This window comes from Equus quagga, chromosome 5 (assembly GCF_021613505.1).
Source record: "Equus quagga isolate Etosha38 chromosome 5, UCLA_HA_Equagga_1.0, whole genome shotgun sequence".
Classification (NCBI taxonomy): domain Eukaryota; kingdom Metazoa; phylum Chordata; class Mammalia; order Perissodactyla; family Equidae; genus Equus; species Equus quagga.
In genome coordinates, this window is record NC_060271.1 from 28011708 (window position 1) to 28062912 (window position 51205).

Here is a 51205-nt window from a genome sequence, read left to right on the forward strand (position 1 = left end):
TTTTTGCTGAGGAAGATTGGCCCTGAGCTAACATTCGTGCCCATCTTCCTCTACTTTATATGTGGGACGCCGGCCACAGCATGGCTTTTGCCTATCGGTGCCATGTCCGCATCCGGGATCTGAACCAGCGAACCCCGGGCCGCAGACGCAGAACGTGTGCACTTAACTGCTGTGCCACCAGGCTGGCCCCTCTTCTTTTATTATTGAAATTGCCAAACATAAACAGAAGTAGAGAGGATAGTGAAATGGACCTCCAGTCCCCATCCCCCAGCTACAGCAATTATGAATTTAAGGCCAATCTTACTTTATCTGTACCGCCACCCCAACCCCATTGGATTATTTTAAAGCAAATTGCAGAGATCATATCATTTTGTGCATAAACACTTTAGTATATCTCTCTAAAAAATAAGGACACTTTTTCTCACACAATGATAATACTATATCAGATCTAAAAACATAATCGTAATTCTTTACTATCACCAGTTAGATATTTGGTCAATGTGTGAATTTCCCTGATTGTGTCAAAATATTTTTTTACAGTTGGTTCACTCAAATCAGGATCCCAACCAGGTCCACACACTGCATTTGGTTGATATGTCTCTCTTAATTTGTAGACCTCTCTCCCTCTGTCTTTTTTCCTTGTCTTCTGTCAGAGGAACCAGGTCATTTGCCCTATGAAATTTCCTACATTCTGGAGTATTTGGCTGATTGCTTCTTGGTGGTGTTATTTAACATGTTCTTCTGTCCCTCATATTTCCCGTAAACTGATAATTAGACCTGGAGGTTTGATGACATTCAGGTTTGATTTTTTTGGCGAGACTGCTCAGGTGGTCTTGTGTCCTTCCTGCTGCATTGCATTGCAAGGCACATACAGATCTTCCACAACTTATGACGGGGTTAAGTCCTGATGAACGCATTGTATGTTAAAAATATCATAAGTTGAAAATGCATTTAATACACCTAACCTACTGAACATCATAGCCTAGCCTAGCCTACATTAAACCTGCTCAGAACATTTACATTAGCCTACAGTGGGCAAAATCATCTGACACAAAGCTTATTTTATAATAAAGTGTTGAATATTCAATATGTAAGTTATTGAATGTCATACTGAAAGTAAAAAACAGAATGGCTGGCTGGGTACGCAATGGTTGTAAGTGTACCGGTTCTTTACCCCATGATCCGTGGCCGACTAGGAGCTGCGGCTCACTGCAGCTACGCAGCATCACGAGAGAGTATCGTACTGCACGTCACTAGCCCAGGAAAAGATCAAAATTCGAAGTACAGTTCCTACTGAATGCGTATCACTTTCTCACCGTCATGAAGTCAAAAAATCGTAAATCGCACTGTTTATAATTGCATGATTGTCCCACCAGCTTAATCTTAATGTCCAAGTAGGAGTTAGCCAGACGGGAAGATGGGGAGATGAGAGTCCCAGGCGAATAAGCAAACCCTGCTAAGACAGAGATGCTGAAAGGTCCCAGGGAGCTGTGTGGGGTGATGTGGGGGCTTGGGGTCCTGAACCAGGGAAGCAGGCAGGAGCCGGCCATGCTCGGGTGTTTGAGCTGAGAGCTGTGGGGACCCGTGGAAGAGTCTTAAGCAGGGGAGAGAGACAACCCAACTAGCATCTTAGAAGGATTGCACTGGCTCTGTGGAAGATGGATTTTCGGGGAGACCAGCAAGGAGGCTGAGGCAGAGAAGTCCTGGTGAAAGTGGTGAGAGTCTACACTAGGGAGTTAGTAACTAGTAGGAGGAAGGAATTAAATAGACTGGCTGGGGAATTGGTTGAGGTGTTAAGTTGCCTTCTCCCTGTATTTTTTTTTTTTAACCTTGATTTAAGCAGGTAGCAAAGATCCCTTCCTTTGGGGGAGGATGCGGCGAGGTGGAAGGCCACAGTTTCTTGAAGACAGCCACGTCCAGGCTTTTGTCCTGTGTTCAGGGCCCTGGGTCACCCCAAGGAGGAGGAAGGCATCAAAATAACCACCAAGACTGAGTTTTCTGCCAGCGCAGAGGGAAGATGGTCAGAGACCAATGGAAAGGAGGCAGTGTGACTTTTCTTGCGCCTGAGCCTATGGCCTGATTCGTAATCGCTGGGACGTATCTAGGGCACATTGAGGTATGTTTGGAGGGTAACCTGTGGGACTGGTGGGGAAGGAGGGCAGGCAAGGAGTCTAGGGCAGGCGGCTCCCCAAGGGCTGAGCAGGGAGTTAGCAACCACTAGGCTACAAAGTGGAACAGGGGGAGAGCTCTGAGGGGCTTAGGTGCTCCTTATAAACCCATCTAAGGGGTGCTAGAGTTCTACTCAGCTTTTGGCTGGGTGCAGGGGCTTCTTTTAAATACCTCAGCTTTTTGGTCAGGGTCCCCAGAAGACCCCATCACTATCACCACCACTAACTCATAAGGTATCTTTGTGCAGGTAGAAAAATTCATCCCCTCCAGGCCTTTGTGTGAATTAGAAAAGGCGCCTCCACCCCAGACAGACACAGCCCGGGCTCCGAGTGGAGCCGGGGGGGCATTTCAGTCTCCGCTCAGCTCTCTGCCGGGCGCTGGTTACCTAAGTGATAGTGGTTCCTTCCTGGGCCCAGCCTGACCTGCTGGAAGAGGTAAGTGAGGCAGAGAAATCCGAAGGATTGGGATGTTGCCCTCTTAAGTACAAAAGAGCCCCTCTTCGAACTGATCGGTGGTTGCCAGGGGAAAGGGGGGTGGGGGGAGGGCACTAGGGGTGAAGTGGTGTACCTACAACATGACTAATAATAATGTACAACTGTAATTTCACAAGGATGTTAACTTTTCCTTAATAAAAAAATAAAAATAAAATTAAAAAAAAAGAGCCCCTCTTCAAATTGCCCAAAGTATTTATTTGATCCTTGGCAACTGTAACTTCACTCTTAAGAGAAAAGAATGTTGTATAAAAGCTGATAAGAGGAGAGCATTCTTCATGTTTTTGCTGTAGCCCTTTCGGTCCTATCTCCTCAGCAATGCGTATAAAACAAACACTCTGGCAGCAAAGCTCTTGGGGATGAAGGAGACAGCCCACAGGTGCCAGCGACCTTTGCCCATTCCCGGCCTCAGGGCCTCTGGGAACCCAGCTGCAGCTGTGGTTGGCCTGGGGTTCAAGTCCATAGAGGGTTTAGTCCAAGAAGGTCAAGAACGGGGTCAAGCTAGAATCCATGAGTGTTGACATCTCTGGCAGTCCCTCTAAAGCAAAGACACATTAGTCTTTTGCATTCATGCATTCACTCATTCATTTAAAAATATTGATTAAGCAGCCTCTGCCTGCCAAGCACTGTGCCAGGTGCTGGTGATACAATGATGAAGAAAAATAGTTGCTAGTTTAGTGAGAGAAATAGGCTCTAGTAAGATTCATACAGTAAAATTGTAACTGTGATGTGCCCAGTTTGGATGCCATTCTAAGGACCTGAAACTTTTCCTATAGATCATGGGGAAGGACTGGAGGTTTAGGTCAGGGGAGTGAAACGATCATAGAATAATTGCTTGAATTTTCCCTTTGCAGCAGCAGTGACTGATCCAAAAGAATGAACATCTAATGATGAAACCTGGGAGGCCTCAAATTATACCATATAATTTGTGTCTTCTCTAAGCTGGGCTTTTTGTGATGATTGATCCTTAAAGATCCCAGAGAGAAATTCTAAAGTTGGCCATTATGACAAACTCAGCATGGCCAAGCATTAACTAAAGCAGCCTGCTTCTGCTCTTGAGTTCCTGATCTATTCCTCCTTGTCACCCAGATTCAAACCGGGAGTCAGTTCAGGGCTAGTGCAGCTCTTGGCAGTCAATAGGCTCTCACTTTGTTGAATAAATAAAGGGTGGAGTAAATAAGACCGACTGGATGAATAAAAGCTTAATAAATTAAAGACATCTTAAACCTTCCCCTTTCCTATGGCTTCTGTCTTATCTGTCCCTCTCCTGTTCTCTCTACCTTGGTTCAGGCCCACAGCATCACTATCTGGGTTGTTTCTCCAGCCTCTTAACAGGTCACCCTGCCTCCAATCTTGAGTTGTCCCTGGCCTGTCCATGCTCCCTCCCTCTGCCAGTGAGATCATTTCAAAATTTGGAAATGATCATGGAACTCCCTTGCTCCAAAACCTTCAGTAGCTCCCCATGGCTGTGGGGAAAAGTCCAAAGTTCTTAGCATATCATCCAGGTTGGGCACTGTCATCCTCTGTAGGTATCTCTCTTACCATCTGTCCTCCTGGGCATACATCTTGGGGCACTCTTTAAAGTTGCAAATATTTTTTGGAAATGCAAGTATAAGCTCTTTTCACCTCTGTTTGTTTGATAGGACAACAGCATCAAAGTATGGAGTGTTTGGGGGTAAGGAAGTGCTGACAAGGGGGATGGGATGAGCGAAAAGGAGACCCACAAAAGGACAAAGCATTATGGTTAAGAGCTGGGCTCAGGCATCACGTAGAGCTGGGTTTGATCCGAGTTCCTCTCTTTTTTTCTTTCTATCTTTTTTTTTTTTTTGAGGAAGATTAGCCCTGAGCCAACATCTGCTGCCAATCCTCCTCTTTTTGCTGAGGAAGACTGGCCCTGAGCTAACACCTGTGCCCATCTTCCTCTACTTTATATGTGGGACACCTGCCACAGCACGGCTTGCCAAGCGGTGCCATGTCCGCATCCCAGATCCAAACCGGCGAACCCTGGGCTGCCGAAGGGGAATGTGCAAGCTTAGCCGCTGCGCCACCAATCTGGCCCCTATTTCTTCTCTTTACCAGCTCTGTGACCTCAGGCTGATGGCTGAGTCTCATCCAGGCACAGCAGTGCACCACTAAAAGTTTCCAGAAGCAAGGAGATGGTCATCCAAACGTCAGCCAGGCAGGAGGGACTTAGGGCAGCCAGAGACTCTGACCGGACACCTCTGAAGGGTGACTACCATCTTGGTTTGACTGGGACTGGAGGGGTTCCCAGGACAAGAGAAGTTTAGTTTTAAAACTGGGAGAGTCCTGGGCAAACTGGGACCAGCAATCACCCTGCACCATTGGCCCCTGGCAGCCTCATGTGTTTAATCCAGTGTCATACAAGCATTATTTTCTACATGTGCCTATGATGTGGAAAAGGATAGGAAGCTCAGTTTCCTCATCTGTAAAGTGGGGATGAAGATAGTGCTTTCCTCATTTGGTCGCTGTGAAGATTAAGTGATTAAAGCAGGACCTTTCGATCCTGCCCTCCTGACCCAGAGGCACACCCACATCCTGTGTCTTTGGCAATCTAATGCCCTTTGCTCCAAGATATTAAAAAAACTACCCACAATTTATCTGTCAGTGTAACAAATGTAAGGTACAGCAACATGCTATGTTAAATTGGAAAAATAAATGTAAATTCCTAACCTTAAAAAATAAATGTTTTCCTTGCTGAGTGACTACTAAGAGCAGCCCCTGCCATCGACAACTCTCATAAGGCTCGTGTGACTGTTCTCCACTCAAAGGAGGGGTGCTGAGTCCACGACCTGGAAAAAATCAGCCTGGATAAGAGTGGAACGTCCTCCTGTTGCCAGAAAGCCAGAAGGCAGCACTGAGAGGACAAAGGAACCAGCCTTCCACAGGCCAAGATGTGACAACTGTAGCATCAGGAACACGATTGTTTTATTATTGTTGTCAGAGTTATTGATATCGAACCTGAAGTGAGTTCACTCACCCGTTGTGCAGCAAGCCAGTCTCTGACACCAGGGGTAGTGGAAGAAAGTAAGAATTTTTATTATTGCACAGCGCTGAGCAAGGAGAGAGGGCAGCTAACGCTGAAATCCCAAACTCCCCGAAAAGCTAAAATGAAGGGTTTTTATTTGGGGTTTTAGGTAGGGGAGAGGGAGCATATGGCCTTGCTGGTTGGAGCTTTCCCACCTGGCTGTCTTTGGCCTTGAGAAGCTTGCAGAGAGGAGGGAGCCCGTGACCTTGCTGGTCAGCAGCTTTCCTACCAGCCTGGATCTCTTTGCAGGGAGGAGATAGTGAATCCAGATGCTTGTCCTTGGTGGCGTCTGTTTCCATGGAAGATAGTGGGTTCTGGAGCCAGGAAGCCAGGGAGTAAGCGGGGAAAGAGTGTTTTGGTTTTAACCTGATACATGCTGGGTTTAATGTGGGGAAACCGATATCAGGGTCGGTATCATTATTGTAACTAGTTGCATCTGTGAAAGGCCATGAATTCATGATGACAATCCAAATCGAAAAGTTCCCAATAGAAAAAGAGCACAGAAAGGTAGTTGAAACACACAAGAATGGTAACTTTAATAATGTTTAACTTTTTACTTTAATAAGTAATGTAAACACATACGAGTCCTTTGCTTCTTTTAGTAATTAGACGTCTAACCATAAAGTACACATATGTACTTGTTCCCGCTGGGGTAAGGAAAGCCGCTCACAGACCTGTGAGAAGTCAAATAGTCACAGACAGTGGGACCTGGGGGCAGAACAGGAAGGGCTGACGCGGGGCTGCTCACACGCAACAACCCAGAAGAAGGTGAGCACAACAGCCCGCTCCAAGAGCTGGTTAGCCAACCATCTTGGAGTCCTGCTAACTCCACAGACTCCATTCCTCTTCTAGGAAGCAAAGCCTTCCGGGGCTTCTATGAATAGAACAAAATAATGTATTCATACGAATATATGGTTTTCAAAATTGCAAAAGTCCCCATCAACGTATCAAATAGGACAAGAGGTTGTACAATGCTGCCCAAGTGAGACTGAAAACCTGTGATTTTGGGGGAAGATATCAGGTTGCCAAAAACTAAAACCTGTGAGAAAGGTATGACTTAAAAAGTCTTACAAACATTACAGAGGAAGCTCAGCCTGGTCATCTGGGGTTTGGTGACAGTCCCCCTGGACCACATGAGCAAATCTTGAGTCCTGACCAAGAATCAATTGGTTGAAGACCCAGATCCAATAACCTCAACTGGACTAAGATGACCTTCCTTTTCCTTTTCAGTCTGATCAGATTTTTGAAAGCCAAGAAAGGAGTGAAAATAATGTTACAGAAACCCTAGGATAACAACAAAATACATACATAAAGCAATGATCCAAGGAAGCAGGGGGCAGGCGTTTCCAGATTTTGTGGGGTCTGAAGCTTAGACAATTCGTATGGCTCTATTTTTAAAAAAGAATGAAAAATAAAGAAACATCTAGACAAACAAGTGGGCTTGGAAGAGGCGGTGCAAGTGAGGGGTCCTGAAGCTTAAACTTCATTAGCTTCACGATGAGCCATCATTTTTGTGTTTTGTCTCCTCTTTAAGATAATGAGGTATTCATAAGAATCAGCCATATTAAAACTTCAACTGCAGTTTAAAATGTTAAGGATATTTAATTAAATATGTAAACAATGTTTAAAAATTCCAAAGACTGATTTCTAGTTTTACTAGCAATAAGAGTTGCATAAATTGAGCATTAACCAAACAGTTGAGTGTTCTGTGCTACATATAAAAGTTTCTCTGATATTAAAAGAATTCTATCAGTAGTATCCAATTCATAATCATTATTATAGGTAGAAATAATCAATACAATATAAAACTGAAAATGGCTACTCCACCCAGTAATATTGTCATAGATTGAAAAAAAAGTTTCAGGGCCAGCCCGGTGGCGCAGCGGTTAAGTTCACACGTTCTGCTTCTCGGCGGCCCAGGGTTCGCTGGTTCGGATCCCAGGTACGGACATGGCACCAGTTGGCAAAAAGCCATGCTGTGATAGGCGTCCCACATATAAAGTAGAGGAAGACGGGCAAGGATGTTAGTTCAGGGCCAATCTTCCTCAGCAAAAAGAGGAAGATTGGCAGTAGTTAGCACAGGGCTAATCTTCCTCAAAAAAAAAAGAAAAAAGTTTGGAGAATCAAATCTTGTGTATAACATTGAAAACTTAAAAAAACTCCTGAATCAAATTCTACTTGATAGAAATAATGAGTACGCATAAAACTACAATGGCAGATGTGAAAAATCAGTAAAATTTGGTATGGATCAAATTTGAATGACGAATGAAGCCCTCATTGTAGTTTGTCCAGGAGAGAATTGGTTCACATAAAAATGATTTCAGCAAAATTTAAAAAAAAAATTAGAAATGGCCAAATCTCACCGTACAGAAAATTGAAAAGGGAATTAAGTCTAAATGAAAATTTATCAATGCTGGGACAATTCTGATTAAAAATATGTGTATTTATAAAGTGGAGGCAAAAATGACCTTGGAGGTTAGAATGGCAGGTCAAAAACATTGGGAGGTAATGCATATTAAGCATTTAGCAGAGATAATGCACGTATCTGGCATGTGGTATATACTCAATAAATACCAGAGTGATTTAAAAAAAATTTTTAACTGAACTAAAGTATACATGACAAAATTTGTCATTTTAACCATTTTTAAGTACACAGTTCAGTGGCATTAACTACATTCACGTTGTTGTTGTGCAACCATCACCACTGTCCCTCTCCAGAACTTTTTCATCTTCCCAAACTGAAACTCTGTACCTGTTAAACCATAACTCCCATTCCTTCTCTCCCCAGGCCCTGGGGACCACTATTCTACTTTCTGTCTCTATGAATTGGACTATTCTAGTTATCTCATGTATATGGAATCATAAAATATTTATCCTTTTGTGACTGGCTTATTTCACTTAGCATAATGTCTTTAAGTTTCATCCACGTTGTAGTATGTGTCAGAATCTCCTTCCTTTTTTTTTTTTTTTTTTTTTGAGGAAGATTGCCCCTGAGCTAACATCCGTGCCCATCTTCCTCTACTTTATATGCGGGGTGGCTGCCACCACATGACTTGCCAAGTGGTGCGTAGGTCTGATCCCAGGATCTGAACCGGCGAACCCGGTACCCCTGAAGTGGAATGTGCAAATTTAACTGCTTCGCCACTGAGCAGGCCCCTCTCCTTCCTTTTTTTTTTTCTTTTGAGGAAGATTAGCCCTGAGCTGACATCTGCTGCCTATCCTCCTCTTTTTGCTGAGGAAGACTGGCCCTGAGCTAACATCCATGCCCATCTTCCTCTACTTTATATGTGGGACGCCTACCACAGCAAGGCTTGCCAAGCAGTGCCATGTCCCCACCCAGGATCCAAACCAGCGAACCCGGGCCCCCGAAGCAGAACGTGTGAACTTAACCGCTGAGCCACCAGGCTGGCCCCATCTCCTTCCTTTTTAAGTCTGAATAATATTCCGTTGTATGTGTACACCACATTTTGTTTATCCATTCATCTGTCGATGAATATTTGGGATGCTTTCCACCTTCCAGCTATTATCAATAAAGTTGCTATTAACATGAGTGTATAAGTATCTACTTGAGTCCCTCCTTTCAATTCTACGGGGTATATACCCAGAAATTGAATGCTGGATCATATGCTAATTCTATTTGTAATTTTTTGAGGAACTGTCATACTACTTTCCATAGCAGCTGCACCGTTTTCCATCACTATTAACAGTTCACAAGGGTTCCAATTTCTCCAATCCCCGCCAACACTCAGCGCTTTCTGCTTTTTTAATTGTAGCCATCCTAATTTTTTTTTCAAAGATTAGCCCTGAGTTAACGTCTGTTGCCAATCTTTTTTCTTCTTCTCCTCCTCCTCCTCCCCAAAGCCCCCAGTACAGCGTTGTATATTCTAGTTGTAGGTTCTTCTAGCTGCACCCTCTGAGATGCTGCCTCACCATGGCTTGATGAGCAGTGCTAGGTCCATGCCCAGGATCCAAGCTGGCGAAACCCTGGGCCGCCAAACTTAACCATAAAATAATGAATAATATTCCATCGTAATGTGATGGAATATTCCATTACAGAATGTACATAGCAAAAGCAGAGCACGAAAATTTAACCACTCGGCCATGGGGCCGGCGCCCCCCATCCTAATGTTTTTAAAGGGTGATTTCTCCTCTTCTCAGTCTTGCTGTAGGTTTTCCTGATAGCAGCCTCTCTGGAGTGGGAAATGGAAGACTTCTCAGAAATCCCTTTATGTGACAGGAAGACCTCAACTTCACAAAACTAAACCTCAAGAGATGAATTCACTACCACATACACACAAAAGGTAAGTACTAATTATTTTAGTGCTGATTGAGAAGCGTGTCCTCTGTTCAATTTATCAGATCACGAAGCTCTTGAAAAGATGTGCAAAAATCTTTTGATGTTTTGCATTGTTATATTTTATTTTCATTTCATTTGATTCATTTTTAAATGTATGATCCCCACAGCTGAATTTAGAACTATCTGAATCCCAAATGAAGCTGATTAACCCAAGCGAACCCACATCTTAAATTTCCCAGGATAGTCTTAAATCATTTTATCTTATATATCATAAAATTCTCTTACTTGTCAGACTATGTACATTTCAATCACCTTAGGCTTAATATAAAAATGTCATCTTTCTATGCCTCAGGCTTTTGTCCTTGGCTGTGTCTTGTTTATTCCTCAGCAATGATGTGAAGGATTACAAAATTTATGTAGGAAACAGACGGCACACAAACAACATCTAGTCTGCTGGTATCTTTTCTTTGGCCTACACGGTGTTTTTAAATCTCCTCACGAGCACTTAAAATTCAGAAATCTTTGGGGCTGACCCAGTGGCATAGTGGTTAGGTTCGCATGCTCTGCTCCAGCAGCTGGGGGTTCACAAGTTCAGATCCTGGGCGCAGACTTACACACCGCTTGTCAAGCCATGCTGTGGCAGGCGTTACACATATAAAGTAGAGGAAGATGGGCATGGATGTTAGCTCAGGGCCAATCTTCCTCACCAAAAGAAAAATTCAGAAATCTTTACATAAAAATTCAGATTTCTGGTATCTGCTAAAAAAAACTTAGGTGACCTGGCAACACTGAGTCCATGTTCTCTATGTCAGTTACTATTTTTTGTTTCAAAGACAGAGAACTTTTTTTCTTTCCTGTTTTATCTCCCCAAACCACACCCCTCCCCCCAACATAGTTGTATATCTTGGTTGCAGGTCGTTCTAGTTGTGGGATGTGGGACGCGGCCTCAACATGGCCTGACGAGCAGTGCCATGTCCGAGCCCAGGATCCTAACCCTGGGCCACCACAGCGGAGCACATGAACTTAACCACTCGGCCACGGAGCTGGCCCCTGTCAGTTACTATTTACCATTATGTTTGTGGGGTTGTTTTTCTTACTGTGGGGAAAAAAGTAAAAGCATTTTCCCTGTTATCCAACCCACCACATTTAGTTTTCCTGCCTGACCCAGGTTATCATTTGAGTTTGTGACCCTGCTCCAGGCTGTTCAAGAAGGTATAGTAACTATACTGGTTGATGGAATCAGACTTCCTGGGCTTGAATGCAGATTCCCATAACAGCCTGCCTGTGCCTCCATTTCCGGATCTGTAAAATGGGGGTAATAACGGTACTTACTTACCTCACAGGCTTGAGTTAATAAATGTAAAGTGTTTAAGATAGTGCCTGCAGCTTTAGAAAAAGAAAATAAAAATGGTCCAGGAGCCCCGGGACCATGTCTATCTTATTTACAATTGAATCTCAGTGGCCAGCACAGAGAGCTTGCAACAAAAGACGCATCAATAAATCTTTGTTAATAAATGCGGGGAAAGGGAGTCTAACAATCTACAGTAGTATTTAGGGCAAGGGACAGACAGACGTGTTCTACTCTGTATAGGAGGGGCACAACCACGGGATATGAAGCACAGGGGAAGCAACGGAGGATGCGCAGCTGGATTAGACTGCGTGGGGGGGGCGGGGGAATCCACAGATCTTGTGAAAGGCCGTCTGGGGAAAACGGAGTAGGTTTCTTGCAACCTGACTGGGGAAAATCCGGACCAGGAGATGCGGATACAAGAACACAACTTGGCTCCTTACGGAAAGGAACAAGCAATTCCACGAAGCGCGGTGAGGCCAGCACAGCGCATTCCTGGGATACGCAAACGCAGCGCGACTGCCGGGCGGCGACGCCGAAGCAAGAACTCTACTACAGCCCTTTAGATTAAGGCGTCGTCTGATTGGTACAGAGTTTGGTGGGCACAGGAGGACGCCCAACGAAGGAAGTGATGTAAGGTGTCACTCACTTGACAGGGGTGGGATTACATGGGACGAGATGCGGAAGTAGTGTTTTGATTGGTTGTTTTCTTGAGACACCACCCAATCAGCATCTTGCCGCTCCTTGCTTCCGTTGGTGCCGCTTGTTTTGCCCTTAATAAAGATGGCCGCAGAGGCGTCCGGCCCTGGTGGGAGCAGAGTGCGTATTTTCAGGAGCGTGACGAGAGAAGACCGGAAAGAGCGTAGGATTCGTGAGCATTGATTGGCTGAAGCGAGAAGCCTTCTGGACGCTGATTGGCTTCGTCTTTCGCGGGAAGGAGTTTGTGGCGCCAGCGGAAAGTAGATACAGCGGCAGCGTCGACGGGTTTCTGAGGTGTCCGGCGAACCCTCCAGGCCGGAACCTTCTGGGCCTCTTTCCTGAGGAGTCGTGGTCATGATGTTCAATAGTAATGATGAGTGGGGCGGAGGAGGATAGAGTCGCAAGAAGGACGTAGCGAAAGGGCGGGGGTGGGGGACGGGCGGGCGGCGCGGCGGGTGGGGCCGGGGAGGGTGGTGGGGCAGGCCGGGCGACGCCGGGAGAGGTGGGAGAGCCGAGGTCTGAGGCGCCCTGGAGTCGTCGGAGTCCTGGGAAGCGGCGCCGTTACCGACACTGTTGTCGTTTGAAACCAGGTGGCTTTGAGAGCTACGGCAGCTCCAGCTACGGGGGAGCCGGCGGCTACACGCAGTCGCCGGGGGGCTTTGGCTCGCCGACCCCTTCTCAGGCCGAGAAGAAATCGGTGAGTTGGGAGAGCGCTTGGTCCCGTTTCACCCCGTCCCGCACCTCCCGACTCCGCCGTGCGAGGACGCCCGGGCGGCCGAGGGTGCTGAGCGCGGCCCGAGCCGGCGCCCACCCGCCGTGGGCTCCCCGCGTCCTCCCGTGCAGTGCCGGACGCGTGGGGAGTGGCGTCGGCCCCGGGTTCGCATCCGCGTTCGCCTGGCCGCGTGTGGAAATTTACCGGGACGGCTAGTGAGTCCTGTCGTTGCACACGGTCCCCAGCCCTCTTGGGAGTCAGTTTTGCGCCTGCTAAACGGGATCCGTGATACACCCTTCGGGGCTGTTGGGAGACTTCAGATATGTATAAAGTACCCCAGAGTCACTTTCAGTAATGGTCCCAGGTGCTTTTGTTAAAAAGAACACGAAAATAAACAAAATAAAAAGAACACGAGCGTTGGAGCCACAACAGCGGGTCCCGAGTCGGCTTTGCGCTTTAACCGGTGGCGTGGCTTCGCTGAAGCGGCTTGAACCGTGTGGCCCGTGGTCTTTGTCGTCTGACGGCGGTGCTGGAACGACTCCCGTCGCGGGGTGGCTCTGAGGGTTCTGAGGAAGGGAGCGGGTAGGAAAGTGATCGGTAAACGGCTGTCCAAACGGTCGGTGTTCGCGCTCTCGGAAGGGAGTTTGCATTAACAACTGCTGATGGTTTCCTCCTTTAAAGACGGGTGGATCTGCCTTCTCCTTGAGTGTCAGTCACATGCCGTGTGAGGATTCAGTATCCACGGGTTCCGCGTGTGTACTGTGATACGCTTTCTCCTAAACTGTTAATTCGTGGGCGTGTGCTGGTGGGAAGGAATTCATTGTTAATTCCCATGTTTGGACGTTGCTTTATGTTTTTCGTCTAAATTGTTTCGTATAATCCCATATGGTATTGATTGTTTACTCGGTTGCACAACAGAGGCTCAGGGAGATGAGGGGGCTGCTTGAGCTTACATAGCTGGTAAGTAGCTGGAACCAGACAGTGCACCTGTGATGCTGAGCAAACCCAAAGTCTGATGAGCAGTTTCTTCTCTCTAGTATAGTTTTCTTTCTTTCTTTCTTTCTTTTTTGGTGAAGAAGATTGGCCCAGAGCTAACATCTGTGGCAGTCTTCCTCTATTTTATATGTGGGATGTCCCCACAGCATGGCTTGATGAGCGGTCTGTAGGTCTGCACCCAGGATTCAAACCTGTGTTCCCCGGGCCACTGAAGCAGAGTGCATGAACTTAACCACTAGGCCCCGGGGCCAGCCCCATATTGTAGTTTTCCTTTTCCCAGGAAGACTAGAGGAGGCTCCAGTCCTCTAACGTTGTCTTCCTTGAGGCTGTGAAGAGAAAGCAAAAGATAACTGGTTCTCATCTTTTCTCCCTAAGCTTAACTATTTTTCTTCCTTCCAGTGGTTAGAATTTTTATCCCAGGATCCCTAGCTTGGGCTGTGTATTAAGACAGCTTTTCAGACAACAGTGATGGTTATAAGCTGGAGATTCAAACCCAGGTCTTTTTGTTTTTAAATCTAGTGCCTTTTCCACAGTAAATGAGATAAACGCCTTATCTAAAATGTTTCCTATCCACTACAAACCTATTATATTCTGTTGAACCATGTGAAATTCCCAGTACTGAGCATTTTTCTACCTATAAAAATGGTGATTTCATACAGCACTGTCAGAGTAGCCTCTGGTTCACAGTCAGCTAGAAAAAAAAATTTTTCAAAATTAAGCATGCTTGTGCTGGCACACTCTCTGAATCTCTTTGGAACAAACCAGGATCTCCATGCAATCAGTTCCTGGCACGTAGTAGGTGCTCATTTCAAAAGAAGGTATCTCTGATTTGAGATGAATTTGAAGGTCCTACTAACACCTGTCATTAAATGTAACTTTCTTAGCTGAGGAGTAATATTTGTTGAACACGTACTACCTGTAGAGATTGGTGTTAGCGTTTTTATATACATTGTGTGTTTCGTTTACAATTTGAAAGGTGGATATCCTCATTTTGCAGAAGAGATGGTGCTGTGTCCAAGGCCGTGGAGCCGGGATTTGAACACAGCTCTCGAGGACTGTCTGCCTCCAAAGCCATTGTTCTTGCTCCTGTTAACCATAGTCGTTCTTAGTTTTCCTATGCTGAAAATACAATGAAAATCTAACCTGTGATAGGCGAAAACAGTATATCGTAGAGAATGAGAGCGAGAACATGGGACCTCAGCAAATTTTAAATCTAGAAATACTAATATAGCTTAACTTCACGTATAAAGTACCATAAAGTAAAGGTGAAAAACAGTTGATTCCTTTGCATCCTTATTAAAAGCTGTTGCAGGTGTAAAGGGTGAGGACCAATAGCTGGCATCGTAATTGCTCACATTTATTGAGTGCTTGCAGTGTGCCAGGTAGTATTCTAGGTACTTCACCGTATATTTAATTTTCATAATGATTTTATCATTCCTAGTTTTACAGGTGAGGAAACAGGTCCAGACGAGTTGAGAAACATGACATGAACACATCGCTCCTGAGTGGTAGAGCCGTAATCTTAACCCCCAAGCATGGCTGCTGCCTTTTGTGACCTGCACTGGTGGTTGGCTGGGCTTACTTTATACCAGCGTTGCAGCGCTCACCGTTCACAATGATGCTTCAGCAGTGGGAAATGTTGCTAGTGTTGTGGACCTTCAGGGCAAAACTGCGACTGTTAAATCCATGAAGGCCAAGAGTCTACTATGTTCCGTCTTAACAGAACAGCTATTGAGTTGCTTCATGTTGATTTCTGACGGGAAGAACTCTAATCTTTAATCCACCATGCATTTTCTGCCTTGTACATATTCTCTCTCTGAGTTTGTGGGGATACACACTTGGCCTCAGCCTCTGATGTCCATTCCTTACCCACTGTTTTTTTACTGTCACAATTTTCATGCTTCAGAGTACAGCCCTAATGCTCCCTCTTCTCAAAAGGACCATTAAATTTTTGTAAGGGGCCAGCCCACTGGCATAGTGGTTAAGTTTGGGCACTCCGCTTCGGTGGCCCAGCATTCACAGGTTCAGATCCCAGGCACAGACCTAGCACTGCTTGTCAAGCCATGCTGTGGTGGCATCCCACATAAAATAGAGGAAGATTGGCACAGATGTTAGCTCAGGGACAATCTTCCTCAAGCAAAAAGAGGAAGATTGGCAACAGACGTTAGCTCAGGGCCAATCTTCCTCACAGAAGAAAATTTCTGAGATATCACATAGCGCATCTCATCCATAGTGTGTCAAGACCATGTTTGTTACTTACATTTGTACCTCCCTTTGGTTAGGAATGTGTTGAGGACAAATCCTATCCTGTTTTTCTTATCTTCATGTCACCTAGACAGCCCCTGGCCAGTGGTAGGCAACAGTATGAGTCTGCATTGTTGGTGGGCTGCTTTAGGATGTGATTTGAGTGTCCTCTAGACACTCTTCCGCCCATCACATCCTGTCCCTTCCCTCAAGATGTCCAGTGTGGCTGAGCATTTGTCCCATTTCCCCCAGGACTTCTATCTAATTGTCAGAACATCTGTCCTAAAGGACCTGTGCCTCTAACTTTTTATCACGAGACTTAGAGCAACTCCAGAGTGCTGCCTCTGCTGGCCATTGCTTACACCCTTTCCAGTTATCATCTCATCCGGCACCTGAACTGCCAGCTCCAGCTTACCTTCATCCTAACACGAGTTTCCTCTTTGAAGGTCTGGAGACGGGTCACCCTTCCTTATGCTGTGCCTACTCTGCCTTCTCATTTTGACGCGTCCCTAGTGCCACACAGACTCACCCATTCATCGGGAGCTTTGGAGTCAGACAAACTGACTTTGAATTCTCAAGTGTGGCATTATTATTAGCTATATGAGCCTGGTTTCCATCTCTGTGAAGCAAGGATAATGAGGTTCATTTTGAAGATTCAGTGTTATATATGTAAAGTGCTTGGCACATAGCACTGATAAATGAGTTATAGTTACTATTTTCTTAATTGAATTTATGCGTACTTTTTCTTTTCAGAGAGCCCGTGCCCAGCACATTGTACCCTGCACCATATCTCAGCTGCTTTCTGCCACTCTGATTGATGAAGCGTTCAAAATTGGGAATGTAGAGATTTCACAGGTGTGTAAAATAATTTGTGGAAGAGTCACTTAATCATATGAAGAATGAAATAAAACTTACTTCGTTTAAAGATACATAAATGTTGCTTTGGTTTCCAGGAAAACCAGACTTTTTTTTTCTTCTGATCTAGGTCACTATTGTGGGTATAATCAGGCATGCGGAGAAAGCTCCAACCAACATCGTTTACAAGATAGATGACATGACAGCTGCACCCATGGATGTTCGCCAGTGGGTTGACACAGATGTAAGCGTTTGTTTTTAAATTAGGGTGGGGTTACTTTGGGACTTTGGAGATGTCGAACTTTTTTAGTCATACTTTTTAAAAGTTTTCCTTACTATAAAAATAATACGTAAGCAAGACATCAAAGGCAGAAACCCTAAAATGAAAGGTTTATACATTTGATTTCATAAAAATTTAAAACCTTCTAAAGATCCCAAAATACTATAAACAAAAGGCAAGTGACAGGAGGTGCTAGAATGTAAACTTCGTGAGAACAAAGATTTTTATTTGGTCACCACTGTTTCCCCAGCACATAGGACAGTGCGCATTACATAGTAGCCCTCAGTAAATACTGTTTAAGTGAATGGGAAAAATTTTTGTAACATATTACAAACATTTAAAATTTTTAATTAATAAAAGCTGTTACAAAGCAAAAAAAAAAAAAACTGCACCTTAGAAAAATGGGCAAAGAAGATACACAGGTAATTCATAAAAGATGAAATGCAGATTATAACAACAATAACAAAAGCAGGTTTAATAAACATTAAGATACCATTTTTAAGTTGGCAAAGGAAAAAAAAGAATGATAATGTCCACTTCTGGTGAGAACAGTAGCTGACATAGTGCCTCTCGTGCTTAAATATTTGTTAAATGATTTGTTCTTGTTTGTCTAAGGAAGTAGATACCATCCTACCCTGATGGTATGACTATAAATTGGTATAACCTTTCTCAGAAAACAGCCAATGATCAAAATCATCCATCAAAAATATTGACCTAGCACTCCACTGCTGGAGATTTGCATTAAGGAAATAATGAAAGACATGCAAAGATTCGGTTGTAAGAATGCTGATCATGGCATCACAGTCATGCGCCACATAACGACATTTCAGTCATTGACAGAGTGTGTGTACAACAGTGGTCCCCTAAGATTAGTACCATACAGCCTAGGTGTGTAGTAGGCTATGCCATCTAGATTTGTGTAAGTACACTGATGTTCGCACAATGATGGGAATGGCCTAATGACGCATTTCTCAGAAGGTGTCCCCATCATTAAGCAACACATGGCTGTGTTTATAATGATGAAGAAAGCAATCTCAGAATGCTAGCAATAGAGTATTATTAATTAAACCGTGGTATATTTATGAAGTACTGCAAATGATGAATGTATGCATTGTCACAGTGTCTACCATAAATTATTGAGAGGAAAAGAGCATGTTATGAGGTAGTACGCATGGTATGACCGTGTTTTTGCAAAACAGCTTGTATATGAGTTTATATAAACACGGAGAAAAATTGACTGAAAGGAAATATATGCTTTTTATCCTGTTTTTAAATTTGTGTTTACTGATTCAGAATTATTTATATTTATTTGCTTTCTACCATGTGCCCTTTTTTTCCAGTTATTTTATTGAAGTCATAATGGTTTATAACATTGTGTAATTTCAGGTGTACATTATTATTTGTCAATTTCTGTATAGAGTGCATTGTGCTCACCACCAATAGTCTAATTTTTATCTGTCACCGTACATATGTGCCTCTTTACCCCTTTTGTCCCCTGCCCCAATCCCCTTCCCCTCTGGTAACCACTAATTGATTCTCCTTTTTATTTTTTAATTGGGCGGAAGGACTCTTGGTCTTTCATGTTGTTTGCAAAATACATTCATTGCACAAAATTTGGATAATAAACATTTTGCGTGCTCTTTTTACTTCAAGAACCACAAGTCATCTGCGGATGAATGGCTTAGTCATTATGCATTCTTTACTTTTAGTTTCTTAGAAAAATACAGGATAATTCATTCAGCAATTATTTTTGGAGTACCGATTCTGAACCAGACTGTGCTTGGTTTCATGTGTGCAAAGAATGAAAAAGACACAGTCTTTGCCATCAAGTGGGAAGATAGCTACTAAGATGCCTTATACTACACGTTCACATAAAATGTACCATGCTTACTAATAAAACATTTAAAAATCACCTGAAATCCCACATCCCAGAGATGACTACTGTTATAACACATTTTGGTAAATACCCTTTCAGATGTTTCTCTCTGCGCATCTGCACATACAGATATATGCATACAGTTTTACATAAAGGATGATATGGTATGCAACTGCTCTACAATCTGCTTTTTTCACTCAAAACTGTCTTGTGGAACTGATTCCTAACATCAATAAATAGAGATTTACATCATCATTTTTAGTAACTGCCTGTTCCATCATAAGGCTACATCATCCTTTATTTAATAGTAGACTTAAGGAGGGAGCATTAAGCTCGTTTCTGATCGTTTGCTATCATAGACAATGCCCCAGTGAGTATCTTTGTGTATGTCTCGCCATGATTATGAGATAATCTTCTTAAGATGAATTCTTTGAAACTAGGTTTTCTAGCTTTAAATCTGCATCGTACATTTTTCAGTCTTACATTTACATTTTTACATTTTTTACTGCCTTCCGAAAAGGTACCAATTTCTACTTCATTAGTGAATGAGAGTGTCCAGTTAGTTCTCACACCCTTTCTAACAGTGGGTTTTGTGAGTCTTCAATTTTATATGATAGTTTGAAAAATAGTCTTGTCAGTGAGAATTTTCTCATTCTTTTTATTTGGATTTCTTTGGTTTTAGATTGATTTTTTTTTTTTTTTTACTATATTTAATGTTAATTTGTGGGGTTTTCGTAAATTGTCTTTCAGTCCTTTGATTCCCCCACCCCCAGGAGTGCTTGTTTGTTTATTTTTGTTTGTAATGGCTTGAAAAATAGTAACTTATCATAATTAGACAAAAAATTTCTCTAGTTTGTCTTTTAACTTTGAAAAGCTTTTCCTAGTCTCAAATTATTTTTTTTAATTGTTTGTGTTTTCTATTATTTCTATGGTTTCCTTTTTTTTAATAAAGTCTTTGATCTATTAAGAATATTTTTTGGTAAAATGAGAGAAGTATGGATCCAGCTTTGCTTTTTCTAAGTGGTTTTAAAATGTTCTATGTGGAAATATAAAGTTTTATCTGTGGTATAGAGTCAGCTATGGAAAATAATAGATAAGTAGAGTGAAATGCAAAAAAAAAGTTGGTCTCCAGGTGATAGGATTGGGTTTTTAAAAATTTTTAAATACATATATTTTATTTTCTAGTTTTTTATAATTGTGTTTTATAATCAGAAAAGAACTAAGACTCAGCTTATATATTTTTCTTATAAATAATATGTACACGTTTTAGAGAACTCAAAAAGAAATATTAAAATCATTTGTAAGTATCCCAGTTAACCATTAACATTTTGGTTTGTATTTTCCCCCATATGGGAAACCAGCTTTTTTTATGTGTTACATCTGATTTTCCCAGACAATAAATAGAATCCTACATTATCATTTACAAAGGTGTGAAGTATGCCATTATTTGAAAGTGTACCTGTTGGATATTTAGGTTGTTTTAAAATTTTTAATGCTCTAAATTATGCCATATAAATATTCTTAAAGCTAAATCTTAATATATGTTCTTAATTATTTCCGTAAATTCCTAAAAGTAGAATTGCTATGCTGGTAAGTACATCCACCAGAAAGTTGTGTGCCTAAGAGCATTGAATGAGAGTCCCATAATTGTTTGCTTTTTTGATAACATGTATAGCATAGGACTTTGGAAGTAGACGTTACCTATAGAAATTTTAATTCTGTTTTCTGATGTTATAAAAAAGTAAATTCTAAAAGGCAGAGCAAACTAATTAGTGCCATATTAGAATCCTTTAGCTCTCTTACTTTATAACTTTCTTGTTCTATACGTAATTTAGAAATTCTAAAGAGTCTTTTACCAGCATCACTAAAACCTTGCTATGTGTGTATTTTATCTTTTAGGATACCAGTGGGGAAAACGCTGTGGTTCCTCCAGAAACGTATGTGAAAGTAGCTGGCCATCTGAGATCTTTTCAGGTAAAGTCGGAAAAAAATAACAGTTAAAATGTATTTGTATGAAGTGATTTCTGGATTCATGCCTGAGTTTAGGATACTTAAGACTTGATGAAGTCTTTATGTTCAGTAGGAGTTACACTGAAGTTATTTCATTTTTCTCTTCTTCAAAAGGAAATAATGAGTTTTTACCTTAACATAAGACTAACAGAATGTAGAGAAAGAGCAGGATCTCTGCCCATAGTTGCCATCTGTAACGTCTGTTAGGTGTAGATTTGGAGTCTGGAAACTAGACTCTGCTTGGTTGTCTAACCTTGGGGAAGTCATTGATCTCTGAGCCAGTTTTGCTTTTTTCCTTCCATTATTGACTATACTTGGATTAATGTTGAGTTAAAAATTTTAAGTATATATAACACATTTTCCCCACGTTGGCAAAATATTTTAACCAAGAAAAGAGCCACAATGTTTTGATCTGAAATTGACTTGAATGTGCTCATCCTTTATTCACAATTTTCTCTTTGTTTTAATAGAACAAAAAAAGTCTGGTCGCCTTTAAGATCATGCCCCTGGAGGATATGAATGAGTTCACCACACATATTCTGGAAGTAGTCAATGCACACATGATGCTGAACAAAGCTAACAGCCAGGTGAGCAGCTTCCCTCTCATAGTTTTTTCTCTTTCCTGGAAGAACATAGATAGTGTCTGTGCTCTGACTTTGATTTCCTAGACATTTTGAAGATCAAGCCAGAAGAAAGGCATCACTCAGTCCTTAGAACATTTTCTTCATGAGTTTTACTGTGTTATTTTATTCCAAATGAAGCACTCATCTTTCTATTAGGATTACAGGTTCCTCTGAACCCAGTGGCATGAATGGCTGAGGCTTAAGACACCCTTAAGTGTAGGCGCATAGGCTGAGTTTTTAGCTCCAGGATTGTCAGTCCATATTCAGAGAAAAACCCCAACTAGGACAGCCTTTTGCTGCTTTCCTTCCAACCTATTGGCTAAATAGGAAAAATTATGCACCATTATTTTGTCTCTGAAATTATATTTCTTGCTTCGTATTAAGATTTCTCAACATTATTTTCTTTTGTATGATTTAATTTGGCAAGTCCACCTAGGACCATATAAAGGGTTTGTTGATTCTTGTATTAGAATGTTTTTAGATGATTCTGGTGGTAAGGTGGAAGATTGGTTACAGTAGTAGAGACTAGAGAACTGATGAGCCATTTAGGATGCTGTGGTATCCTATTCTGTGCCAAGTGCTTTGTTAAGCACTGGGGATACAGAGATAAATTCATTCATTCCTTCATTTAAAAAATATTTCCTGAGCCTGGTATGTGCCAGTCATTATTTAAGGCTCTTGGAATACGGCAGTGAACAAGATGGATAAAGCGTCTGCCTTCAAACTTACATTCTTGAGAAAAATGGCCGATAAACAAGAAAACAAATATATAGTTTTAGGTAGTTATAGTTGCTCTGAAATAAGTATAAGCAGAATGGGAGAAAAGAGTGATGGAAGGAATAAGAATGGTACAATTTTAGATAGGAGAAGAAAACTGTAAGCAGAGGGAACAGAAAGTTAGAAGCTGTGAGGCTGAAAGAAGCTTGACATACCTGAGGCCAGTGAGAAGGGCAGAGTGTCTGGAGTAAAGCAAATGACAGGGAAAATGGTAGAGAGATGTAGGCAAGGAAGCAGGACCCAGATCATATAGGGCTTTGTAGGCCATAGTAAAGATTACTTTTCTAATTGATACTAAACCTGTAGAAGGTTTTGACTAGGGAGTGACATGGTCTGATTTACCTTTTAAAAAGCTCACACAGGCTACTGTATTGAGACTAGACTGAGGCACCAAGAATAGCAACAGAAGTAATTCGGGGGGGGGGGGGGTGCTGGCCCCATGGCCAAGTGGTTAAGTTCTCACACTCTGCTTTGGTGGCCCAGGGTTTCACAGGTTGGGATCCTGGGTGCGGACATGGCACCACTCATCAAACCATGCTGTGGTGGCATCCCACATGCCACAACTAGAAGGTCCCACAACTAAAAATAATACCACTATGTACCGGTGGACTTTGGGGAGAAGGAAAAATAAAATCTTTAAAAAATAAAATAATTCAGGGGAATGGTAGCAGCAGCTGGGATAAAGGAGTGGTTAGACTGATATATTTTGAAGGTAGCACTGACAGGACTTATTGGTGGGTTAGATAGAGGATGTAAAGAAAAGCGAGGGTTCAAAAATGACTCCTTGGTTTGGAACTTGAGCGACTAGATGAACCTAGCAGGTTTGGAGGGTAAAATCCAGCATTCTGTCTTGGACAGTGTAAGATACTAGTTAGATATCCACATGGGGAACAGAATGGACGGTTGGATATATAAAGCTGAGACTCAAGGGAGAGGTCAGGGCTAGAGAGAGAACTTCAGGAGTCATTGTTGTCTAGGTGATATTGAAAGCCTCAGATGAGATAACCACGGAGTTAAGGAGGTCAGAGATGCGAGCTCCAGGACACGCTAACCTTTAGAAGTCTGGAAGCAGGACAGGAACCAGTGAAAGTCAAAAAAGAAGCCCGTTGGGCAGGAGGAAAACCAGGAAATGTGATTCTGTAGAATATTCTGAAAAGAGTATTTTAAGAAGGAGAGAGTGGAGATCAATTGTAGAATGCTGCCTAAAAGTCAAGTAAGATGATGAGAAAGGTCTGTTATTGGATTTGGGAACACGGATCTTCAGAAGAAAGGCTTCGGTAGAAGATAGGGGGAAAGTGAGTTAAAAAGAATAGGATTGGTTAGAAAGTTTGGGGTATTTTTTTATTGCTATACTTCATAACATATATATATGTATCAAATGTTATAAAAATGGTTTTAAAGTGAGAATGGGTGGTTAGGGAGTAAACTGGGAGTTAGGGTGAAACTGGGAAGATAGACAATTATATTGAGGAGTAAATAAAACAGTCCTTTCTCTGAAAGAGTTTTTGTTAAGCTTTGGGAGTTCAGATCCCTTAAGCAGTGAAAGCAGGGAACCACAGAGAAGGGTTTCCTGTCCTGACCTGGACATCAAGAAAGGCCCCCTGGAGGAGGTGATGCCTAAAACAAGTCTTAAAAGATATGAGTACTTAACATATTTGATCTTCTGCCATCTTTATTTATTTAGTTTACTAGATTAAACATTGATTGAGCACATACTGTCCAGCAGGCACTGTGCAAAGATGGAGGGGCTTGTGGAGGAAAGTGACAAGCACACAGTGTGGTGGCTGCTATGTGAGGGAATGGGCCAAATGCTGTGAGAGCCAAGAATGAAGAACGTGACTAACTTGGCTTGGGGAATGTCAGAGAAAGCTTTACAAAGGCAGTGCAATTAAATTGGGCCTTAAAGGTTGAGAAGAGTGTTTACCAGGCAGATGAGAGGAGGAGCATTCCAGACAGGGAACAACATGTTCAGGTCAGAAGCCTGTTTGTGGATGGAAAGAAGTCCAAGTGCAGCTGGGGAGTAAAGTGTGTTGGAAAGGAGTGGTCAAGAATAAAATACAGATCCTGCCATCTAGTTCTGGCAGATCTTGAATGTCTAGGAGTTTTATATCATTTTCACAGGCAGGGGGAGCCACCTGAAAGCTTTTAGGCAAAAGAGTGATGCGATCAGAGTTGACTTGGGAGCAGTGAGGAGGCTTGATTGGAGTAGGAGAGACTAGCAGCTGAGATACCGGTCTGGGGTGATGAGGTCGACTTGAGCTGCACTGAGGATTGTGTCAGTAGGCTGTGATGATAGATTGTGGAAGGTGAGCGAAAGGAGACTCACAGATGACTGAAGTCTGCAGGATTGGGGTTGGGTTTACTAATTGAGATGGAATGTAGCAGGGCGAGCAGGTTTGGGAGGGAAATTAAATTTTTTTTTTTTTTTTTAAAGATTGGCCCCTGAGCTAACAACTGTTGCCAATCTTTTTTTTTTTTTTTTCTACTTTATCTTCCCAAAGCCCCCTGTACATAGTGGTATATCTTAGTTGCAGGTCCTTCTAGTTGTGGGATGTGGGACACCACCTCAACGTGGCCTGACGAGCGGTGCCATGTCCGTGCCCAGGATCTGAACCCTGGGCCGCCACAGCGGAGTGCGCGAACTTAACCACTCGGCCACGGAGCCGGCCCCAAGAATTAAATTTTTTGAAGTGTGTGAGATATCTAGGTGGAGGGGTCTGGTAGATGGCTGGGAACAAGGATTTGTGGCCTGGGAGGAGGTCTGGGATGAAATCCTAGGAGAGCTGTCAGCCTTTTGGGAGACAGGTAGAAGAAAAGGTTAATAAGGGGATACTGAGAAGGTGTAGTTTGAGAGGTCAGGGGAGAACTGGAAGAATATGGTATCAAGATACCTAGGGAGGGGTACCTTTCAAGAGTATGGTCAGCACTGTTTGTTTCTAAGAGGTCAGGTGTTATCAGGACCAAAAGAGACTGTTGGGTGTGTTGGTTGAAAAGTCATTGGTGACTTTGGTGAGAACAGTTTCAGAGCTGTGTTTGGGGAGAATCCAAATACAGTCATGTGTCTGTCCCTTAACAATGGAGGTACGGTCCGAGAAATGCATCGTTAGGTGATTGTGTTGTTGTGGGAACGTTGTAGAGTGTACTTAACACAAATCTGAATGGTACAGCCTCCTGCACACTGAGGCTGTGCAGTACTAATCTTATGGGACCACTGTCATAGATATGATCTGCTGTTGACTGAAACGTCGTTATGTGGCGCGTGACTGTAGTGGGGGGCTGAGGGGTGACTAAGGAGAAAGGAAATGAAAACAGTAATTATAGCCTATTATTTTTAGAAATTTGGTGGTAAAAAGAGAAAAGAGAGGGTGATTGGGAACTGTCTTCTTTTCTCTCCCTGTAATGCTTCATGCCTAGGTGACACTCAGTAAAATGCTTGAGTGATTAAGCACCAAGGATAGATACAATTATAGCAGATCTCTGGGTAATTTTCTTCTCAGTGCTAATTTTCCTCTGGTTCCTCTCACATCACAAAGAAAAGAAGAAGCCAGGAGGGACTTTTCTCTCTGTTTGCTATCATGTGCTTCAGAGGATTACTTTAACTTCTGTTGAAGTACTTATTAGATTATAGCCGTCCCTTCCGATGTAAGCAATTGTTACTGGGAAAACTGCTTGAATTGTTTTTTATAAGCAGCTCATTAACAAGCTATTTAAAATAGCAAGGACTGTGTTTAAATTGGTGAATTTTCTAATGTTGTGAACTTCTTTCTTAATTCAGCCCCCAGCAGGGAGAGCATCTATCAGCAATCCAGGAATGGGGGAAGCAGGAAACTTTGGTGGGAATAGCCTCATGCCAGCAAATGGCCTCACTGTGGCCCAAAACCAGGTAAATAAACACTGAGTGATTCCAGAAATGCAAAACACAGACAATCCTAAATTTGTTACTTCCTTAATGATTCTAGGGCTAAGTACCCAACTCATTTCTTTCTTATAAAGGGACTCAGATTACATAGGGAGCTGATTTAAAGTAGTTGCTCAGGGGCCGGCCCTGTGGCCAAATGGTTAAGTTCGCGCACTGTGCTTCAGTGGCCCAGGGCTTCGCTGGTTTGGATCCTGGGCACGGACATGGCACCGCTCATCAAGCCATGCTGAGGCGGCATCCCACATAGCACAACCAGAAGGACCTGCAACTAGAATATACAACTATGTACCAGGGGGCTTTGGGGAGAAGAAGGACAAAAAAGAAGATTGGCAACAGATGTTAGCTCAGGTGCCAATCTTTAAGAAAAAAACAAAAGTAATTGCTAAAATCTTTTCGATTTAAATTTTTAGGTGCTGAATTTGATTAAGGCTTGCCCAAGGCCTGAAGGATTAAACTTTCAAGATCTCAAGAACCAGCTCCAACACATGGCTGTAGCCTCAATAAAGTGAGTATTCGGTTTCCATCAGCCAGGGCTCCAAAATTGTACCCATTTCACCTCACCAGAGTTTTCTGGTAGTGAGAAGTGAGTTAAAAAAAGAAAAGGAAACTATCTGTTAACTGCCATCTTATTGACAGAAGGGAAGTTGTTCAATCATGGAAAAACAGAAAAAGGACTCACAAAGATGGTGCTACCCACCACATCACTCACTCATATCTTCATTCAGTAAATACTAAATCCCAGTATGTGCAGGGATATGATTTTGAGCAAAAATTGACTAGATAAATCTGACTTCTTATGGGTTTAGTCTGGAGGAGTAAGGGCCTTAGCTCCTGGTCCTCAGGTGTATAGTCCCATTGGCATTACTGTCCCTGCTGTGGAGCTGTGTGCTTCAGGCTATCTGGACCTGAAGGCATTAGGCAGTCCCTCCAACATCCATGTCCTGATTCCATGTTAGACAAGCAGCTTTGTGATTCCAGGAAACGGTGCCTTGTGGTGTTTGTGATAGTTATTTGTTAGTATGTATCAGTTCTAGGCCTACATAGAAAAAAAATGCTGAGGTCTAATTCCATTTCCGATTCTATAAAATGAGAGTATTATTCCTTTCTCAGAGTTGCAGTGATAATGAGGTACAGAATCACTGTCACATGGTAGATACTCTCTAAATTGTTACATTATTAAATATGCTACTGACACTGATCCTGAGGGCCTTGAAGTGTTTGAGGGTGTCATACCATTTCTGGAAAGAGCTTTCCATTACTTCCTACAATTTCCCCGAGGAGGAGTTAGAGGGTTGGTGAGTAGGGAAGGGAACCTGTAACCGCTGTTTATCCTAGGAGATTTTATGTGCCAGCTGGACTACAGCTTGAGATTCTTATTTCAATTTGCTTAGACTGATATTTAAGGGAGGCCATAATGTCTTGCCTTTGCACAGTTCAGGAGAGGAATCCAGGGTGGTCCTGATAGCCATTCTCTCTCCTTGGATTACCTCAGTTTTGTAATTTTATTGGCATATCTCCTTACAAGAGCCCTCTGTGAGCAAAATGGCTGTGAATTCTTAGCTAAGATAGAAAGTGAGCAAGTGAGTGAAGTTTGCATATTTGGCCATATCCAAAAGGCAATTTCCTTTCTTCTGCATTGGTTTGAAAATGAGCCTTTTGGGCTGGCCCCATGGCTGAGTGGTTGGGTTCACATGCTTCACTTCAGCGGCCCAGGGTTTTGCTGGTTCAGATCCTGGGTGCAGACACGGCACCACTCGTCGGGCCATGCTGAGGTGGCGTCCCACGTAGCATTACCAGGGGCACTCAACTAGGATATACAACTATGCACTGGGGGGCTTTGGGGAGAAGAAGAAAAAAAGATTGGCAACAGTTAACAGTTGTTAGCTCAGGTGCCAATCTTTAAAGAAAAAAATAATAGTGAAAATGAGCCCTTTTCTTTCCTTCTTTCTAGGCAAGCTGTGGATTTTCTTAGCAACGAGGGACACATCTATTCCACTGTGGATGATGATCATTTTAAATCCACAGATGCAGAATAACTGGATCTAATTGGGTACCTGAGATATTTTCCAGCTGGACCTATTTTCACAATCTCATGTCTCCAGCTGAGCATATGTTTGACCTATTGACTTCTAGGAAGTAGGTTTCATCTGTAAAAGGTCTCAGTTGACATCCTTTTGAAACTTACTGCTCTTTTATTGTTTTGAAGCTCAAAGGGAGATCACTTGACAGGGATGTAAACCAAGGTGGAATTTCTTAAAGAAGTTACAAATGAGCCATTTCTACAGCATCAGGATAGATGGAATTGGAAGAAGGATGCTACCAGGAGTCAGGCAGTGTTACTTAAACAACACTCGGAAATTCGATTCCTAAAATGTTTTCCATTGAGAGAAGATGAGCAGGACTAGGGCCTGTCAGCAGTGAGCTAGCCAAGAAACCTGCTAACCTCTGCTTGTTTTTGTTCCCCACTTTGGTTATGTGGTGTTACTTTCAGAATTGCACTTTCCTTCATCTTGTCATGACTGCTGCCGAAAGTGTGTTTTTATGAACATGAGGTTCTAGAGTGGTGGCCTCGGGGGCAGAGGAGAGGAAGAAGTGTTCTGTTTTGTACAAAATAAGTACATCCATATGTTTAATAAAATAGTTATATTATTGCAGAACTTGTGAAAATGTTCTTTTTCTTTTTGAGGAAGATTAGCCCTGAGCTAACATCTGCCAATCTGCCTCTTTTTGCTGAGGAAGACTGGCCCTGAGCTAACATCCGTGCCCATCTTCCTCTACTTTATACGTGGGATGCCTACCACAGCATAGCTTGCCAAGCAGAGCCATGTCCGCACCCGGGATCCGAACCGGCGAACCCCTGGCCGCTGAAGTGGAATGTGCAAACTTAACTGCTGCGCCACCAGGCTGGCCCCGATTTTTCTTTTTAAGGTGGTATAATTACTTTATCATCTGAGGCAGTACAGCATAGTTTGACTTAGATTTAAAATCCTGGATTTCCCGCTTTTTAGTTTGGCTCTTGAGCAGGCTATGTTCGCTCTGAGAGCCTCCATTTCCTCATTTATGAAAAGAGAATGGGGGCCCGCCCTATGGCAGAGTGGTTGGCTTAACACCCTCCACTTCAGCAGCCCAGGATTTTGCCGGTTCAGATCCTGGGTGCGGACGTGGCACCACTCCTCAGGCCATGCTGAGGCAGCATCCCACAGGACACAACCAGAAGGACCTGCAACTAGAATATACAACTATGTACTGGGGGGGGCTTTGGGGAGAAAGAAAAAAAAAAGAAGATTGGCAACAGATGTTAGCTCAGGTGCAAATCTTTAAAAAAAGAGAACAATGTTCTTTCCTTATAGTTTATTGTGAAAATCAAATAAAATAACATTTGTAAAGCATCTAGCATTGCCATTAATAGGGATTAGAAAGTAACCCTTAATTTTGACTAGCAGTGTATAATCATGGAACTGAATCGAATATCTACCATTTGACCTCAGATGAGTCTCTCTAAAGGCTTACAGCTATTTTTTGGCCAACTTAATCAGTTGCACTTCTCGTGGGAGAGGAAACTAGTTCAAAGATGTTTTTGACAACTCCAGAAGGTAGCCTGCGTCTTAAAGGAAAGAACTAATTCTGAGACAAGTTAATGAGGTGTAACATGCAAATAAAAATTCTATAACTGCTTTATCTGTTTCTAAATGAGATCTCCTGGCAGCTGTGTGGAAAAGGCCCCGCCCCTCTGGTTTCTAACAAAGAACAACAATCTGGCTGTTATTTTGTATATATAGAATCGTTCCCATCTGGGGAGCGGTGTTGATGCTTGAAAGTCAGTCAACCAGTATGTTGATTTGCAAGCACATCCATTCTCGATTAGTTCCTTCAGGACAGTGGCCACAAACAGGTTTTTAAAAATCACACATTTGAATTTAGAATGCACAAGATACTTTTATGAGTGGTTGACATCTCTTTCTAGTTATCACACCAGTGCCCTCAGATGGGCACAGCAGTAGCAGTGGTTCTGGGGGGAAGTCTTTTTTCTTTTGATTTTGAATTTGATGATTTAGCAATTAAAAACTACTTATTAATTCAACAAGTATTTATGGAATACCTACTTTGTCAGCCCATTGGTCTGGGAATATAAAGTAAATATAGGAATAAACTGAAACTAGGACTATAAAGTAAAATAAGAGGTTGTTGTCACAGGATTTGCTGGTTCAGCATTCCCAGGAGCACAGAGCAGCTGCTCGGCGGTGCTGAGTTCCCCGCCGTCTCAGCATCGACACAGTCTCAGCATTGACACAGTCTCGCAGGAGTTGTGTGGTTTCTGAGCACTGCAGAGGCCTGTGGGGCCGAGCGCAGGCAGGCACTCCTCAACAGAAGGAACTCCGGCCTTTGCAGGGCTTCTCCCTGCTCTAGCAGGAGGCCCTTGCGTTTCAGGTGTTTGTGGTCACCTGGGATGTCAGGTATTCAGTGTTCTCTTGACAGTTCGTTAAGATAGCAGGAACAGCAGTGTGACCTAAGTTCTTAGAAACCCCCTCATTGTCCCAGCCACGCAGTGAGGCCGGCCTACTCTTGGGAGAATCTTTCTCTGGGTATACTGGTGGGAAACGAGGATCCTTAGGAAATAGTACTACTTTATTGGGTTTAACTAGAGAAAGGCCAGTAAGAGTTAGTGTCTGATGTAGATTGATAGATTTGTTTTTAAAAATGCAGTTGAGGGAAATTCAAAACTCGAGAAATTTTTGAGCATGCATCCCAGTTTATATTCATTTATTTAGCAGTTATTTACGTCTGTTACAGTGTTAGTATGTTATATACATTATAAAACATTAAAAAAGAAATGGGGGGGCTGGCCCCAGGGCCAAGTGGTTAAGTTCGCACGTTCCGCTGCAGGCGGCCCAGTGTTTCGTTGGTTCAAATCCTGGGCGTGGACATGGCACTACTCACCAAACCACGCTGAGGCAGCGTCCCACATACCACAACTAGAAGGACCCACAACGAAGAATATACAACTATGTGCCGGGGGGCTTTGGGGATAAAAAGGAAAAAATAAAATCTTTAAAAACAAAAGAAATGAGGGGGTCGGCCGGGTGGTGTAGTGGTTAAGTTCACATGCTCTGCTTCCTTGGCCCATGGTTCACGGGTTCAGATCCTGGGCACGGACCTACACGCAGCTCACCAAGCCACAGGGTGGTGGCATCCCATGTACAAAATAGAGGAAGACTGGCACAGATGTTAGCTCAGGGCCAATCTCCCTCACCAAAAAAAAAAAGGATATTAAAAATAAATACGAAGGGATACACTAATAATTCTTTTCTGTTTCCCAGTGGATCATCTTGTGTACCCCCAGGAGTGTGTGCTCATTTTGGAGACCACTGCTCAGGAGGAATCCCTAGCCCCATTACAACACCCTCCATCTCCCAGTGGCTTATTCCAGAGGTATAGACAAAAGCACCCTGAGAGCAATGTCCCCCTTTGGTGTGTTCCCTGCCAACCCCCACTGCTCTGATAAAACATTCACAGTTGTGGTTTTTAAATGTGTTTTCCTTTTAAGCCCAGCTTTTCGTGCTGTGAAATTACTTTCTCCTCATTGCAGCATTTGGCCACTCTGAAATCCCCTTTTGTAGGAAGTGGTAGCCCTCTCCTCTGCCCCACTTTTGTGATCTTGCTTAATTTGGTGCCAAGGTTAAGTGCAAACGTGGAAGCGAAAACTATTGGCATTTTGCCTGTGGGCCTGGCCCCTAGGGGTTCTGTGCCAAGGAGGAACTTTCTCTCTATCTTGCTTATTGCTTGTTCCAGAGTACTCTCTTGCTCAGGGTCTTCCTACGCAGCATAGATTGTCTCTGTGGAGGAAGGCCTGGGAACTGGTGGGAAGATGAGCGTGGGGTGCTAGATATGGGGGACTGGCCCCACAGCCTGTAGTAGCCACTCAGCAGTCACCTGGAGACTCCATGCCGGGGTGTGGAAACCAGGAAGTCTGGGAAGTGCAGTGGGTCCAGACAGCCAGAGGGATGTTAGCAGGCAAAGGAAGGACACACTCAGGTGCAGTGCCTAGAATCCAGGAGCTGGAAATTTGGCCCTCTGGCTCCCTCCTCAGCTGGAGACTCAGATCATCTTTTTGTCTATCTCCTGTCCTCTGCTGACCGTGGGGCTCAGTTCTGTGACTGCATCAACCTGGGAACGTACCACACCACTTGCTGGAAATGAGGCCTGTGGTCTTACCTCACTGAACAGGCCTAGACTGACCTTGGAAGCTGAGTTCGTCTCTGCGTAGGCACAGGCTTCTGTTTGTTCTCTGTATCTCCGTTACACTGGATGGTGAGGCTCTCCAACCGGTCAGCACCCTGTCTCCACAGTCTAGGAACATCGTACATTTCAAACACTGGGTGAATTCCATGACTAGGAGACAGTGGGCATGTGGAAAGATAATAGGTTTTGGAGAGAGGCACAGCTGTGTGATCTTGGTCAACAATAATGACACATTTTGCTTGAGTGTTCATTCTGTGCCAGGCGTCAAGCTAAATGCTTTACAGAGAGTCTCATTTGATCCTTAGGACAATCTTGTGAGGTAGATGACTATTAGTTTTATTTTACATGTGAAGAAACTGAAGCTTAGGATAGAATAACTGGCTCTCAGGCACAGCTGATGGGTGGTGAGCCCAACCCAGGCTCATGACTAGTCTGCCTCCTGGAGCACTTGCACTCATGCTTGTTTTCTGATCTTCAAAGTCAGGCCATTCTCTACCTCAGAGAGTTGAGGATTTAGATAGGGTGTGTCAAGGGTCTGGCCCACAGACAGAACTTAGTAAGTGATAGCTGTTAATCACTTTTTCCAGAAGTTCCAGGTGTCATTTTTATTCGGTGGTTTTCGAGTGAAATAACCTTGGGTAGTTGCCTACAGCTGCCATGTGCCGGGTGCTGAAGAGATGAGGAAGACAGTTCTAGTCTCTCGGGCGTGGAGCCTTGGTGCAGGAGGGGGCGGAAGAATGGCCAGCCTCAGTGGCAGGAACGTAGAACCTGAGGGAAGCTGGTGCCGTGTGCCTCCCATTTCAGGCCCCACAAAGCCATTCCCTGTCCCCAGTTTGATTTCTGGGAGGCCTTGTCACAGGTCCTGCAGAGGCATGTGACGCCTGGCTGGGGTCTCAGCTCCCCATGAGGAGCAGCGGTCAGGAGGCATGCTTCCCGCAGCACCTAGAGGGTCTTCTGAAAGTGGTCAGACACTTCTTCGTAATCGTGGTCATCCTTACCTGCAAGGGTCCGAGTCAGTGAGCATCTCTGGCCTCAGGCGGGTCCTTCCCTTCTTTAGGGGACACTGGCCAGGGCCGGGGTTGGTCTAGGTGCTCTAAGGTCCTTGCCAGCCCAGAAACCAGTTTGTTCTGTCTGAACACTTTGCAAATGTTCCCCCTGTATGCCCTGGGAGAGCAGTGTTGGGGGAGGAGCGCATTTTCCTTGCCAGGGCTCTGGAGCCCCTGGGAGAGGGACAGTGGAGGCCTTCAGCCTAAGCCCACCCCACATAGGCCTGTTCGTCCCACTGGGCAGGGCCCTGCTGAGAGTATGGCCAGCACCATCAGAGATGAAAGCAGCAGAGGAGTGGCGGGGAGGGGAGAAGCAAGGACAAGGGTGAGCAGGGGCTGACAGGGACTCACCTCGATCTTTTGTGTCGGGCTTAGTGAGCCTCAGGCCCTTCTTGTGGGCTGGAATCTTGCTGTACATATTTGACCTGCCCTTGGAAACCTCTGGTAAGGTCATCGTCTTGGCTTTGGGCAGCAGAGGGGGTTGCTGCAGCTCTAAGACTTGTGATGACTAAGTGGGAGAAAAAGCAGAAGTCAGCAGGGTCCCAAGAAGTGGGGCAGCAGAGTCCATGAAATGTCATTTCCTTCAAATGTTACTTCCCCTGCTCCCCTCTCTACTTCCTTTTCAGGGTGGGGCTTCTCCGGAGCCCAGTGTTTTTGCTGCAAGCATGTGAAACGTCCTTTGGCAGGGAAGAAAGGGGTGAGAGATGATAGGGTTGGGGGCTAGAGACAGGGCGTCCCTGAGTTTCTCCTCATAGGGGTTTGGTCAGTGTCCTTCAGATCTGTTGCTGAGGGGGGAAAAAGCAGTCACAAGCCTCAGAGCAGAGTGCCAGAGCTGAGAGGGGGCCCAGAAGGAAGAGGACGTTTATTGGACCCCTCCCTCGTGCCAGATGCTATATGCATATCTGCTCATTTAATCCACAGGTGACCCTCTGAGTAGCTGGGTCAGTTCCCAATTTACACATAAGGAAACAGGCTGAGAGGGCCATGTCCAACCTCAGCACAGAGGGTCCCTAGCCGGCCCAGAACCACCTGGACCCAGAACCATATCTGTGACCTCTAAAGCGGCTGCTCCTTCCACCACACCCACTTTAGAGAGCAAACAGGAGAGCTCCCCTGATCAGCAGCCGAGAATATGATGCCCAGAGAGCAAAAGGTGCTGGTTGAGGGCAGCAAGCAGGAACTGGGCCCAAAGTCACTTCCATCAGGAGCCAGGGCTGGGACTGACGTCTCCCCTCAGTTCTCTGTACCATATTCTTTCCACCACTGTTGCAAGGCCTGCGTTCCAATGACCCAGTCCATTCTTTGTCCCATCAGAAAACAACTACCCAAACCCTACCCTGCTTCTGGGGCTGAGAACACTCAAGAGTCATCTTTAACTTCCACTGCCATCCCTCTACCTGCCCACACAGGACGAAATATGAATCTCCCCAAATCCCAGAACGATATGCTTGTTACAGCTTACAAAGTGGCTTTTATGTAAGTCACCCCCTCCTGTTCTCAGGGGAGCCAAGCAGTTAGGTGCTGAGGCCGTGTGGTTAGACCTGATTTCAAACTGCAGCCCGCCACTTGCTAGTTGTGTGATTTCAGGGAAACTACTTGACCTCTCTGCGCCTCTTGTTTTCTCAACTGTAAAAAGAGATGCTGTCAGTGCCCACCTCAGAGGGACAACGTGCCGGCCACAGAGTAAGCACCCAACAGATAGCAGCTAATGAGACAGCACTGTGAGCGGGGATGTTATCTCAGGTCCACTGGGAGAAAACAGATGCACAGAGAAGTCTAGGAAATGTACACCGAGTCTTTCTGTCTCCACGCCTGGTTCTTTCCCCCTTTTTGTGTGATTCACTGTGGTTCAGTTCAGCACTCACTGGAACCTTCTCTGCCCACCTTGGGGCAGGTGAGGCCTCTGCTCCACAGAACTCCCATTCTAGCCAGAGAATCAAGTACAACTAACCGAAAACCTCACCCCCGCCCCCCAAGCTCTGTACAACACGCGGTGTGAACACAGAAGAGGAAGGTCTGTCGCCGCCCGGGAGGAGAGCTGCGCTGAGCCTTGCCTGGGAGCCTGAAAGGAGGAGCAACACTCCTGGCAAAAGGCCCGGCACATGGAAAGTGCTGGCAGGAATCCTGGCACACTGAGGGAGCCTCGGGATTTCTCTGTGGCTAGAGCGTGGCCTGCAGAGTGGGTGGTGAGAGATGGGCCTTGGACAGCAAGTCTGAAGTCAGCTTATAAAGGACCCTGGATGCCATATTAAAGGGTCTGCATTACCCGCTGGCAATGGGGAGCCACTGAAGGTTTCAGAAGATCCGGCCAAGGCCCATCGGTGACCAGGGAAGGATTTGGGAGGCCATTCTGACAGCTGTGGGGAGGGGTCAAAGAGGCTGCTGAAATGGTTTAAGCGAAAAATGATGGAGCTTGAACTAGGGAGTGACAGCAGGGGTAGCAAAGAGAGACCAGTGAACTTGGAGTCAGGATGCTTATGCTCCAGTTCAGGCTTCCCATGGATTAACTGTGTGACTTAGGGTGAGGCTCAGGGTCTCTTGAGTCCTCATTTTCTCAACCATAAAATATGGATAATCACACTAACGTCAGGATTGTCAGGATCGAACAAGAATAATAGGTGCAAAGTGTGTATGTTTATGAACTGCAAGTTCTATACAATTGTAAGAGAAACGTGATGCTGGGCAGACAAAGAAGAAATGGCAGGACCTGCAATGACCCCGACAGGGGTCCCCTCTGGCCCCTTCAGTTACATTGGTACCTTAACGCCTCTCTCCTTGCCGCTCTGCTTCTTCTGCCCGCTGAGGCCCTGACCTTTCGGGGGCCGGGGCGGGGGGGTTTGGCTCTCGAAGGCCGGTAACTTCCGAAGGCGATAGTAGAAGGCATCCGTCACCTCCTCCACTGTGGCTACAGGGAGAGACCCAGCTGGCTGGTCTGGCTGCCCCTCGGCCTCCACAACTGTCAGGTCCAGCCACCGGGGAGGGATCTCGAAGCACATCCCAGGTTTGGAGTCCAGGCTGACCACCAAGAAGGGTTCCGTGATCTTCTCCTCCAGCCGCAGGCCCGGAAAGGAGGGCAGAGGGTCAGCAGGGTGGCTGGCGTCCTTGGCCACCACCTTGACTTCACAGGGCAGTGAGAACTGGGCAGTCAGGTCCTCCAGGCTGTAGCGCCGGCCGTCGCTCATCTCCTCCACGAAGCCACCGGAGACGTAGAGGGGCAGCAGAATCTGCTCTTGGTCCTCCGCCTCCTCTTCAAACTCTTCTTCCTCCTCCTCCCTAGTCTCGTCACTCAGCCGCTGACACACCAAGACATCTATATCCCTGCCTTGAACCCCATGGGCCTGGCCAGACCGCAACACCTCCAGCCTGTCACCCACAGCCAGGGAAGTGAACCCAGAGTTCTCCACCCCCTCGCCCTCATAGTCCTTCGTGGCCACCACCCTGAGTGGCCGGCCTGGCTGGAGAGCACCCAGGAGGTCATAGGCCGTGGGGAACTCTCTTGGCCGCCGTCGCAGCTTGCCCTGGTAGGCCCCAGAGACCATGAAGTGCCTGGGCACCTTCCGGCCCTTGGTTGAGACCAGGACCCTCCAAAGTGGCGAGGCCAGGCCATAGATGCAGAGCCTCTGGCCTTTCTGGAAGGAGCCCATCCATGGACTGGGGAAGATGGGGGGCCCCTCCGGAACTTCCAGAATCTCTGTGAGCAGGGGGAACGGGCCTTCTCGGGCCAGGACCTCACTCAGCAGCAGCGGTTGGATGAAGTGGATGTGTTGAGAGGAGGCGGTGACATCCTCCACGTCGACCTCCAAGGTGGAGGGGATCTTGACAATGGTCCGACGCACTGTGGAAGGAGAGGTCAGCTCAGGGGCACACTACACACTGGCCCAGGGGTGCACCCTCCGCCCCAGCAGAGAGGTCTGGGCTGGCTGGCCTCTTTCTGTTCTCATCTTTTCTTTCCAACCAGCTTTCTCCTCTTGTACCAGATTCCTTGCCCACTCTTTTCCTTCAACCTCTTTTTTAAAAAGTTATTACAGAAATTTTTCAACATTTATAAAAGTAGGGAGACCAGTATAGTGAACCCCCACATACCTATCACCTAGCTGCAATGTCTAACCCATGGCCCATCTTCTTCATTTATACTCCCATCTCTCTAGTCCCCCTCCACTGGATTATTCGGATTCAGAGTAATCATGCCAGCTGTGACATTTCAGTGTGTATCTCTAACAGGAGGACTAAGTAGAATGAGCAAAAGCATAACCACAATGCCATTACTACAACTAGATAATAATCTGATAATTTCTTAATATCATCAAATAGCCAATCAGTTCAACCACTTTTTTATTTTAATTGAATTTTGAATGTAATTTTATAAACTGCCTTTCCAAATCCTTTTTGGATTTAAGTAAAGACAGAAAAACAAATTAAGAAAAACACTGACTGGGGGCCAGCCCCGTGGCCAAGTGGTTAAGTGCGCGCGCTCCGCTTCAGCGGCCCAGGGTTTCACAGGTTCAGATCCTGGGCGCGGACATGGCACCGCTCGTCAGGCCATGCTGAGGCGGCATCCCACATGCCACAACTAGGACTTACAACTAAAAATACACAACTATGTACCGGGGGGATTTGGGGAGAAAACACAAAAAAAATATATACTATTTTTTTCCTCAAAATACTTAGGGATTAACTGACCTGCCTCATTATCCAGCGCAGCCAAGCCCCACCCACCATTAAAACCCCTGGCCCCCAGACTGTGGTCTCTTACTACCATTTCCCAAGAGAGGCCAGGATTCCCTGGCCGAGAGCCTACGTCTGTTCCTGGGGAGGAAAGGTTCAAGATGGGCCTGGAACATCTTATACCAGAAAGCCAGAAAATCTAGTCAAGACCACGTGGGTTATGTAGGAAGGATTCAGGAACCAACCTGAAAAGGCCCCCACTAGGCAAAGATGAGATAATTTGAGCATCGATAAGAATAATAACTTCAGTGGACAGGGACATTGAAAACATTTCATCTGTGAGTTCATGAAAAAGAACCCGGCGTGGTGGCGCAGCAGTTAAGTGTGCATGTTCCGCTTTGGCGGCCCGGGGTTGGCCGGTTCGGATCCCGGGTGCGGACATGGCACCCCTTGGCAAGCCATGCTGTGGCAGGCGTCCCACATATAAAGTAGAGGAAGATGGGCATGGATGTTAGCTCAGGGCCCGTCTTCCTCAGCAAAAAGAGGAGGATTGGCAGCAGATGTTAGCTCAGGGCTAATCTTCTGCAAAAAAAAATAAAAAGAGAAGAAAAAGAAAAAAACCCCAAATAATCACCCATGAAGGATGCTAGGGAGCCAACTCATTACTTTAAAAACTAGTAAACAAAGTTAGGTTGTTTCTTAGGACATTCCTCAGTGCAGGCCAGTGGCAGCATCCAGAGCAGGCGTGGGAGATGAAACAGAGGCAGAACCTGGCCAGGTCTGGCCAGTGGGCAGCTGAGCCTGATTGGGGGTAGGAGAATGGTGCCCCGGGGACCTCTGCATATACCAACACAGTGTCCTGAATTTCCTGTACAAACTGTAACCAACGAGTAGATGAGGGGAAGTTTCTCTTCATGTAGTTTCCCGGGTAATAAATGAAGAAGGAATGACAGGATCCAAGTATCACCATTGCAATTCCCAATGAAATCAGCAACAGCCGCTCGCCTCACAAACACTGGCCCATCCGTTGTGGTATTTGATCCACACCACATGGCAAGGGGGGAGACACAGAGCCAGCTGGGGAGTCCTTGGCCCACACCTCATGCAGCGATGAGAACTGTGTGCCTATGGGTCTCGTCAAGCCTCTCAGTGCCCATTTACAGGTGTGCAGAAAAGCGCTAGTGTAGGCGGCCTGAGACCGCCACCCCTAGGAAGGCCTGCCGGCAAGGTGGTCCTTGGCTGGCCTCTGGGAACGTGGATTTCGGAGGGTCCCCACCATGCTTGCTGGTAAGAGTGACTTACTGTGCCTGAACTGAACAGCCAATGTGACTCATGCTGAAAGCCTGCTTTCCCTCCAGGAGTCTGGAATTTTGGTACGTCCTAGAGAGAGGGTGCCCACATGACCAGCGCCCAGTAAAAACTTTGCACACTGAGTCACCACTAATGAGCTTCCCTCACACGTGTTGTCACAATCCAGTGCTGCAGAAATTCAGCATGTCCCGGGGGAGGACTCTTGGGCGCTGTACCGGGTTTCCTGCGGCCTTCGCCCCATGAGCCTTTCCCTTTGCTGACTGTGTTTTGTGTCCTTTCAATGTAATAAATCACAGCTGGGAGTACTACTATATGTCGAGGCCTGGGACTCCCCTCAGTGAATCATCGAACCTGGGGGTGGTCTCGGGGCTGACACAACAGGAGACACAGGGGACGGAGGAGCAGGTTAACACCACCGCAAGGATGCTGGCAACAAAATCCAAAATGTGAGAAAGCCTACAGAACAAGTGGTCTAGTCCCTTCTACAGATAAATTACAAGAAAAATGGAGAGGCCATCCCCACAGCCAAGTGATTAGGTTCACGAGTGCTCCATTTCAGTGGCCTGGGGTTTGCCAGTTTGGATCAAGGATGCGGACCTATGGACCTGCACACTCCTTGTCAAGCCATGCTGTGGCGGCATCCCACTTAGAGGAACTAGAATGACCTCCAATTAGGATATACAGCCATGTACTGGGCCTTTGGGGAGAAAAAAAGGAAGATTGGCAATAGATGTTAGCTCAGGGCCAATCATCCTCATCAAAAAAAAAAGAAAAATAGAGAAGAAAGGGGAACCTATAGATTAAAAGGGACTTAAGAGCAATGTTGTGGACCTTATCTGGATCTTGCTGTGAATAAACTGTAAAAAAATGTATGAGGGGGCTGGCCCTGTGGCCAAGTGATTAAGTTCGTGCACTATGCTTCGGCAGCCCAGGGTTTTACCAGTTCAGATCCTGGGCACGGACATGGCACCGCTTCTCATCAGGCCATGCGGAGGCGGCGTCCCACATAGCACAACCAGAGGCGCTCACAACCAGAATCTACACCTATGTACTGGGGGGCTTTGGGGAGAAGAAAAAAGAAAAGAAAAGAAGATTGGCAACAGTTGTTAGCTCAGGTGCCAATCTTTAAAAGAAAAAACAAGAACAAAAACTGCTGACTGAATGATTACGTTCATTCAACCAGTAAGGAAATAGCTTTCTAAAAAAAAATTTATGAGACAAGAGAGGAAGTTCACCAAGTGGCAGTATCAGGAGTGAGTAACTTTTTTGGTGAGATAATGGTATTGTATGTCTGTTAAAAAAAGAATCATCTTTAAAAGAGACACATATTGAAGTATTTACAAAAGAAATGATACCTGGGGTTTGCTTTGAAATAGATGGGGTAGGGTGGGGAGAGATGAAACAGGCCAGGTTGTGAGTTGATAATTGTGTGTTAGATAATGGGGTCATGGGGATACCTTATATTACTCCCTGCTTTTGGATATGTTTGAACTTTTCCATAATAAAGTCATTTTAAAAGAGTTGTGTGTGGGCTGGCCCGGTGGCCGAGAGGTTAAGTTTGCGCACTCCGCTGCAGGTGGCCCAGTGTTTCGTTGGTTCGAATCCTGGGCGTGGACATGGCGCTGCTCATCAAACCACGCTGAGGCAGCGTCCCACATGCCACAACTAGAAGGACCCACGACGAAGAATATACAACTATGTACTGGGGGGCTTTGGGGAGAAAAAGGAAAAAAATAAAATCCTAAAAATAAATAAAAATAAATAAATAAAAAGAGGTGTGTGGGTGTGTATGAGGAAGACTGTTGCTGGGCTAACATCTGTTGCCAATCTTCCTCTTTTGGCTTGACGAAAATTGTCACTGGGCTAACATCTGTGCCAATCTTCCTCTATTTTATGTGGGACGCCCCCACAGCATGGCTTGACGAGCAGTGCTAGGTCCACACCCAGGATCTGAAAATGTGAACCCCGGGCCACCAAAGTGGAGCACAGGAACTTAACCACTACATACTGGGGCTGGCCCCTAAAAGTTTTTTTTTTTAAGATTTTATTTTTCCTTTCTCTCCCCAAAGCCCCCTGGTACATAGTTGTATATTTTCAGTTATGGGTCCTTCTAGTTGTGGCATGTGGGACGCCACCTCAGCACGGTTTGATGAGCGGCACCATGTCCACACCCAGGATCCTAACCGGCAAAACCCTGGGCCTCTGAAGCCAAGCACACAAACTTAACCACTGGGCCGCGGGGCCGGCCCCTAAAAGATTTTTTTTTAAGGCAAAGGATCCCTACCTGGCTCTGTCGTCTGCAGCAAGCCTGACCAGCTGCTCTCTGGGTAACTGCCAGGGTCGAACCTCGAACTCTCTGTCCGCCGGGGAACTGGTCCCCCAGGCATTGTTCTCCCTATGCTCCGGCTTAGCCTCCAACCGGCCAAACGTGGCCAGGTTCTGCCTCTGTTTCATCAACCCTGCTCTGCACGCTGCCACCAGCCTGCCCTGAGGACTGTCCTAAGAAATAACCTATGCAACAGCTGGGGGATTCACTCAGACAGTGCCCTCTCACCCAGAGAGAAGGACCTTCAGGAACAATGCTCTCCCCAGAGGCAGGAAAATATGCTTCTCCTGAGCAAATGGTCATGGTTTCATTTTGTCACACTGTGTTTCTTCGTCCTAGCTGCTAGCAAGTTCCCAATCCAACTCTTGCCCAGTTTAATAAAGTATGTGGTCCCTCAGTCTGAAGTTATCCCATTTCCCTGTCTCCCTACACCTCACTTCCCATGGTTTGGGAATCTTTATTCTGTTGCTTTGTATATACTGGGTAAACTACCTGGAATCTCCAGATTGTCACCGGGATTGGGCGGCAGAAGGGGGTGTCTTTCGTCAGAGTGGCCCCCCACCCACCTGCCCGGGCAACTCACTGTGCATGATGGCTTGGAGCTCGTACTTGGGCCTCAGGATCAAGGAGCGCCAGGGGAGGGTGGGGCAGGTGAAGAGGAGGTGCCTCAGGGCCGGGTCGTGCAGGACCTGGAGCAGGGTCCGAGGGGTACCAGGCTTCCATTCCCAGAAGGGCCCCTTCTGGGACAGGGGCAGGTGCAGGACGACCTGATGGGCCCCTGTGTCCAGCACACAGCGGGCACACCGAGTCCGGAAGTGCATTTCCACAGCCTCAAGCATGAGGGGCTGGTCCTCAGGCACCACCCTGGTCTCTGTGGTGATTCTGTGGGTCGACAGGAAGCAAATGGGCAGCTTCTTGGAGCACTGGGTTGCAGCAGAGACCAGCTCCTCCAGGGTTCCATAGCTCTGGGGGCCGGTGAGGGGATGGAAGTGGCCTGTGGGGCAAAACGGAGGCTGTCAGGGTGGGGCAGGCCTTTGCTGGGTCCAGAGCCACAAATACAAAACTCCCATCTGGTCACAGAGAACCCAGCCAGAATCCCCCAGGACAGATGCCAAGGGACATCCGGGCTGCAGGGCCGAGGGACAAGAGGCAGCGAGTGACCATGTGTGAATGGACAGTGAGGGGCAGAGGTGGGGACAATAGCTTCTGACACAGACAGGCACAGACACAGAGGGATTGTCACCAGAGACAGACAACAGAACAGGGATGCGTTCCCCAACAGAGACGGACGACTGCCACATCTGCCTACCTCCTGACCCCTCCCTGCCTCTGACTTTGCCAACTGTGCCTCCAGATTCCTCACTTCCAACACCAATCACCCCATCCTGGGGCTGTGCCATTGTCCCTCTCTCCCAAACTAGAAACCCAGGACCTCTGACCACCCCGACCCCTATGTCATGCCTGCCAATTCCGGCTGCGCGACTGCTCTCCCCACCACCCCACCCACTCTTCTCCTGGCACTGGCCTGGCCTCAAACACCCCAGACAACATCGCTTCTCAAAATACTCAACATGAATCTAATGAAGGAAATATCGCATAAACCCAGATTGAAGGACAGTCTACAAAAACACTGGTCTGCACTCTTCAAAAACATCAATGCCCAGACAGAAAGGCTGAGGAGCTGGTCCAGCCTGAAGGAGACTAAAGGAGGACAGAGCCCTGCAGGTAATGAGGGATCTGGGGTCGGATTCTGGGTCAAGGGCAAAGCCGGGGGTGAAGGATGGTATCAGGGCAGTTGGTGAAAACTGATACAGACCATGGTTAGACAGCAGCATTGTATCATTATTTTAAATTCCCCAAATTTGATCATTGAACTATAGTTTTGTGAGTGAATGTCCTTGTTTTCAGGAGACATACTAAATATTAGGAGTAATATTTAAATGTAAAGGGGCATCATGTCTGCAATTTACTCTCAAAGTATATACATAGGGGCTGGCCTGGTGGTGCAGCGGTTAAGTGCACATGTTCTGCTTCTTGGTGGCCCGGGGTTGGCCGGTTCGGATCCCGGGTGCGGACATGGCACCCCTTGGCAAGCCATGCTGTGGCAGGCATCCCACATATAAAGTAGAGGAAGATGGGCACAGATGTTAGCTGAGGGCCAGGCTTCCTCAGCAAAAAAAGAGGAGGATTGGCAGTAGTTAGCTCAGGGCTAATCTTCCTCAAAAAAAAAAAATTTTTTTTTTAATATATATATATATATATGCAGGGGGCTGGCCCCATGGCCGAGTGGTTAAGTTCGCACGCTCCGCTGCGATGGCCCAGGGTTTCGCCGGTTCGGATCCTGGGCGCGGACATGGCACTGCTCATCTGGCCACATTGAGGTGGTGTCCCACATGCCACAACTAGAGGGACCTGCAACTAAGATATACAACTACATACAGGGGGGGTTTGGGGAGATAAAGCAGAAAAAAAAAAAAAAAGAAGAAGATTGGCAACAGTTGTTAGCTCAGGTGCCAGTCTTTAAAAAAAAAAAGAATATATATAGATACCCATACATATATAGTAATATATGTCCGTGTGCGTGTGTGTGGAGAGAAAGCGAGTGTAACAGAATGTTTAACAATTGCTGGCTCTGCATAAAGGCTGCGCAGTAGTTCCAGCAAGTCTTCTGTAAATTTGAAATTATTTCAAAAGAAAAAGAAAACCTTCAAAATACAAAATAAAATACCTCCCTTTCATCTTTAAAACCCTCACTGGCTCCTCAAAGCCTTTAAAATAAAGACTGAGATGTGTCTGCTCCCCCTCTAGCCCCCTGGCGGTCTGGCTCCCGCTCGCCTCCCCACCGCTCGCCTCCCCACCGCTCGCCCTCGCCTGTCCCGGGCGGGAGATCACAGCAAATCATGCTAAGAACGGGCCCTCAGAGGGCGCCTGCTCCGTGCCAGGCCCGGTTCTAAGCGCTTCGTGCATGGCGACTCATTTAATCCTCACATCAAGCCAGATTTCCCCCTTACAGAGCAGAACGCTGAGGCACAGAGGTCACGGGACCTGGCCAAGCCACCGCCAGTAGCCGGCTGAGCTGGAGTTCCCATCCAGGCTCTTGGCTTCAACGTCCAGGCACCACGGGCACCCGGACAGTCCACCACGCTACACCCCTCCTGCAATAACTGAGCTACCTGGGGTTTCTGGAACACCAAATGTGCACAGGCTACTCTCTCCAGCTGGATCCTTCCTCCAGCTCAGGTGGCGCCTCCTCCAGGAAGCCTACACAGAGCCCTGAGTCAGGCTGCTCCTCCCCAGAGCCCTCTCTAAACTTGTGCCTATTCTACAGTTGCCCTCCTCTCACTGCCATCCTGGAAGCTCACCGTTGGAGAGGGCTGCGCCTGGGTCATCCTGAGGCCCAGGCTCCAGCCCGCAGCACAGGACCTGGCACATGGGGGGTCAGTAAATGTTTGGCGAGTGAATGTGTGAGCGACCATGGAGACTGGCACATGAAAAAGACCCGAAACAAACAAAGTCTCAGCAGAGAGGCAGGTGATCAGAGAGACAGACAGGAAGAGGGCACAGCCGCGAGGCTCAGGGCATTGTCAGACCACTGAGGACATCCGGGCCTGGAGACTGCATAGTGGTGGACGTGAGAGCTCCGTGTGCAAACCTAGAGGGGTGGGAGTGCGTGCTGGGGTAGGCAAGCCCATAAGTGTGTCCGCAGGTGTGCCTAGAGGATGCCAGGGCACTCAGCCACCTTACCATGGAAGTTGGGGGCCAGCTCCATGGTCTGGCCTGTCCCCGGGTTCTCGCAGACCGCCGTCTGGAGGCGAATGTGGGTGACCTTCATCAGGTCCCCTGTGGAGAGGCAGCACTCATTCCCAGAGATCTCGTAGATGGAGCCTGCAAAGATACAGACTCAGTTTCCCCATTCAGCAAGGGTCAAGCACTGGGTGGCCTGTGCCCTGATCCCCAACAAGCCCTGCTCTGCCACACCTTTGCGCGTGGTGTTCCCACTGCCTGGTATGCCCTTCCCGGTCTTTCTCTTGCCTTTGCCTTCTTTTAGCGCTGGACGAAGCCCCCTGTGGTCCATTCCCTGGCCTCCTTCACATCCCTGTGCCTCCTAACCTGAGGTTGCAGCCTCAGCGCCGCCAGCACAGCCACGGCCCCTAAGCGTGTGTTAAAGTCACAAATAAGTAAAAAACCCAACAGATCCCAACTCTCTTATTGTACAGCTACAAAATCAGGCCCAGAGAGGGTCTTCAGATGAACTGTTTTTAAAGGAAGCACAGGAGAGGACAGAGGGCCACTGACTGGTGGGCCCAGGCGACAGGGTTCTGGGCCCCCACCTTCAAGGACAGCGGCCCCACTTTCCATGTTTAAAGTGCTTAAAGCAGGGGGCCAGCCCCGCGGCTGAGTGGTTAAGCTCATGCGCTCTGCTTCGGCAGCCCAGGGTTTCACCGGTTTGGATCCTGGGCACAGATATGGCATCGCTCATCAAGCCATGCTGAGGCAGCATCCCACATAGCACAACCACAAGGACCCACAACTAGAAATACACAACTATGTACTGGGGGGCTTTGGGGAGAAAAAGGAAAATAAAATCTTTTAAATAAATAAATAAATAAAGTGCTTAAAGCAGCGTCCAGAATGGAGGAGGTGCTTGATGAAGATGGCTCTCACACAGAGGGCACAGGTGCTCCATCCTGCTGACGAGGGACGGGAAGGTGCAGGTGAGCCAGCAGTGAGGCCACCTGACCCCACCCCACCCCCAGGGCAGCCCCAGCAGGGTCCTTCGCAACAGCCTTGAGAAACTGGTGAAAACCTCACCTCTTATCCCCAGGAAAATGTGCACAGGCTCATAACACACACAGTTGTGTCTACAGTTTCAGGGGTGGCCATCAGGGCAAGCGCTCACCACACACCCGGCTCCTCCGTCCTGAGCTTGGTCATTGCACTTAAGACCCGTGACTGTCCTTGGAGGGAGGGACAGCTTCCCTTTCCTAAAGAAGGAAACTGAGCCTCCAGAGGCTGAGAGCGTGGAGATCCTCAGGTAATAGGAGGCAGAACTGGGACCAGAACCCGGGGCGTTTGCCTCTGCAGGTGGAGCTCCGAACCACGCAGCTCCCCACTTCCCAGCGGCCCACCCAGCCGCCTGCCCCATCAGTGTCACCATCTCATCTCTCGTCCTCCACTCTCACCCCCATCTCCACACTTGCACCCCATCAGGCTTTTTCTTATATGACCCTAACTTCTGCTACTTCCCACCACTGGGGTCAGGCAGAATGAGGAAACTCAGGGATTGTGACACACAGCGGGCAGGGGATGTCTCGAGGAGAGCAGAGCCCCCCAGAGGCAGAGGCAGGATTTGAACCCAGATCCATCAGATTCCCAAGTGGATCTGGCGAGACCCACTGTGTGGTGGCCTTCCATGTGTCTGTCCCTTGACCTAGGGCCCACTTGGGGCCTCAGCACACTTTTCTGGAAGCTGCTATGGCAGAGGAAGGGAAGAGACAGAGGGAACAGGATGGGGCAGGGCCCCCAGGCATTAGTTTCCTCTCTAAGGAAGGAGCCTGCCCCCACCCCAATCTCTCAGTTCCCTCTCCTCCACCGCTGCCTTCCCCACTCAGTCCGTCCAGCTCCCCCTCCCCCTCACAGCAGCCCGGGCCTCCCATCTGCCGAGCAGCTGTCCTCTCCCTTCCACTGCCTGTCAATCCCTCGACTCTTGCTCTTTCAGACAATAAGTGGTGACTGAGTCCCTGCTGTGTTTCTGTCCCTGTGAACCAGGCAGGCTGTGGCCAAGTGGGCAGATGTGCAGGTGTGCAAGGAGCAGAGAGCCTGGAAGGCTTCCCGGAGGAGGAGCCGCTTAAGCTAACTGAGAGCTCATCAGATCAAGTACTGCCCATGCCAAGCAGAGTGCAAAGGTGGGTTGGGGGCACTCAAAGAAGGCCGTCAGGGGGAGGAGTAGGAGGGTACGCGTACGGGAGGAATGACCTGGCACTTAAGAAATCAAGCAACAGTTACGCGTCAGGAGCGCCCTAAAGCCGCGCCCCCAGCGCAGTCGGAGCTCAATCCACGCGCACAGAGGTTCCACCTCAGCTTGGTTCGGTTCCAACCACCTTCCGAGCCTGAGCCCACTGACTTCTCATCACCGCTTTGCGGGGCAATCGGCGATCCCGCATTCCACGGAAGCAAAAGCCGAGGCCCAGAGCGGTTGCGCGCGGCCCCAAATCACGCAGCTTGGGCAGTGGCAGCGGCGGGATTCGAACCCGCGCGCAGCTGCCCAGGCTTCCAGCGCCCTGAAAGCGCCTCTGCCCCACACCGGCGGGGCCGGGGCTCGGAGGGGTCTCGGCCCTTCACTTACCCTGGAAGTAGACCCCCGAGCACACCCGCAGCACACGCGGGAGGGAGGCGGGGTCCAGGGCGCAGGCAAAGTCCTGCAGCGACACCGGCTCCATGGTCCGTGCGGCTCGGTGACGCCGACTGAATGGCCCGCCGCCCGCTGTCGGCCGGCAGCCCCGCCCCGCCCCGCCCCGCCCCAGCCCGGCCCAGCTGGATGGGTGGAGCCGCCAGCGGAGGGCGTGGGACCCGAACCTGCGCTCTTGGCTAAGCGATTTCCCGCTCCCAGCCTCAGTTTCCGCATTTCTTTTTTTTTAAATTTATCTTCTTTCTTCTTGAGAAAGATTAGCCCTGAGCTAACTACTGCCAATCCTCCTGTTTTTGCTGAGGAAGACTGGCCCAGAGCTAACATCTGTGCCCATCTTCCTCTACTTTATATGTGGGACGCCTGCCACAGCATGGTGTGCCAAGCGGTGCCATGTCCACACCTGGGATCCAAACCGCGAACCAGGGCCACCGAAGCTGAGCCTGCGCACTTAACCACTGCGCCACCGGCCGACCCCCAATTTCTAAAATGGGGTTGCACCTTTCACAGGGGTGACACGATTTAGAAGATCTAGATCAGGACCTGACACCCGGGAGGCTCTGAGTAAATAAAAGCTGGTCCCCACGTCCCCAGTCGTCAGTGATGTACCCCATGGTGGAGGGGGACGATGATGAAGATAAGCAGAAGCCCCGGAACCGCCCCGCCCCCAACCCCGTCCTCCCAGTTAGAAGGAGGAAACGTGGCCCGCTGCGTGTAGCTCCGGGTCCCATAGGAAGACACGGCCTTGCCCTTTGGGTCTGAGCAGGAAGATACAGTGTCAGGTCTCCTGAACTCCGCTCCAGGACACTCCGTGGTCCTCTACTGACGGGGAACTCATTACCCTTCCAGGACGCTCAGACCCTCTGGACAATTCTAGTTAAAAATGCTTTCCTGGGCAAAAGAGTAATCTCCTTAGAAGAGAGACGGCTTCTCCTGACCCCACAGAGACATCATTCCCATTGCCCTGTCCCTCGGGGGTCAGACCGAGCAGAAGTTCGAATCCCAGTTCTGCCTCTTGCTTCATACATAACTTCAGGCAAATCACTTCGATTTTCTGAGTTTCGGTTTCTGCATATGTAAAATAGGAGAAAGAATCTTTTCTTAGCTGGTTCGGAGGATTGAATGAGATGATACAAGTATTGCACAAAATGCTTTATTTCACTTTTTTGTCACTATGAAAGTAACAGATGACTTCTAATCAGAAATAATAACAAAATTTACAATAAGAGGAATGAACCCTAATTAAAGACATTTGACAAATAAAAAGAGGACATTCTTTCCCCACCACCCAAATGTACTTACTACTAACGTTTTACTACTCTATTTCTTTCTAGTCTTTATTTTGCCTCTGTGTGTCGGGGGGGATATGGTGGCCGGGGGTGGGCAGGTTTTTTTGTTTTTTTTTTTTTTGAGGAAGATTAGCCCTGAGCTAATTGCTGCCGATCCTCCTCTTTTTGCTGAGGAAGACTGGCCCTGAACTCACATCCGTGCCCATCTTTCTCTACTTTATATGTGGGATGCCTACCACAGCATGGCTTGCCAAGCTGTGTTATGTCCGCACCTGGGATCCGAACCTGTGAACCCCGGGCCACCAAAGCGGAACGTGCGTGATGCAGGGTTGGCAAGCCAAGGAGTCAAAAGAAAGATTTCTTGGACTCTCAAGGCCTGGCAGTAGTGCTCTTTAATTTAGAGAATAGTGTGGAATAGAATGGGGACAGGACCCATGGGCAGTCAGAGCTGCTGCTGCCAACATGGGTTGAGGGTAGGGCTAAATTTAAGGCATAGGTATGTGAGTTATCTCTTTACAAGACAAAGGAAAGCACATGTAAAAAAAATCGTTAAAATGGATCAGTGCAGGTGGGGTCTGGTTATTGAGTGGTCCTATAATTTTTAGATAAGAATCAAACTGGATTAAGTAAATGGTTGAAGCCACCACCTTAAATATTATGTTCAGCTAAAGACAAAGGAGGATGTTGGGGGTGGAGAGGGAGTCATCATGGGAGATTACCGCACAATACAGTAAACAAGATGCAGATTTAAGTCCTTGCCTTTGGCACTGATTAAGAGTTTCTAGAGATAAAGTCATCCCCCCTTCTTCCTGGTACAGAGGGAGACACCTTTACAGATGGAGATTTCCTTTACAATGTAAATGTCTCTCAAAGAAGGGTAAGTAAATTCTACTCCTCAGAACCTCCTTCCTGTCTGCAGTTTTTTAAAAGTAACCAGTCTAAAATAATCCTCATCAATGGCACTTAACAGCTGCGCCACCACCACCTGGCTGGCCGTGGGAGTGTGTTTTGACTTACAGTAAACTTGTAAGACTGGTGGAGCTTTCCCAGACATCCCTCGGCTAGTTTCAGATTCCCCTAACACTACCCCCTCACACTACTGTGGTGCATTTACCAAAACTAAGGAACCAGCATTGCTACACTACTGTTAAGAGAACTGCAGATTTCCACAGATTTTATGTTTCTCCCTGAGGTCCAGAACCCTGTCACCTCCACACGGCATTGAGTCATCATGGCTCCTGTCGGTGACACTGTCTCAGCCTTTCCTGTTCTTCTTATGACTTGACAGTATTTTGCAGAATACCCCTCAGTCTGTCTTTTTTTCTGAGGTTTTCCTCATGACTAGACTGGGATGATGGATTTCAGGGGAGGTACTTCCAAGATGGGGTGCCTTTCTCACCACATCTGCTCCGTGGGCACAAGACGCACCCACACGACTTCTCCCTGTGATGTTAACCCTCATGGCTCAGTTAGGGGGTGCTCCCAGGTTTCTCTACAAAGTTGCTGTTTTCCCCTCTCCATACTCTGGAAAAGAGTCTCTCAGTGCAGCCCACCCTCTGGGAAAGCTAAGCCGTGCTTCC

General features: G+C 46.6%; 2 protein-coding genes across 4 annotated transcripts; one reads left to right on the forward strand and one right to left on the reverse strand.

Annotated features, from left to right (window-relative positions):
- Positions 1-12259: 12259 nt before the first annotated feature.
- RPA2 (replication protein A2) lies at positions 12260-28996 on the forward strand. Of its 2 annotated transcripts, XM_046663285.1 has the most exons (9): positions 12260-12417; positions 12641-12747; positions 16756-16857; positions 16988-17101; positions 20913-20987; positions 21494-21610; positions 26199-26306; positions 26753-26847; positions 28294-28996. In XM_046663285.1, the coding sequence occupies exons 1-9, from the start codon at positions 12405-12407 to the stop codon at positions 28376-28378; spliced, it is 816 nt and encodes a 271-aa protein (XP_046519241.1). In that variant the 5' UTR covers positions 12260-12404; the 3' UTR covers positions 28379-28996. The 2 variants fall into 2 exon arrangements, with proteins under 2 accessions (XP_046519241.1, XP_046519242.1); XM_046663286.1 differs by lacking the exon at positions 16988-17101.
- A 2397-nt stretch (positions 28997-31393) lies between these two features.
- Positions 31394-48391, reverse strand: THEMIS2 (thymocyte selection associated family member 2). Of its 2 annotated transcripts, XM_046660131.1 has the most exons (6): positions 48277-48380; positions 45675-45815; positions 42514-42924; positions 36388-37463; positions 33980-34136; positions 31394-33580 (listed from the first exon to the last, which is right to left on the reverse strand). In XM_046660131.1, the coding sequence occupies exons 1-6, from the start codon at positions 48368-48370 to the stop codon at positions 33525-33527; spliced, it is 1935 nt and encodes a 644-aa protein (XP_046516087.1). In that variant the 5' UTR covers positions 48371-48380; the 3' UTR covers positions 31394-33524. The 2 variants fall into 2 exon arrangements, with proteins under 2 accessions (XP_046516087.1, XP_046516086.1); XM_046660130.1 differs by lacking the exon at positions 31394-33580 and having other exon boundaries at positions 33607-34136; positions 48277-48391.
- Positions 48392-51205: the final 2814 nt, after the last annotated feature.

Coding starts and splice junctions, on each gene's coding strand:
- RPA2 (XM_046663285.1), top strand. Junction 16,858..16,987: donor GGAATGTAGAGATTTCACAG/GTGTGTAAAATA, acceptor CTTCTGATCTAG/GTCACTATTGTGGGTATAAT. Junction 26,848..28,293: donor ATGGCTGTAGCCTCAATAAA/GTGAGTATTCGG, acceptor CCTTCTTTCTAG/GCAAGCTGTGGATTTTCTTA.
- THEMIS2 (XM_046660130.1), bottom strand. CDS start 48,370: ATGGAGCCGGTGTCGCTGCAGGACTTTGCCTGCGCCCTGGACCCCGCC. Junction 42,925..45,674: donor GCTGGCCCCCAACTTCCATG/GTAAGGTGGCTG, acceptor TTTGCCCCACAG/GCCACTTCCATCCCCTCACC. Junction 37,464..42,513: donor GCTCCAAGCCATCATGCACA/GTGAGTTGCCCG, acceptor CTCCTTCCACAG/TGCGTCGGACCATTGTCAAG.